This window comes from Melozone crissalis, unplaced genomic scaffold, assembly GCF_028551555.1.
Source record: "Melozone crissalis strain CALT ecotype California unplaced genomic scaffold, PUWL_Pcris_2 ptg000021l_1, whole genome shotgun sequence".
Lineage (NCBI taxonomy): Eukaryota > Metazoa > Chordata > Aves > Passeriformes > Passerellidae > Melozone > Melozone crissalis.
The window spans coordinates 3746711-3817901 of record NW_026535799.1 but is presented as its reverse complement, the minus strand read 5'-3'; the positions used below and the strand labels follow the sequence as shown (position 1 = coordinate 3817901).

The window sequence follows — 71191 nt, the reverse complement described above, 5'->3', positions numbered from 1 at the left end:
TAATGTATTTATAAAAACATTTTTATTATCCTTTACAGAAGTCACCATTCTAAGTTCAAACTGAGCTTTGGCCTCCCTAATTTTTTTTCTGCATGCTCTAGCAGCCTTCTTGAATACTTCCTTAGAGACCTGACCCTTCTTCCAACGCTGATACATCCTCTTTTTATTCTTAAGTTCCTCCAAAACCTCCTTGCCCAGCCAAGTTGGACGTTTACCCTGTTGACTGATCTTTTGGCACACAGGGATAGTCTGTTCCTGTGCCCTCAAGATCTCTATTTTGAGGTATGCCCACCCTTCCTGAACTCCTTTGTTTTTAAGGACTGCTTCCCAAGGGATGCTCTGAATAAGTCTCCTAAACAGGCCAAAGCCTGCCCTCCGGAAGTCCAATGCAAGAGTTTTACTGGTGCTCTTCCTGACTTCACCAAATATTGAGAACTCTATTATTTCGTGATCACTCTGCCCCAAGCGACCTCCAACCACCACATCTCCCACCAGCCCATCTCTATTTGCAAACAGCAGATCTAACATAGTCCCTCCCCTGGTGGGTTCACCCACCAGCTGCAACAAAAAGTTGTCCTCCATACATTCTAAGAATTTCCTGGACTGCCTCTTTATTGCTGTATTAAGTTCCCAGCTGATGTCTGGTAGGTTGAAGTCACCCACAAGAACAAGGGCTGATGATCTTGAAACATTACCTAGCTGCTTATAGAATAAGTCATCTACTTCTTCTTCCTGGTCAGGTGGACGGTAACAGACTCCCAGTATGGTGTCAGCCTTGTTGGCCTTCCCCTTAAATCTTACCCATAGACATTCAACTCCATCTTCCTTAGTTTCAATTTCGATGGCATCAAAAGTTTGCTTAATATAAAGGGCCACTCCTCCTCCTCTTCTTCCTTTTCTATCTCTTCTGAAGAGCTTGTATCCATCCAGCGTAGTACTCCAGTTATGTGAGTCGTCCCACCATGTTTCCATGATGGCAACTACATCATAGCTCTGCAGTTGCACCATGGCCTCCAGCTCTTCTTGTTTGTTGCACAAACTGCGTGCATTGGTATACATGCACCTCATCTGGGCTACTGACTTCATCCCTGTCTTAGCCTTGCAATTCTTGGGCCTGTTTCCAGATAGCTCAGCTGGTTCCCCTTCCCCCTTTAAACCTAGTTTAAAGCTCTCTCAATGAGGTCTACCAGTTTGTGAGCTAAAAACCTTTTGCCCTTAACAGAGAGGTGTACCCCATCTGGTTCCAGCAGAGAAGATGCTGTAAAAGTTTCCCCTTGATCAAAGAATCCAAAATTTTGCCGATGACACCAACCCTTAAGCCACTTGTTGATGATGCGGATTCTTCTGTTTCTTTCATCATTTTCCTCCGCCACCAAAGGGACTGAGCAGAACACTACCTGCGCTCCTGCCCTATCAACTACCTGACCCAGTACCCTGAAGCCCTTTCTAATTGCCTTGACACTCCTCTTCTCAATCTCATCACCGTCAGCCTGGAGTATCAGCAGTGGGTAATAATCAGAGGGCTGAATCAGCCCAGGAAGTCTCTCAGGTTTTTTTTGTACCCGGGCCCCAGGGAGGCAACAGACTTCCCTGTGGGATGGGTCTGGTCGACATATGGGGCCCTCAGTTCCCTTCAGGAGGGAATCACCTACTACAATTACCCTTCTTTTCTTCTTGATGCTACAGGTAGTGATCTGTCTTGCAGGTGAATCATAACTGGGGAGTTCACTGGGCAGACAATTTGCTCCTAAATCATCTAGTTGTATCTCTAGATCCAGGATCTCATACCTATTCTGAAGTGGTACCTGGCTGGATGATGGGGAGGGGGAGATCTTTTTATTATTACCTCCCCGAATGAAGACCCTTTTCCACTCTTCTTCATCCACTGGGTGCCCTTCTGTTGCCTGAGAGCGGGAGGCATATAAGTCTTCAGACTCTTGATCAGAAGCCTCCCTTAAAGATGGTAGGGCTGAACTCCACCAGTCTGTTTCCCTTTCACTTTCCCTAATGCTCCTTAACCTTTCAACTTCCTCCGTAAGCTCAGCCACCAGTGAAAGGAGGTCATTCACTTGTTCACAGCGCAGGCAGGTCTCCTCCACAACACTCCCTGATGCCACCGATAAGCTCAAACACTCTGGGCACGGATGGGTCTGTACACACACAACCTTTTTGGAGGGCCCAACTTGGTCACTTATACCAGCCACAGCTTTTGACCATGTAGGAACTATTATTGACAAACACCTCAGAAACAACCAGGCAGCAGAAAGACCTCAAACAACACAGAGCACTCCTTACTAGCAAGAAAGCTGGCAAACCTGGCTGCTCGGTCTGCCTGCGCGAACTGCCACGCAAACTGCCTTGCATACTCCCCGAGACTCACCACACCCCTGTTTGCCCGCTCCTGTTTGCCACGCTCCCCAGACACCTCTTATAATCAGCCACTCAGCAGCAACTGAGGAAGCTCCACCCTCTGCTCCTCTCTGTCCCACAATTCCATGCCAGGAACAGGAAAATCCCAAATTCGGGACAATCCCGGAGGATGAGGAAGGAAGGGAGGAAGGAAGGAAGGAATCCCGGCCTCAGCCACACCCAGTCCCCTCCCAGTGATGGAAAATCCACGGGAAAAGACAAAATACGGGAAAAGAAAAGCCAAAATTCGGAAAAGGGAGTAGCGGCAGCTCCGGAGCGGCCCCGGGGCCGGGAAGGGGCCAGGATGGGTTCGGAGTCCACTCGGGATCCCGGGACACTCCTAGGGAATGCGGGGATTCAGGAAATCTGGGAACTCAGGAAATATGGGGTTCAGAAATTCAGAAATCCGGGGGGTTTGGAAATCCGGTTGTTCAAAAATTCAGGAATCCAAGGATTCAGAAATCCGGGAGTTCAAGAATCCATTATTCAGATGTCTGGGGATTCAGAAATCCAGGGATTCAGGAATCCAGGAATTCAGAAAATCCGAGGGTTTGGAAATCCAGGGATTCGGAAATCCGGGGGTTCGGAAATCCAGGGGTTCAGGAATGTGGAGATTTGGAAATTCAGGGATTTGGAAATTCGAGGTTTCAGAAAACTAGGGATACTCCAGCAGCAGGTCCGGGTCGGCGCCACAGGGCTGCTGAGGAGGCGGCAGAGGCGCTGCGAGGGATGCAGGATCCGGGGAAGGCAGGAGCGAGGCACAGCTCAGCGGCACAGCTCCGTGGCACAGCTCCGCGGCACAGCTCCGAGGCACAGCTCTGAGGCACAGCCCCAACATTTCCCTCCCCGTGACATCATAGTTGTGGCAGCCCCAAGTCCCCCTCTCTGTGACACCACAGCAGTGGAAGGCCCAGAGACCCCTGTCTGTGGCACCGCAGCTTTGGCAGCCCCAACATTCTCCTCTCTATGACTCCACAGCAGAGGCAGCCCCAGCATTCTCATGTGTATGATACCACTGTGGTGGCAGCTACAACGTTCCCCTCTCTGTGACACCTCAGTGGTGGCAGCCCCAGTTGCACCTTCTATGACACTACAGCAGCAGCCACCCCAACATTCCCCTCTCCACAACACCAGAGCTGTGGCAGTCCCGTTGTCCCAGTCTCTGTGACACCACAGTGGTTGCTGCCCGAACGTTCCCCTCTCTGTGACACCACAGCTGTGGCAGAAGCACTAGAACAGAAGCAGCAGCCATGGAACAACAGGGGAGCAAGGGAAATCCAGAGAAGGAGCAGAGGAACAGTGGTAGATGAGCAGTGTTGGAGCAGCAGTGGAACAGTGGTGCAGGAGCTGAGGAACCATGCAGAAACAGCACAGCACAGCTTTTGAGCAGCAGTGGAGTGAGCATGGAAAAGGCAGAACAGTGGTGGCACAGGAGCTACAGCCATGGAACAGTGGTGGCACAGGAGCTACAGCCATAGAACAGTGGTGGCACAGGAACTACAGCCGTGGAACACCGTGGCACAGGAGCTACAGCCATGGAACAGTGGTGACACAGGAGCTACAGCCATGGAACAGTGGTGCCACAGCCCCACAGCTGTGGAGCGGTGCCTGAGATGCCGAAGCTGTGGGACACAGAGCAGCTCCCAGCGCCGTGTCCTGCAGGAGCCAGCCCTGCACACACCAGAGCGATGCCCCTCAGGCTGAGCCAGAGCTGGGGCAGAGGCAGGAATTGCTGCTGGGCTGTGGAAGGCGTGGATCGAGTGCATTTAATGGTGACCTGGGGATTTGATCCTGCTCATTGTGGCTGCTTTTGTGCTGTTGGGACCATTCCAGTTCATGTGAAGTCATGAACTCAGGAGAAACTTGGGACAAAAGGAATCAAAGTGCCTTCTGTCCTTCTGTCTTGGTTTGGAAAGACAGGTGCCTGCTAAGGAAGGCAGGAGCCTCCCATGAAATGGAGAATGTGAACCCTCCCCCTCTGAATTGCTATAAATTTTAAATTAAGAGGCTCTCAGGCAAACATATGGGAGCAGGAAATAACAGTTATTTCATAGGGAAGAAAATAAAACGATAAAATAAACAATGCAGTAAATTAAACCAACTATAGCAGGGTCACAACACAACCTGGCACCCTGTTGGTCAGGGTGCTGGTAGCAATTCAATTGGAAATGTGGCTACAGTCCTCCAGGAGTGGGAGGTGTGGCTCTGTTGGAGCAGGGCTTCTGTAGAAAAGGATGTAGTCTTTCTCTGAGAATCCAGTGGAAGAAGATGCAGCTGCTGTTCCTCTGGGAAATCCAGGGGAGAAGCTGTGCTGCTATTCCAGAATCTCCAGGTTCTATCTGGCTAGAATGCTTAGCTGTTCCCTCTGGGCGGAGCATCTCCCAATGGGATGCTGTGGTTCTTATCAGGCATGCAGTGACATTCAATAGCCTGTTATCAGCAGATGTCCCCCCAGGAGGGAGGAGTGGTTGTGGAAGAGATAAGGAAAACTGCCATACAGATGGCAAATAGAATCCATCTTGCCTTGCAATCTGGGACACCTGCAGAGAAAGACAACTTGGTAGAAGTTGAATGATTTCTGATTTGGGAAATCATTAAAAAAAAAAGTGGGTCAGTTATTGGCCGGTGGTTTGTTCTCATCCAGAAAGATGTTGCAAAGTACTGCAATTTGGCATTAAAAACCAGGAACTTGCCTCTTCACCTGGATATTGCACATAACCTACAGAGCTATTTGTGGTCATTATGATAGGAAAACAACTGGAGATCTTTTCCCAATTTAACTCTTTCTTCCTGTCTCTGGGATTAGGCCTCCAACACCCGATGTTGGAGTCTTAATTCCATAATCTGCTCCTTTGGAGTTGAGATGTGACAAATCAGTGGAAGGAGGGAGAGACCATTAAAACTGCAAACTCTGTTTTTATAGTCTCTGGATTTCCAGTGCTTAGAAACTGTCATGTTTTCAACTGTCTGAACAAATCCCACATTTGTCACTTTTTCCCTGGCAGAAAACCTTCCTTTGGCCCCATTTAGGAACTGACCCTGGGAAACACCTCATTCCTGATGCTTTTTTGCTAGGAGATGCCAAGAAAATCAGCACACGGGGCAGTGATGAGAGAAAAAGAAGAAACAATTCCTTTCTTTGCTCTTCCTTGTGGGAACTCTCCTCTAGAGATTGTGCTCCAGCCAGAGACTTCCCAAGCCAAGGGCTGAGGGAAGCAATTCAGCTGAGGCAGTTGAGGCATCTCCTCCCTGGTCTAGGGCTGAGAGGGGACACGGGTGCCCCCCTTGCACCGCCTGGAATGGGGGATTCCTCCTGCCTCTGCCAGATGCTCCTGATCCTGGCATTAGCCCTGGCCTGGCTGCTCCTGCTCTGAGCTCCCTGCCATGGGCATTGCTGGTGCCGGAGGGCAGGAGAGAGGGATTTAGTGCAAACCTGGGAGGTGCCAGTGGGCTCAGAGATGTGTGGACGTGACAGTGACAGAGTGACACAGGGAGGTGCAGATGGACACAGGGACAAGCCAATACCTCTAGGAAAAACGCTTGGAAATTTGGGGGACTTTGAGTGTAAAATGCACATGAACACAGACACACAGACACAGAATACTGCAAAGCATTTCCCAGCTGTCTTAGGTTGGACATGGGGCGTGTATTCTATTCCTATCTGATGTGGCAGTTATCTTCTGTTAATTGGGCAGTTTTCTTTATCTCTTCCACAACCCATTGTCCCTCCCAGGAGATATCTTCTGTTAATGGGCCATTGAGTGCCACTGCATGACTGACAAAATTCCATCATCCCAGTGTGAAAAGCTCCACCAGGAGGGAGGAGCCAAGCATTCCTACCTGGATATAATCAGAGGGCTGGAAGACCTGAGTCAGCCTTTTCCACTGGATTCCCGGAGGAAGACCAGGCCCAACACCACCACCACTGGATCTTCAGAGGAAAACTCCACCCTCCTACAGGATCCCTGCTTCAACAGAGCCACACCTGTCACTGCAGGCAGACTGTAGCCACCGTTTATTGGGACTGCCACCACGACTGTGATCTTCAGGGTGTCAGGTCATATTCTGAATCTGTCAGTGTTTTTTCTTTGTACTATTGCGTTTATATTTTAATTTGCCTGCTATATAACTGTTATTCCCATTCCCATATCGTTGCCTTACAGCCCCATAATTTCAAAATTATAAGAGTTCAGAAGGAGGGTGTTTACATTTTTCCATTTCAAGGGAGGCTCTTGCCTTCCTTAGCAGACACCTGTCTATTCAAACTGAGACAATGCCCCAGGACACCCAGGCAGGTGAAGAGGAAGTCAGTGCCCCTTTCCTCCTCTCTCCTGCTCCATCTCCCACCCCAGCATGGCCCCCAGCTGCAGGACAATCCCACTGCCAATGCCGTCCTGCTGGGGAAGCACTGGGGGAATCTCCTTCCCCTTCCGTGTGGCACAGAGGCAAATCTCATCCTCTCCTTGTCCTTCCTCCCACAGGCAAGAAGCTGAGGATGGAGACCAGGGAGGACAAATCCCCACAGCAGAACCTCATGGAAGAGGCCACTTTGAGCAGCTCTGCGCAGGAATCCAATGGAGAGGAGAAGTCCCAGAGGTCGCTCAGGAGAGGGGCACCAAACTCAGCCTGGGTTGCTCTGAGGAGGAAAGACCCACCCTGGGCCAGGAAGGTGGACAGAGCTTCAGCCAGGGCTTGGAGCGGTGGTGCATGAGCAGCTTCACAATGGGGAGAAGCCCTACAAGTGCTTGGACTCTGGGAAGGTCTTCAGGTACAGCTCTGAGCTTGTCACCCACCAACGCATCCACACCAGGGAACGGCCCTACGAGTGCCTTGAGTGTCCAAAAATGTTTCACACCACTTCTGTGGAAGGGGCTAGCAGCGGGCCTGTTAGCTAAAGGAGCGAGAAGTAAGAAGAAGAAGAAGCTGATAAGGAGCTTTCTCCAAGGCCGTAACCAAGGAGATCGAGAGAAGGAAGATAAGAGCATTCTGCAGCTGGATGAAGCATTTTTAGAAAGTTAGGTGGAGTCAGAGTAACTTTTCACCAATGGCATGGTATTGAATTATTGTGGCCAATAGCTAAGGTAGAGGAAGGGTAAACAACTGGAAAGTGTATAAAAGATCAGCCATTTTCATTAATAAACTGTTGCCAAGTGTTACCAACTGAGACTGCTTGTGGTCTCTGCTTTGTGTCGTGACCGCCTCGACTGCGACATTTTGGTGACCCCGACGTGATAAGAAAATAGTCGGTGGGGGCCCATACGGGGTCCTAGCAATTGGCAACCGTGACCCACTGGGATGTAGTGGGGGAGGCGGCGTTGGTGCAGCTGAGAGTGGCAGGTGGAAGCCACAAGGAGGTCCGGACCTGATTCCCTCCAATCAAGACACCTGGAAGTAGGTGAGCCACCAACTAGTAATAATGGGACAAAATTTATCTAAAGAGGAAGAAAGTGTCCTGTCCACATGGAAAGTTTTGTTAAGAAATAAGGGAATTTATACGTCAGATTATGAGCTTCGTAATATATTGCTGTGGGCTAAATCACAGAATTTTGGCACTGATCCCAACACAGCATTTAGTGTTAAGGAATGGAAGAAAGTCGGGGACAGACTTTGGCAAGTTATTCGAGCGGGAGATAAAACAGCTGTTGATTTAGCAGTAACCTGGAACTCGCTCTTTGATGCTTTAAAGGAATGGAGAATAGAGAGAGAAACGGAGCAAGATGCGGACGAAGAGTCGGGGCTGATACCTGACGGGGGGGCTGAGGCAGAGGGGGCCTCTGAGGTAGAAGGGGGCTCTGATGGGGAACTTGGTGAAGAAAGTTCGGATGCCATGGGAGTTACCTGGCACGCTGCCAGAGCTTCTGGGAAAGCTGCCAAAGCTTCCGGGAAGGCTGCCAGAGCTTCTGGGCTGGGTGCCAAGGCTTCTGGGAAAGCTGCCAAAGCTTCTGGGAAAGCTGCCAAGGCTTCTGGGAAAGCTGCCAAAACTTCTGGGCAACCTGCCCTAGCCTCTTCTTATCAGACTCCTAAGCCTCCTTATCTCACACCTGCGCAGCAGCTCGCGATGGTGCCTGTATATACTACATCGCTACGCCAGTTAGCTGAAATGTCTTTAGCAGAGAGAAAGGTCCAGCCATCTGCCCCCCCGCTTCCCTCCTCTCTGGTCCAGCCGTCTGCCCCCCCGCTCCCCTCTGAGTGGCTTGAATAACCTGCAAGGCCGTATCCTCCTTTACCTGACAGTGACAGCAACAGTGAGTCAAGTGATGAGTCGCCTGCAGTAACACCTGAGTTGGGGCAGGGAGCTCTGGTCTCTTCATCTCCTAAGAGCTCTAGTCTTACTGCCCCATGGACTTTGCCTCCGTGCCAAGTCACTGTGCTTCCTCGACGCCCTCAGGAGTTTTGGGAATTTGTTAGGAGGAAAGCAGTTGAAGAAAAGAACTGGGACATCATAGAAAGGTTAGGTGCTCCAAGAGTACCTCAGGAGAACAGTGCCATTGCAAATGTTGCTTGTGATAACCCTATGGCTTTTCCAGTTTTCAAAGCAGCTCCTGGAACAGGACAGAACGACAGTCATCATGTCTTCGCCTGGAGGGTTGTGCAAGACCTCCAATCGAAAGTAGCTCAATATGGTATTAATTCTTCAGAGGTAATGCAATTAATACGTGTGATTAATGCAGATTTGCTTGCACCTTATGACATCGCTCATCTTGCTACAATTCTATTTCAGCCAGTACAATATGGTGTATTTCAAGAAACTTGGAGGCGAGTGGCTGAGCGCACAGCTTTAACAAATATGCAGTTGCCTCAACACGACCCTCGTCATGCTGTGGGTGTTGATGCCCTAATGGGCTCTGGGCCTTTTGCTAATCCAGATTTACAGGCAAGGTGGGATCCTTTGATTTTGGCACAAGCTCAGCAAATTGGCATGAGTGCCTTAACTAAAACAATGGAAATGGCAGCTCCAAAACAGAAATATGTTACTATACAACATGGAATGAGAGAACCATTTTTGCAGTTTGCAGAAAAACTTGCTGCCGCTATTGAGAAACAAGTAGATGATGAAACTTTGCGAGACAAATTGTGTGTACAATTGGCTAAAGAAAATGCAAACCCAGATTGCAGAAAGATTATTGATACTTTGCCTGGGGAACCCACCTTGTCTGAAATGGTTACTGCTTGCTCAAAAGTTGGTTCAGTCGAGCATAAAATGGCAGCTCTTGCTGCAGTGTTAAGACCTTCAGCGAAGTGTTATATTGTGGACAACAAGGGCACGTAAAGTCACAATGTACTGTCCAGAAAACAACATTTAGGCCAAGTGCAAGCAGCGATGTTGTATGCAATCGTTGTGCTAAATCTGGGCACTATGCTAAGCAATGCAGAAGTAAATATCATGCAAATGGTCAGCTATTGCCGGGAAACCCAAAGAGGAGCGTGAAGGGGCGTGTGGGGAAACAAATACCCCAACAACCACAACAGCAAATGCGGGCCTTCCCAGCCCTGCAAAGCTACCCATTTGCGAACAATTCTCAGGGGCAACAAGCGGGTCCGCAGGAATTGATATACCCACCGCTGACACAGTAACTATTTTAACAGAAGAAATATGTAAAGTGCCTCTTGATGCCTATGGTCCGATAGGACGGGGATTGAGTGCGTTTTTGATAGGGAGATCAAGTACTACACTTAGAGGTATTCATGTGCATCTAGGGCTTACTGATGCTGATTATTTAGGGCAGATTCATGCTATGGTATCTATTGATGACCCTCCTGTCACTATTCAGAAAGGAACTTGCATTGCTCAACTTGTACCTTTTGTGAGTTCTGTTCCAAATGCAGTGGACCGAAGTCGCGGCACAGGAAGCTTTGGATCGACAGGAGCACCTCAAGTGTTTTGGACTGAGAAAGTAACAGAGAGCCGTTCAGAAAAGACATGCACTCTCACCGCCAGTGGATGTCATCCAGGAACTATATCAGTAACAGGTTTGATTGACACTGGAGCAGATGTCACAATACTCTCACGACTTTGCTGGCCTCAATCGTGGCCTCTCACTCATGCAAGTTTTGGACTCCTGGGGTTGGGTGGTGCTACAACAGGTGGCCTGTCAGCCATTGTAATTAATGTGAAACATCCTGATGGCCAACAAGCTAACATCAGACCCTATGTTGCCGATGCTCCTCAAAGTTTGTGGGGACGAGATTGTTTATCTCAATGGGGTGTCAAAATTACTACGGATTTTTAATGGGGGCCACTGTGTTGCAGGGCATTGAACGTCCAGTTGTACCCCTGACATGGTTGACAGATAAGCCTGTCTGGGTTTGCCAGTGGCCCCTGACTACTGAAAAGCTTACTGCCCTGCAAGAATTAGTTACAGAACAATTGCTAGCAGGACACATTGAGGAATCATTCAGTCCCTGGAACACCTCCGTTTTTGTAATAAAAAAGAAATCGGGAAAATGGAGACTTTTACATGATTTACGGCAGATAAATGCTGTAATGGCAACAATGGGAGCTTTGCAACCAGGCCTTCCTACACCCACGATGATTCCACAAGAATGGCAAATAGTTGTCATTGATCTAAAAGATTGTTTCTTCACTATTCCATTGGCTGAGCAGGACAAAGAAAAATTCGCTTTTACGGTGCCTTCTATAAATCATGCTGAACCTGATAAAAGATATCAATGGAAGGTGCTCCCACAAGGCATGAAAAATTCGCCAACTATTTGTCAATGGTTTGTGGCACAGGCCTTGTCAAAAGTGCGGGAGCAATTTAAAAACTGCTACTGCTATCATTACATGGATGATATCTTGTTGGCATCTGACAACAAACAACAGTTGTCAGCTCTTAAACAATGTGCTGTGACAAATTTGAAAGACTTTGGTTTGATCATTGCTCCAGAGAAAGTGCAGAAACACATGCCTTGGAAATACCTAGGTATGTTGGTGACCAACACTCAAGTTATGCCTCAACCTGTAAAGTTAGACATTGATGTTAAAACTGCTACTGATGTACAGAAATTGGTTGGTTTGATAGGTTGGATTCCATCATATTTAGGCATAACTAATCATCAGATGCAACCATTGTTTGATCTGCTTTCAGGCATCACTTCCTCCACTGATGAGAGGCAATTGACCTCAGCGGCAAAAAAGACCCTAGAAGAAGTTGAATTAGCCCTAGCACACAAATTTGTTAACAGGATAGATCCCTCTGTTGGTGTTCAATTGTTTATTTTGAAAGACCATGAAATACCATGTGGAATACTGTGCCAATGGAATGATAATTGGGAAGATAAATTGCATATTCTGGAATGGATATTTTTATCTTTCAGATCTCGGAAAACAGCTCCAGGACTTTATGAGCTCTTTGCAGATATTATCATCAAGGGTCGCAGGCATTGTCATGAGATTTTGGGACAGGACCCTGTGACCATTGTGATACCTGTGCAACAGTGGTATTTTGAATGGTGCTTTCAAAATAATCATGAATTGCAATCTGCCTTATCTTGTTTTACAGGCCAAATCTCGTATCACTTGCCTTCTCATCCTGTTCTAACACTGACTAAAGAGATTCCTTTTGAAGGCAAGCAAATTTGTTCTTCCGTTCCAGTGGAAGGTATAACGGTTTTTACAGATGGGTCCGGGAAAACCGGAAAAGCAGCTGTGGCTTGGAGAAAGGATGATCACTGGGAATATCAGACAGTGATTCAGCAGGGATCTCCTCAACTGGTTGAACTTTCTGCTGTTCTTTTGGCCTTTATTTTGTTTCCTGGTTCTGTAAACATAGTTACTGATTCAGTTTATGTTGCCAATTTGGTTAAGCATTTAGATCAAGCAGTAGTGTATAATATTCAAGAGAAACCATTGTTTACTATATTAGTGAAGTTGTGGACAGTTATTGGTGCTCGAAAACATTCTTACTTTATCATGCACATTCGCAGCCATACATCATTACCAGGATTTTTTGCTGAAGGCAATGCCTATGTAGACTCTTTAGTAGCTGCTGCTGCAATCAAAACTGTACCCAATGTGTTGCAGCAGGCAATTTTATCCCATCAATTTTTTCATCAGAATGCTCAAGCTTTACAGCAGCAATTCAAATTGTCTACTGCCGAAGCAAAATCTATTCTTTCCTCTTGTCCCGACTGTCATATGACTCATGTCACTCAGTATTATGGTACCAACCCTAGAGGTCTTTCTGTGTTAGAAGAATGGCAAACTGATGTTACAGAAATGCCAGAATTTGGTCGCTTTAAGTATGTTCATGTTACAGTTGATACTTTTTCTCACGCAATGGTTGCTTCAGCATTCACAGGAGAGAAAACTCGAGATGCTATTCGTCATTTTTATCATGCCTTTTCTATTCTAGGTGTTCCGTGTCATGTAAAAACAGATAACGGCCCAGCATATGCTTCGCAGAAAATGCAAGCATTCTTTCGTGCTTGGGGCATTGAGCATTCAACAGGTATTCCACATGTCCCCACGGGCCAAGCAATTATTGAAAGAGCTCACGGACTTCTTAAACGTCAGGTTCAAAAACAAAAAGGGGGAATGCAACAGGAGTCACCTCAAGTGAGATTAGATAAAGCTGTTTATGTGTTAAACTTCTTGCGTCCCCTACCTGACTCACAGTTATCTCCAATTTTTTGCCATTTTTCTTCTTTGAATTCTAAGCAACCAAATTTCCATAGAAATGTCAAGGTATGGGTCAAGGACTTGATTACTGGTATATGGTCTGGTCCAGTGGAACTGATAACCTGGGGAAGGGGTTATGCTTGTGTTTTGACAGATAATGGTCCTCGATGGGTTCCTGCTCGCTGTGTTAAACCTTACCTAGAACGTGCGGGAAAGGACAGGATCGATGGCTCCGCAGCTGAAGCAGAACGTGCGGATGACACTGGCTAAGACCGTATATCAGTACTTACAGATGGATGAAGGAAGAATGGGAATTTTGTTGATGGCTGTGATTGTGATTTTGTGTGTCCCCTCTCTGCTTGGGTTTTTGCAAAGGGCCCTGCAAAAATCCATAGCAGCTGTATTTACAGGTCAAAAACAAAAAAGGGGGAATTGTGGAAGGGGCTAGCAGCGGGCCTGTTAGCTAAAGGAGCGAGAAGTAAGAAGAAGAAGAAGCTGATAAGGAGCTTTCTCCAAGGCCGTAACCAAGGAGATCGAGAGACGGAAGATAAGAGCATTCTGCAGCTGGATGAAGCATTTTTAGAAAGTTAGGTGGAGTCAGAGTAACTTTTCACCAATGGCATGGTATTGAATTATTGTGGCCAATAGCTAAGGTAGAGGAAGGGTAAACAACTGGAAAGTGTATAAAAGATCAGCCATTTTCATTAATAAACTGTTGCCAAGTGTTACCAACTGAGACTGCTTGTGGTCTCTGCTTTGTGTCGTGACCGCCTCGACTGCAACACACTTCCACTGTCGTCAGGCACCAGCGGATTCACACGGAGGAGAGGCCCTTCCACTGCCCTGAGTGCGGGAAGGGCTTTAGAGAAAACATCAGCCTTGTTACCCACTGGCGCATCCACACCAGGGTGAGGCCCTACAAGTGTCCCAAGTGTGGGAAGAGCTTCACCCAGAGCTCTCATTTGACCAAACACCAACAGAGGCACCAGTAAGGGAAGCCCTGCAAATGCCCCCACTGCAGTAAAAGCTTCTTGCACTGCTCCAGCTTCATCCCCCATTGGAGGATCCCCTTTGGGAAGAGCCCTGGTGATCCATGTTCCCTGTCATTAACGCTTGGAAGACACCTGTCCCTCTTCCTGGCCCTGCCAATGACATGATGTGGGTCCAAGAACATGAGGGTCTGGCCATGGTTGTGTCATTATATTCACTCCCATATCAGGTTGTTGCTAGGGGAAGGAAAGGGACTCTCTCTCTCCCTCCCCTGAGGAGAAGGGTGTCCTTTCCAGGCAGGAGTGAACATGTGGCTGGAAAGAGACAGTCAGTGGTGTTGTAGTTTTCCCTCTAATTAATTTTTCTGATTCTTTCTGTTATCAGTGTTGTTGCTGTTCCTGTTTGTTCCTTATCTGGGTGCTGTTCCCAATAAATATTTCTCATCCCACGGTGGGATCTTTGCCTTTTGTGCTTTCCATGGGAGGCGGGAGGGCAGTGAATGGCAGTGCGGTTTTAGCAGGAGCAGAAAATTGGGGAATCCCATTTCTGAACCCCGGCCCCTGGAAACCGAGCATCCCAGCTGGTCCCAGCCCTGGTGGCCATGGCAAGAGCCTTGGGAGCGGGTCCCTGGCTGGGGCTGTGGGAGCCTCTTCCCTCTGGTGCCCAGGGGCAGGAGTGGAGGGAACGGCTGCAGCTGAGTTGGGGCAGGCTCAGGTTGGATGTCAGGAAAAGGTTTTTGCCCAGAGGCTGCTGGGGCCCTGCCCAGGCTCCCCAGGGAAGGGTCCCAGCTCCAGCAGCGTTTGGACAGTGCTGCCAGGCCCAGGCGGGCATTGTTGGGGTGTCCTGTGCAGGGCCAGCAGTTGGACTGGAGGATCCTGATGGGTCCCTCCCTGCTCAGCCAATTCTGTGGTTCTGGGATCCCATGAGCCTGGGGATGGGACTGCCAGTGGTTGCCATGGCAACGGGCTCTGGTTGTAGGCCTGAGCTGGTGTCCATGGCAACCACCCCTGGCATGGGGTCTCCATGGAGCTTCCAAGGGACTGAGCATAGCAACAGGGGCTGGTGATGGTTGCCCTGGAAACTGTCCAGAGCAACAGGGTCTTGGTGATGGTTGCCTGCTAAGGGTCAGATTTGTCACAGGCCCTCAGAGGGGTTCCATGGGAACTTTCCAAGAGTCTCCAGGCTGTTCCAGAGCTGGAATGTCACAGGCAGAGACAGGGTGTCCACAGAGACCTACCAGGACTTTCTGGGAATGATAAAGGGCCCTGTGGTCAGAGGCAGTCACAGCCATTCCATAGTGACATCCCAGGGCACCTTGGGCTGCAAAGGCACTGATCTGTCACAGGCACTCACGGGGGCTCCACGGTGACATCCCAGGAGTCCCCAGGCTGCCAAAGAGTCAGGATGTCCCAGACACTCACAGGGGTCCCTGTCATGGGCAGAGTAGGAGCTGCAGGCAAAAGCTTTGTTTCTTTTTTGAAGAAACTTCTGCTGAGTCATGGGATGGAGAAATGGCACACAGCAGCCACCATAGAACCCATAAAACACTCCAGGACCCCTAGACTTCTAAAATTTCTTCTCAGAGAGGAGACTGGGAGTGGCTGGATTCAATCCCAGCCCCAGACATTGAGAAAGGTGCAAAAGATTGGACAGGGGGAATTGAACTTGTCCCACAGGATTAATGATGGAATACCTGAGAGATTTCTAGAAATACAGCTCTGATTGATTCTGATCATGATTAGACAGAAAGATCTTGATCAGAGTTATTTCCTCCACAGCATAGGAGATCTAACAATTAGAATATTCTGCTCTAGGCAGCAAGTTTGAAGTCAACAGGGCCTTGCTGGAGTTGTTGGAGCACACTGCAGGCAGAGCCTCCTGCTCCAGCAGGAGCTGCCTTTCCTGTGCCATGAGCAGGGCAGGTCCCGCTGCAGGAAAAGCCCCAGGCCAGCCCCAGCACAGGGAAGGGCTCGGGCAAACATACACACACAAGGGCAGAGTGCCATGCTGGGAGCTGTGCCAGGGAGAGCCTGAGGCACCAAAGGCACCTTGGCAGCAGCAGCTGCTTGCAGGCCATGGCCAGAAGCCTCCCTTGGCAGCCTGGTCTGGTGGCCACCACTGCAGAGCTGCTGCCTCAGGGCTCATTCCTGGCTGGGCTCTGGAAAGCCACTTCTGCTCCAGGAGCCTGAATGGGAAGCCATTGGCCCCAGCACCTTGGGGACAAGATATTAATGACAAAACTCTTCATGCCAGCAGAGCCAAGGCAGGGGCAGAGGAAAGGGGAGAGCCAGGCCCAGGGCACAGGGCTGCCATGGTGATGGCTGTAAGGTCACTGCTCCTGCAGCAGCCTGGCTGCCCTCAGCAGACATTCTGGTCAGAAGCGTTGTGAGGGCACCCAGCACATCAGAGAACCCACACTACAGGAATTCTGTCCTTGGGAATGAGAGGGTTTCACTGGGTCAGGCTGCACAAAGCTCCCGCTCTTGGACAATTCCTGGGATAGGCCATCCAATTCTCTAGAAAAACAGCTGCAGTTTCATGCCACTTTCATAATTGTAGAATATTTCTTCCTTCTAACAAATGTAAATCCACCTTCATTCAGTTTAAACATATTGACCCTTTTTCTGTCATGGCAAGATTTGGGAGAAAATAACTTTGACCACAATTTTTCCATTTTCACAGACCTTATTTTTTTTCCAAAAATCTCCCAGGATGGGGTTTTGGAGGCCTCATCACAAAACCAGCAGGGGGAGTCTGCAGGCTCTGGGCTCAGTGGTATGGAGACTGAGGACAGAACAGGAGTAGCCTGGGAGGGATGGAAAGGTGGTTTCAGAGGGGCAGGAGCTTTTCTTCATAGTGGAAATGAGCCTGAAGAAGACATAACAGCACCAAGAGCAGCTGGGGAGGTGCAGAGTGGACACTAGCAGAAAGGAATTTCCCTGCCAGGGCAGGGCTGTGGTGCAACACATCCCCACCAGTAGCCTGGAGCAGCCCAAGGCTCTGTGTGGGCAGGCAGAGGCAAGCAGGAGGCAGAGCTGTCAGCAAAGGAAGGGCCCAGCCAGGTGGGGCAGCCGGGGGATGCTGACAGCCTGCAGGGACAGAGGCGCAGGGCAGGGACACCGTTGGACAGCCTGGGCTGCACAGGGCACAGGGATGGGCAGCAGCGGCAAGACAGCCCTGCCAGAGCCAACTTGGGCAGCACTTTGGCCATGGCTGCTGGCCCTGGGCCTGAGGCCATGTGAGAGTCTGTCCGAAATATCCTTCATTTTTGCCTCACGATTGGTATGAAGAGAGACCATCAAAAAACTAAAAACTGCTGAACCAGTAGTGGGGGGGAAATCATGTGCCTCTTAGCTCTGTTTCCAGAGGTGTTTTTTGCTATACGCAACACTGAACTCGAAGGAGCACTCTGCCCTTTTTCCTGAACAATGGTCCTGGAATTTCTCTCCGCCTCCTGACCTGGCTGGTTTGAGCTTTAGCGTGGTCCCTCCTCCAAGAGAAGACCCCTCTCGCCCGTCCTCAACCATCGTGATAGACAAGTAGAGATGTAGGCCTCTTCATCAAGGACCCAAGACATGAAACCCCTGTGTGAGAAGGCTCCCTCTCACCTTCTTTCAGAGACTGGGACTGAAACCCTCTCAACTTGGGGGAGCTGTGCAGAGGGCAGGGAGGAAAGCTGCCCAGAGCAAGCACAGGTGCAGGCAATGGGCCATGAAAACAATAGTTCTCACTTGCTGCCTGGCTCGACTTTGTGCACCCCTGAACAAATACTATTCTTTCCCCCGAAGACCTTTGTTTCGGTTGTGAAATTCATTCCCCCTTCCCCCAACGAAAAATAGTATAACTTGAGGTCCAGAAGAACTGTGCCTCCGAGATCTCCCCGGACGTGGCCTGGCAGACTCCATTGGCTGGATCCCGAAGGATAACGCAGCACCACGTTTCGTAGCTATAACCCACCCCTCCTCTTCCTCCCTCTTCTCCTTATTTTTTCCTTTGTTCCCCCGGTTCCCCTCACCAATGCATTTCTCTTGTGGTTATTTCAAGAAAATTGCACTTGTTGATTGTAACTGCAAATCCCCTGTGCCGTGTTGGGTTTTTTTGCACCCTGAGATCACCCCTACGAACCATCACATCATCCATTCACTAGGACGGATCATGACAAATGGTCTCCATGATTCCATGGGGCCTTGCAATGTCACAATGATCTCCATGGATCCATGGTGCCTCTCAGGATCACAACGGCCCTTTGGCTCCACGAGGCCCTGAAATGCGGCAATGGCCTCTTGGTTCCACAAAGCCCTGCTGCTTCACACTGGCCCCTTGGGACCATGCAGCCCAACAGAACCACAATGATGTCCTTGTTTCCACGAGGCCCCACAGTGTCACAATGGTCCCTTGGATCCATGGTACTCTGCAGTGTCACAATGGCCTCTGCATGTCACAAGGCTCAAAAACGTCACAATGGTCTCCATGGTTCCTCAAGACCCCACAGTGTCACAATGGCCCCATGGATCCATGGTACTCACAGTGTCACAATGATGTCCTTGGTTCCACAAGTTCCTACAGTGTAACAGGCTCCACAAGGGCCTACAGTGTCACCATGGCCCATTGGCTCCACAACGCCCCGCAGTGTCACAATGGTCTCCATAGGAAGGAAACAAGTGAGCCCCAATGGTGCAGGGGCACATGAGAGGCAGTCACTAGAGGCCAAGGCTAGCCAGACTTGACTGTATTAGCAGATTTTATCTGGGAGCAACCCTTGGATACAGGGAATTTTAGAGGTGGAATCCTAATTTCAGCCATGGGAGGCTAGACAAGAAAGACAGTTCTTTTCCATAGGAATAAAAGCACAGAGCTCCAGTGCCTCATGGTCAGATGGGAAGTGGCCCTTGGCATGGCTAACTCAGTGGGACCTGTCAGACAGCCTACAGGAGGCCAAACCAGGCAGACCTGTTCCATGTTCCCCTGATTTCATGGAGTCCCATACTGTCACAATGATCCCCTTGATTCCATGAGGTCTTGCAATGTCACAATGGTTTCTTGGTTTCACGAGGCCCACATGGCTCCATGCGGTCCTGCTGTGTCACAATGGCTCCTTGTTCCTATGGGCCCCACAGTTTGATCATTGACCCTTGCTTCTATAGGGCCTTTGAGTTGCACAATGGTCTCCTTGATTCCGTGAGGTTCCATAGTCTCACCGTGGTGATCTTGGACCCACATTGTCACAACTGACCCATGGTTTCATGAGGTTCCGTAGTGTCACCATGGTAGCTGTCAGAGGCTGGATGAGATCGACGTGCCGAGACACCTTGGGATGCTCGGAATGCCTGTGTGGGGCCAGGGCCAGGTCAGGCCTTGGTTTGTGGTGAGACAGAGCTCTGCCCCCAGCCCTGGCCTGGCAGAGCTGTCAATCACACAGCAGGGGGTGATGTTAACCCAGCTCTGATTAGCCCAGCTGTTAATCAATCACACACTAGCAGCTGGTGCTACTCTGGCTCTGATTGGACAAGCAACTGGCAGTCGCACGCCAGGGGTGGGCCCATGAGGGCCCAGGGCCTTAAAAGCCGGAGCACGAGGCCAGCCCAGGGGGTGGATCCTGGCTGTTTCTGGGGTTTCTGTGTTAGTGATGCTGGAACCTGAGCAGTTGGTACCTATGTGCATGTCCTTGTCCTTCTGTGGATCTTCTGTCTTTCTGTTGTTTGCTATTTCTTTTTCTAATCCTTCTTACCTGGAACCTTTTTGGGTAATTTAACATCTTAAGGGATAAAGGTTTTTAGATTCAATTTGCTAAGTTATTGAATTTAATGGTATGATAAGGGTTTCATATTGAAGTGGATGTTGTATTAAACCCTTTGCAGAAGTTCCTTGATTGTCTATATTTTGCCAGTAAAATTTTGGGTCCTTTTGACCTCTTAGCTCCATTGATCAGAGCATGGTGCTGGTGTCAGTGAGGCTGTAGGTTCAATCCTGTGTGGGCCATTCACTTATGAGCTGGACTTGAGGATCCTTCTGGGTCCCTTCCTATCAAGAATATTCTTTGCATCTGGCCATGTTGATAATATCTGGTTGGTGTTTCTCCTGTGCACCAAACTCGAGTCAAGGAACCTTTGGTTACCCCCAGCTTTTCAGTGTTCTGGGGTGTTGCAGCCCTGCAGGCTCACAATGGCCTCTTGTTTCCATGAGGCCCCACAGTGTGACACTGGCCCCTTGGTTCCATGGGCCCCAACAGTGCCTCCATGATCCTCTTGGTTCCACAACTTCCCACAGTGTCCCACTGGCTCCTTGGTTCCCTGAGAATCTGGAGTGTCACACAGGTTTATGCCATTTGTCCTTGCTGCCCTCACATCCCCCTGGCCCACAAAGAGCTCCGAGCCACCCGTGAGGGACAGGCTCTGCTGTCCCAGGCTGGGCTCAGGGCTTGGCCTTTCTGCTTCCTGCAGCCAAGCCAGGCCTTGCTCAGCACTGCAGTTCCCTGCTCAGAGCCTTGGGCTCCCTGCAATCCTGGCCTCGAGGATCTGCTCTCAGCAGTCCCTGGGCAGCCTTTGGCACTCCCTGCCCTCACTGGGGCCCAGCCATGCTCCAAGGCACTTGCAGTTTTGCTGCTGACTCCTTGAGCAGCTTCTTCATCCTTCTCTCCGTGCCTGAGGCTCCTGGATCCAGCTCCAAACCCACCATGGGGATCATGAAAATACAGAATGCCCTCAGGGTCTCTTTGTCTCCCTTCCATTGTCTTTGAGTCTCCAGGGCTTGCGCAGTGATTGGAGTCAGTTTGGAGTTCTGTTCAGGAGAAAGATTTCAAAGTGCACCTCATGATTTTTAGTTTTTTAATCATTAGTATTGTTTTTTATTTTTCAGTTCATTGAAGAGCTGATAGACGTATTCCCCAAGTGATCTTGATGCTGAATGTCTCCTTAAGAGGTCTGGGCACAGAGAAGAATGACACCCTTGCAAGCTGACTCTGTTTGGACAACCTGCTCCTCATCCCCAGCCTCACCATGCCTGACATCAACCACCTGCAACTAACATCCAAAAATATAAAAAAAAAATTAGTGCAATTTATTATTTATTTTTAATACTTTTTTCAATTAAATGTATTTATTGTATTTATTTCTTATTTGTAATAATAGTTGTTTCATTTTTATTACCTAATTTTATATTTATATCAAAAATCTATGCGTGTTTAGCAACCAATAAAATTAATGGTAACTGGTTCTAAGTATCACAATTCCCTTCATTCACTAATTCACGTCTATTAGTTATTAATTTTTACCCTCTTTCTGCTACTTTGCCCTATGTTTAGTCGTTTTGTAATCTTTTTAATCATGTTTTTCTCACACATGGTTCAAGGGGGCACTTGGGCTTACATGGAAATAATTTTGGGGCACATTTGGGGCAGTTTTGGGTCTGGGGAGGGAATTCAGAGAGAACTTCAGCGTCGGGAGGACACTTGGGGGAGCCGGGTGGGAAACGGGGTGGGGGGGAGGCACTCAGGGATTCTGAGGGACAATTTGGGGTCCAGGGGACCCCTTGGGGATGCAGGGGGGCTCTTGGAGATCAGGGAGGGGAATTTGGGGCCCTTTGGGGTCTGGGCGGGCCCTTGGGGGACTCTAACGGGGCTTTCTGGGCGCGGGGGTGAAGGCAGAGCGCTAATGGCGCCCTGCAGAGCGCGGGGGTGACGGGAAATGAAGTCCCGGCTGCATTCAAATGCCATGAGCGCAGCAGAGCATGATGGGAGCCGTAGTCCCGAAAGTAGCTCCACTGCAGCACTTGGGGGTCCGGGGAGCCAGTTGTGGGTGCAGGCGGCCACTTCGGGTCCTCAGAGGGCACCTGCGAGGAACCTATGGTTCCGGGAAGCCCTTGGGGGGCACCTACAGAGTCGTTATAGGTCCCTTTGGGGCACGGAGCATGACGGGACTTGTACGACCGGAACAGGTTATGTCGGGGCTCTGGGGTCGCGGGGCATATTGAAGATGGTGGTCCGGCTATAAAGACGCTCTACAGTGCGCAGAGCATCACGGGAGATGAAGTCTCAGCTGCAATGGCGCTCAGTGGATGCCGCGGTGCATGATGGGAGCTGGAGTCCCGAAAGGACCCATTGCTCGCTGTCGTCTTCACCAGCCCTTTCCATCATTCCAGAGGCTGGTCCATCACAGGGGATATCCTAAATCCACTCGGTGCCTGCTTCTTCCCCAGGTGTCTGTAAGGTTGCTTTGGCAATGAGTACCACACTCTGATTAAATTCTTTCATGAGGCACCTGTGCCAATAGCACCCATTTCCAAGCTCCAAGCTCAGGACAGTGTCCCAGGCAGTGACATGGGACACAAGGTCTGTCTGCAGTCATCCAGGGGTTGTTCTCGCCACCACAGGCGCACAGCACTTGCCGTCGTGGGTTTGGGGTATAGTCAGTCTGCCAGGACTCCCCACACTTATATTCCAGCCCTCAGGAGCAAAATCCTCCCCAAAAAGGTTTTTTATTTGGGAGGTCAAAAACTCTTTATTTGATATTTCTGAGCCCAAATCCTCCCTAAATGAGTGTTTCTTAGCTCCCTAAACTGGTATTTCAGACACCAAAATATCCTTAAATTGATGTTTCTCGGCCCAAAATCTCTCTAAATTGCTGCTTCTGAGCTAAAAATAGCCCTAAATTGCTTTCGTTGAGACTCGGAGCTCCCTAAATATTTTTTTTTCCCCGAGCCAAAAGCCTCCCCAAATCAGTGTTCTGAAGCCCCAAAGCCCCCAGAATTGCTCATTCTCGGCCCCAAAGCTCCTGAGCTCACCGTTCTGGCTCCGAAGCTGCTGACACAGGGGTTTCTAAGCCATGAAGTTCCCAGATCAGTGTTCCAGAGCCCTGATGCCCCTCACTCACGCCCTGTGCCCAGTGTGCCATCAGCCCGTGGGGTTCATCCCAGCCTGGGAGGCTCCGGGAGCGATGGGCGGGGAGCGCTGGCTGTGCCCATTTCCCACCCCCAGCCAAGGAACCGCTCCCTGACCAGAGCGGGGAAACATCATTTAGGGGAAATTGGTGTAAAACCAGGAAAGGAGCTGCAGGGAGAGAGGGAAGAGCCCGTGGGGGCGGGAAGGGGTCGGGCACAGTGAGCTAGTGAGCTGTATCTATCCCAGTTTTTAAGCAGTGCTTGCGCCCCAGTGTAGAGCGGCTTCTTCCCAGACCTGTCCCAGGTAAGCGCCTGCCCCTTGCTCCCAGGTTTCCTCAGGGCTTGCTCCTTCTGCTCTCGAAATTGATGTTTCTCAGCCCAAAAGTTCCCTACATCGCTGTTTTGGAGCTCCAAAGCTCCCTAAATAGGGACTACAGAGCCCAAAATCAGCTTAAATTGGTTTTTTGGAGCCCAAAAGCTCTCTAAATTGTTCTTTTTGCTCTGAAAATATCCCCAAATCACTCTCCCTGATTCCCAAAGCTCCCAACATGATTTTTTCTCAGCCTTGAACTCCCCAAATCAGGGTTTCATAGGCCTGTGTGTCCCTAAATTGGTGTTTAAGAGCCCCAGTGCTCCCTAAATCAGTATTTCTGAACCCAAATGCTGTTTCAGGTCCCAAAAATGTCCCCAGGTGGGTGAGCCCCAATGCTCCTGAGACTCCTGTATTCTCAGCTGTGAACATCCCCAAATACCAATTTTTGAGGCCAAAAGTGCCCTGAAATGGTATTACTGAGCCTCAAAGTATCCTCAATTGCTGCTTTTGAGCCCCAAGTGTCCAGAGACTGAATTTCTGAGCCCAGAAGTTCATTAAATTGGTGTTCCTGAGCCCTGAAGCTCCCCAAGTTGCTTTTCTGGACTCGCAGAGCTTCCTGAGTTCCCTTCACCTGAGCTCCAGGTGAAAACTGCGCAAGGGCGTACACGGCCCTAAGTCCGGCTAGCTGAAGGGGTGAAGCAGCCGACGCCCCTGCGCATCTGAGGCCAACCCCCCTTGGCGTCCTGGCCTCGGGCTGGGTTGGATCGCGGACTTGGATTTGCGTAGGACGAGACGAGAGAGGAGGCGACCACTTGCTGGGGGTAAAATGTCGGTTTATTGAAGAGCCCACATGCAGCAAAGGGGAAACCAACAGCTGAAAAAACCCACAGCAAATGGCCTCAAACACGGGGGGAGACAGAGTTTTACAGGGAAGGGGTGGAGAAGGGAGGGAAGCCCAGCTAACCAATGGGAGAACATATTGGGAGGTACATAACACAACTGACAGATGAACATATCCAATAAATACAAAGTAAAGGAGGGGCCCCAGGACACCAGCCAACCACAACCCCCAGAGAGAAGAAAGTTCTCAAAAGCAGGGAGGAGTGGGGGGTGATTGACTGGGCCCAGGGAGGAGGAAAACTTTACTTATATGGTGGGATAAGGGAGGAGCAGTTATGTAACTTAGGAGATTGACAACTAACAGGAGCAGGGGTAACCATGGTAACCTAACTGCCAAAGGCTCTGTGGCGGGAAAACTGGAGGGGGAAGAACCATCTTACAAAGAACAGGGGGGGAATAATACATAAAATGGGGGAGCAAAACCAAGAAACTTAAAAACACACTACAACAAAAAGGCAGCGCTTGGGAGGTGGAGCACACGGGCCAGCAGCCAAGCAAGGCAGCACCACCCGCGGCTGTGTGAGCAGGAGCCCCGCCGGGGAAGGGCTGATCCCTGCCCAGCACATTGACACCACACCTGCCCAGCCACAGGGGGCTGTGGCACTCAGGAACCACTACCCTGGAGGTCCCTGGGGTGGCAATCCTCCTCCAGCTGTTCTCCAGTCCTGGTGGAATTTCCTAAAGAATATCAGTGTCTGCAACAACAGAAGCGTGACCCTGCCCAAACAGAAATGTCTGCAGCAGAGCAATCTGCACAGTGTGCAGCTGCCCCTGTGGGCAAGGCCAGTGCAATCACTGTTGGCCATGCACAGCAGTGACACCCCCTCCTCACAAGGCCTCTCGAGCATTGACCGTCCCTGGGCTGGGCACTGCTGAGGGCCCTCAAGTGCTGAGATCAGTTCTGCCAGAGGGGATTGAGTGGGAAAAGCTCCCTGGACCATCCTGCGGCCTTCACTGGGTTTTGCTGAGGCCTGAGGGAGCCCTGCTGCCCTCCAGGGCCCCAGGGCTTTCAGTGTCTTTGTCTCATCAAGGCCTAGCAGTGCAGCAGAGGGTGGGGAACCAGTCAGGAAGGGTTGGAGGGAGACCACAAAGTAAATATTTCATAGAATTCCTATTCAAAGCCGATTGTCCCTTACCACCCAGAGTCTACAGACACTAATCCAGTTCCTAATTCGTTCCTACATAAAGAAAAAATCGTCAATTCAGGCCTTATTTATTTATTTAATGTTATTTTTGACCAATAGCAAAAATTGTTGCCATGACTCTTGCTACACATTAAATGGGAGAAAAGTAAAAAGTAAGTACCATGTTGATTAGGCCCAGCCTGGATGCCATGAATACATTATGGCCAAATGTTTGTTTCTTTGATCTTGGGGGATCAGGAAATATTTTTAGTCTGAATATATAATAAATAGTTATTTCATGGAGTGAGTAGAACTTAAAAATAGAAAATATAAATATTAAAACAATAGCTCACCTTAGCACCCCAGACAAAGCATAATGAGATTTCACCACCACTCATACAATGCTCCTGGATTTAACTCACGTGCTGGTATTAATGTTGTATTAGACTCAATGCATAACTCAAAATGTCTAATTTATTTGGCCTCTGTTGGCAGACCAGACTCTGTTGGTCTCTGGGCAAGAGACAGCACTGACAATGCAGAAGAGAGAGTTTTTTGTGAGTTTTTTTTTGTTTTCTTTTGGCTTGGTTTTTTTGTTGTTGTTGGTTTTGTTTGTTTACCTTTCTCCTCTCTCCCTGCAGCGCCTCATTTTCTTTTGCTTTATCCTCTCCTCTTCTGTCTTTCCTCCTTCATTTTCTTTTTCCACCTCAAAGCTTCCACTTTGGCTCAGGATTGCAGCTCTGGCCCTGCCAAAAATAATTCTCCTGTCTAAAGCAGTTGTCAGGGCTCCTTCCAAATATGAGAGACAGAGAGGACAATGTGTCTCTGACTGTGAGAAGTGGGGTGACCCATCCCTGGAAGCACAATCATCTTTCCATGAACGGTGATCTGAGCTAATGTCTGTGCTCATCAGTGATCAATGGCAGAAGCACATCCAGGACAGCTCCACATGTACATCATCTACTCATTGTTACTGTTTGAGAAGCCATCTCGCTATTGCTCTGCTTTAGGAGAAAACCCCTCAAACTCTGAGCATTTTTTCCCATTTATATGCTTTCCCTCCTTTCAGACCAGAGCAAAACAGCAAAATGTAGTGGGAGGAGATGGAGCAGGGTTCATTCCTAGGAAATCACCCCTGGCATTTCCTGTCTGATGCCTTCAGTTAGACCCCTGGGACAGCCATGGGCCCTAGGGCTGTGACTTCTCTTGGGTCCCTGCCGGCATTTCTCTATTTCTATTCCTCCCCTCTTTTCCTCACCTGGGTCTATCCTCTCCTTAGGCACCAGGAAAGCTTTCTTACATGCAGCAGATTTTGGCATGGGGTCCCTTAATTCAGTCCAGGTCCTCCTTCTCTGGAACATGGCCAAAGAAAACAGAAGGTCTCAAGGAGCAGAAAGCCTAAGGAAATGGAGTGCAAGAAAGAGGGAGAGCAGAGCACAGCAGTGAGCTGTGCCCTGAGCAGACCTTTCCTCACTCCTGAGCAGTCCCTGTTTCTGCCTTCACCTCGTCCCTGCTGCTCTGATGGATGTGCTCAGAAGGGACAGGTGGCTTTGTTGGAAGGGTCAGCAGGGCCCTGCTTTCTGCAGCCAGCTGTGCAGAAGAGGATATGTGGGAAACTTCCCAGTCTGACCCTTCCCAAGGCTCTCTGGCCATCACACTCCAGCCACCAGAGGTGTTCAGTGTTGGGAGGAGCCACTCCACAGCAGTGGCTGCAGTGCCCCAATGGGCCCTGCTGGACTCCCCACACCCAGCTCCTGTGTCCTCCCTGGTTCCAGCCCAGGTTTCCCAGAGCAGTCTCAGCTGTGTGATTCCATAAAGCCATTTATTCCCAGTGCAGTGACACAGAAACAGCCTGAGCTGTTCCCCCAGCAAGGGAGCCCCTCAGTTTTATCCCCTCAGTCTGCATGCCCAAGGCTCAAGTCTGGCTCTTCCTCCCAGGCCCTCAGCTCCTGCTGGGTCTCTCGGTGTCCCTTCCCCAGCGGTGCCACCACTCTTGGTGCCCTTTGTTGGGCTCTGTTGGCAGTTCATGAGCTCTTGTCTCAGGCTCCCACCTGGAGCTCAGCTTGCATCAGGCACTGCAGCTGCCCCAGCTACCTGCACCAGGTGTGTTCACAGCCAGGAGAGGGGAGAGTGGGAGTGAGGTGATTTCAGTTTTGTCTTTGTTACCCAGCTTGCTGCTCTATTGGGAATTGCTGAAAAAGCAAAGCAATCATCTGTCCCCAAGTCGAGTCTGGTTTGCTCATGGTGGCAGCTGGAGAGGGATGTCCCAGGCTTTATGTGAGCTCTTCAGTTGTATTTTTTCCTCCTATCCAGTTGAGGAGGGGGAGTGAGAGAAGTTTGATGGACATTTGGCAGCAAGCCTGTAAATATTCTCAGTTCAGTCAAAGAATGAACAGAGACAATTTCTCACAAACTGAACCTAACAATCCTAGGGAAAAAAAAATCAATTAATATCTCTCTTTCTATAACTATTGTTTATAAAAATGGTTTGTTAGAGTGTACTATTCATAGTGCATCAATAGTGTGAGAGGTTTTCACCTTAAGACCAATCAGGTCTTACGTCCACTACTGTTCCTATATGAACTGTATATTTCTTAACACTGTACACGAATAATAAAGCGTCTTTCATGCCTTCTGCATCATGGAATGAGTGGTAATTATTCTCTGGTCGGGACACCTCCTGCGTCGACTCCAGCCAAGGTCACTTGTCCTTTCACCATAGATTTCTTCATAGCTGGTCAAAATAACCTCCAGGATTTGAGTCTGAAGGAATGGAAAATGGTCCCTTGCCTCTGAGGAAAATATGACTGGGGTTGAACACCAGGTTCTGCACTCTGCAAAAGCAGAAGGTCTCAATTTTTACCAAGGAAGATGAAGTGTGTGTCTGTGAGAATTCTCAGAGCTCCAGGGCAGACAAGATGGGTTAGGGACCAGCTGGGAGTGCAACAGAACATCTTATCAACTGCCTTATCTTCTCTAGTGCTGAGATGTTGCTCACCACAGAGATTTTGCCCCTCTTTTCCCTTGCATTGCAGAGTGAACCTAGAGAAAATGATACGGGAGACCAGAAGCAAGGACTGAATATCTTGGAAAGAGCTGTGTTCTCTTTAGACAGTGATGCAAGGCAAAATCAGTAAATTAAAAAACCCTGAGTAGATCAGCGGTTTGAGTAGTATGAGGGATCTATGCGTCACAAAAAAGCTCTTAAATGCATTTTTAAAACCTAAGGGGAAATATCATAGTGAAGCTTCCTCTTGTTCATTTTTCTTTTTCTTTTCAGGTGAACCTAATGACCCCAAAAGAGGGAGTTCATGGCAGCATGACCAAGAAGGTCAATTTGAGTTCATAAGTAAGTGTGGACTCATGGCTCCCATTGCTCTTGCCTGTGCCCATCCTTGGGAACCTTGGATGGGATGTGTTATCCCTGAGAGAAGTGAGGCCAGTGGAGATCTCTCGCCTGAGCACGTTGCCTGCAGAACCCCTTCCAGAGCACAGCAGAAGGCCTGGCCTTTGGGCTGGGATCAGTTTGGTCAGAGGGGTGACCTCCTTTGACCAGGGACACATCCTACTTTAGCGGGGGATGTTGCTGAGCAGGGCTTTGAGGGTCAGGCTGAAATGAATGTGCCAAGGGACAGTGAAGGGGCCTGGGAGGTTCCTCTCCGCTCCTGGTGTGTGGCAGAAGAGTCTCACCCTCTCGTGGGTGGCTGTGCTCTGGTGGGACTGAGACACCTGTGTGGTGCCTGAGTGCTGTGGCAGCTGAGGCAGCTCCCTGGCCCAGGAGAGCCTCAGTGGGCCCGAGGGTCAGGGACCCCCTAGCACTGCATGGGGCTCCTGGGCCAGCTGTGGGATGTGTTCTGCCCCAGAACCTGCTCAGTGCAGCCCTGGAGTTCCTTGGGGAAAGGTCCTTGTTAAATACCCTGTCTTTGATTTTATTTTTATGTGCACCTGATGTCCAGTGTCTGTGGCTGCTGTCTGCCTGGCTCAGAAAGGTGTAGAAGCGCTATTCAAAGAGCTAAGTAAGTGTGCTGGATCCCATTGCTTGTGTCTGTGGCCATCCTGGGAACCCTTGGGATGGGATGGGATGGGATGTGTTATCCCTGGGAGAAGTGAGGCCAGTGCAGATGTCTCTCCTGAGCACATTGCCTGCAGAACCCCTTCCAGAGCCCAGCAGAAGGTCTGGCTTTTGGGCTGGGATCAGTTTGGTCAGAGGGGTGACCTCCTTTGACCAGGGACATGTTCTACTCTAGCAGGGGTGTTCCTCACAGTTGGTAATGGTTTCAAAGACACAGCACATCCCTTCTGGGATTTCCTTTCCTTTCTTTGAGCACTAAAAGAGGAATCTCACCCTGGGCTTAGCTACAGGGACAAAAGGCAGAAGCCTTTCTGTGCAGGTGAGTGCCAGTCCTTGCCCACACTACCTGGAAACTGAACCCTACCAAGCAGGAAGGAGATCCAGAGCTCTGTCCTGTATGAGGGCTCAGTGCAGTCAGATTGAGCAGTCCCACCTGTCCATAAATTCCCATTTCCAAAGGCCTGCAGCCAGTCCTTTGTTACATTGCCCATCCCCATGCAGATGCCCAGGATGCCAGGGTGCAGAGATGTCCCAGCAGGGGGTTTTTGACAGCACAAGCAGAAGGAAACAAAAAACCAACCTGTAGAAGACCTAAGAAGAGACCTGTGGGAACCCAGAACATCCCTCTGGCAGTCCAGGATGGCCAGGACCCCTGCCAGGGGGCTCAGAAGCCCTGGCACGGAGCCCAAAACACCAGTGGATTTCATTATGACCCGTGGAGGAAATTACAGACCTTATATGAAGATCAGCAGGCCACAACAGTTTAGGTAGAATATTAGTGAAGTTATCACAGGATGGAAAAGTAGATTTTTGGGGTTTTTGGTATGGGGGTTCTGGAGGCAAGATGGAGGGAACTGGGTGTGTCCAGCCTTTCTCCTTCTTCTTCTTGGCCTCCATCTTCTGCTGTGATGTTGGCACTTACTGATTGGTTTAGAGTAGAAGCTCACTGTCTAACATAGGTGATAGGTATTGGAAAGTAATCGTAAACATTGTACACGCAGTTTTTAGTATAAAGACATAACACCGCCCCGGGGGCAGACAGAGTGCCTGAGACTGTCCTGCTGAGCTGACCTCAGCAGGGCAGGAGAAAATTTTTTATAGATAAGATAAAATAAACAACCTTGAGACTGAGAAATGAAGAGCCCTGACTCCTTCTTCAAGCGTCAGGCTGGGAAAAGAGACTTTGAACTTTTCTTGGGGTCACTCTGAGCAGCAAGAGACTTTGAGACATTGGCATCCCTGGTGGGCTCCAAGAGGGCACCCAGGTGGGCTCTTGGCAAGCAGCCACGCCACAGCCATCAGCCGCTGAAACCCAGCCCAAGAAGGAAAGGAAACAGGCACTCTCAAGGGAAAAATCCAGAAAGAGCATCTCGACCTCTGCTGAGAAGATTCGTTTCAAGCTCGACCCGGAAAGAGGAGGACCAGAAGCACGCCTGGAAACCCTCACCTGCGAGCTGCTGGACGGTGACCAGGGCAAACTCCGGACTGACCTTGCAGATCATTCAGCTTTTGGTAAGAAAAGTCAAAATTGAGAACATGGAGGGGACATGCTCCCAGGAACAACCCAGCATCTTGTTAGCCCTACAGGGCGTGGCAGCCACATACCCTGTGAAAATCTCTGAAAAAAGATAAAACGGCCTTGAAGCTTTTATCCCCAGCAAGGGTAATGTTAGAGGCAATTTCGTAGAATTCCGCGGGGGCTGTCAGCTATCAGCAGGCAGCAGTATTCTCTCGAGGATGGGGGAAGTCATTCTGCCATCAGCAGGCGGCAGTTGCCCTTACCGACCAGGGAAGGGCAAAGGTAATCCCTAGCAAACAGGTGTGGGAGGAATTGGCATCATCTCCAGAGCCCAGGGTCCCATGGGTCCCCAGAACGCCCAGAAACCCCAGAACTCTCAGGTGGAGGAGGGCGGAGGGGGTCGGGGAACCCGGGGCAGAGCCACTTCTCGGCGACTGGCGAACCCGTGCCACGGCGGCGCCGGCCGGGAGCAGCCTGGGGGGGCCGCAGAGGCGGCCGTGGGGGCCGCGGAGGCCGGCGGGGGCCCACGGGGGCAGCGGGGCAGTCGCAGGCACAGCAGCGGCGGAGGCGATAGCGCGCACGGCGGTGCCCGCGATCGCAGCAGCGGGCGGTCGGCAGCGTGCAGGGCACGGCCGGCGGCTGCGGGGACAGCGCCGAGCGGGGCCGGGCCGGGCGGAGCGCGGGAGCGGGAGGCGCGGGGCTGGCGGCAGCGGCGGGCGCATGCGCGATGGCGGCGGCGGCGGTTTCACGCAGGGGGTGCCAAAGCCGCGCGCGAAGGGCAGAACCCGCGCGACTGCGATGGCGGCGGGCGGCGGTACCCAGGGAATGCGCACGGGCCGCGGCAGCCGCGCCGGGCGGGACTGAGGCGGACGGGACGGGACGGCTGCAGCGTCCCTGCGACCGCCACGGAGCGCGGCAGGCGCCCGGTGATGACGCACAAACCCGGCAGCCGGAGCGGGGCGGGTTTTTCCCCAGTGCGCAGACGCGGCACGGACACGGCCGAGCGGGGACCGGAGCCAGAACGGGACCGGGGCAGCGCCGGTGTCGGTCACGGGCACAGGGGGCGTTCCCCAGACCGCGCCTGCGCCGAGAGAAGCGCCGGGGAGGCGCGGTCGGGGTGGGGGCATCCGCACTCCCGTGAGGGCAGCGGCAGAGACCGCGCGCGGTCTGGGTGCCGCGGTCGCGCAGCCAGCCCCGGCAGCCAGCACACAGTTTCAGCCTCCATCAGAATCTCAAGCGGGAGATTTTTCGCGGCTGCAGCGCGTGTTGTGTGAGGCGCACCGAACTCCTCAACAGCCCGGTCCCACAGGAGCGACGGAAACAGCATTTACCAGATGATCAGGCTTCAGATGCAAAAGATGGACATGTAAAAAAGCTGTCCAAAATCAGTGTAAGGTGAGAAAGCACACAGGGTTTTTCCCAAGATACAGAAAAAAGGGGAAACCAGTGCAAATCAGTGGTATTCCAAATATGAGGTAGATGGAAATCTTCTATTGTGAAAAATGCCTCTCAGGGAGGGAAACCGCCATAGAAAGATAGAAGTATTAGTAATGATTCAATTACCTGAAATGTCTCTGAAGACAGAGTATTTGAGAAATATCAATCAGATCCTATGTGTGGGGTCACCAGCTGATTCTCCAATGATTCAGAATTTTGTTGGTATTGAGTTTGTAACCTTTGTTATTTTTGGATTTTATAGGTGATACTGATAAATAAGGTTTGTTATTAATGCTATATGAATACTTTAGAAAAGTTGTCATAACCCCTTCAAACACTTCTTGTTGATAAGTTGATTATATAATGAGAATTCTCAGAATTTATGATAAGAATTATGATCAAGGTATTGTTGTAATATTTACAGCCAGCTTTCATGTGTTTCACTGTCTCTTTGAGTGATCATCTGCAAGACACGTATCTCTTCAGAATCTTGTCTTTTTGTTTTTTAACTACTCATGTTTTTTAGGTTTCTTTTAAATCCAGATTGCCAGTTTTGTGGTTTTCTTCAGTTATTATTTCTTCAGTTATTATACAGTACCTCAGCCAAGAATTCAAGAGGTTTGCTGTGTTTGAAGAATTTCTGTCCTGACGGAAGTTTTGGAGGGATTCAATTCTTTAATGGTTTGATTGATCTTTAATCCTAAGGTTTCCTATTCATAATTGCTGTTTTTAAGGGTCTTGTTTCAAAATATATTAAGTGATGTCCATCAATTAGAGTTTGAACTCTGGCCAAAGTCTAGCTCTACTTGAATGGAATGTTTGACAATCAAGCCAGATGTTTTCTGCATCAAAAAGTATTCAAGTCCTTTTGCCTTGGCTATTTGACCATGTATGATAGCTGAGCCTAATTTCAAAGGGAGTTTGAGAAACATGAATCCAGACATGAGTTCTCCAGTTCTCTGTTGTTTTAAGGTTCATCAGGTATCGCAGACTCTGGGATGACAGTTCAGTGTTGCAGTGATTGATAACTGTATGACTGCAGATGTGTTATTGGTTATGTGTATTATCTGATTGATTTCTAATTGCTGTTATCTTACATTTCCCTATGCAGTATTGCATAGAGACTGAAACAGAACAGACCAATGTTTTATTTTCATATATGCAAAAAGCCAATCATATAATGCACATTTTTCACAGTGGTGGTAGCACGTAGCTGCGACCCAGCTTTGTCTCCCCTTCCCAGGGAAGTCCTGCTCCATGACCTTTATCTGCCTCCCCAGCAGCTCAGTGGTAGGAAAAGCCACTTGAAGTGGCTGGTGGATTCTCCCTCAGTTTTTTGGCAGAGGCTTTGAGCCAGGAGGTTCTCTGGAGGGACGCTGGCTTTGGAAACCTCTCTTGAGCTTGCAGGTGTGGAGTAAAACTCCCTGCTGGGCCAGTGAACAACAAGTTATCCTCTGATCCATCTGGGACCCCCATGGCTTGAGGTCAGCCCTTGCTGGGGAGCTGCTGCTTGGGAGAAATAGCCACTCCCTTTTCATAAGTTTAGAAAGGTTTATTAAACCTTATCAAAGATGCAACAGAAGACTGAATAGAGAAAATGTTATGGCGCCAGGAGCAAAGGATTTTCCGCACCATGTGCTCTCCCACAAAATGGAGGTTTTGCCTTTTAACCCTTTAGCCCCTCCCAAAATTCTGTCCATTGACCCCTTCTTCACTGTCCAGTGGTGGAGTTTACTTCCTCAAATCTTGATTGGAGGTCAGATGTCACTGTAGTGACAAGCTGACCCTCCCAAATATCCCAACCCTGGCTGTCCCTTGATACCAACTGCGGGGGTAAAAAAAATTTTTCTTAACCTCTGTACATGGTATTTGTCTGTTAATTGTGAGAGTCAATCATTGTGGCATTCACATTCTCTGAACAGAAACACATAATTCTCTCTCTCAAGGTTTTTTTTTCCTGGAGAAGCACAGAGAAAAGAAAGAAAACAATTCTTATCTCTATCATGTGGAATATGTTAGGAAGATTCTTTACCTGAAATGATTTGTCAGTTGGATTCTGCTGAGGATTGTTTTGTTTCCTTGGCCAATTGGAAAAAGCTTTGTCTTGGCTGTCTGGAGACAGTCACAAGTTTTCTTTAGTATTCTTTAGTATTCTTTGTAGTATAGTATGCATCTTTAATATAGTGTAGTACAATGTAATATAATATAGTTTAATAAAGCAACTGTTCAGCCTTGTGAATCAACGGAGTCCGCTGCCAATCGTTCTCTGTGTTGGGGCATCCTGCTTTTTGATAAATCATTGCATTACTCATCTCTCACACTGCTGCTCCTCCCCAAGTGCTTTGCTCTCCTGCACTCACACTTCTCTCTGCCAATCTGTGGCTTATTAAACAGTCTGCTGGCTTTGTCTCTCCTGTGGCTGCAGGCAGCATCAATTCCTGTGGAGACGGAGAGAGCTGTGGCTGGAAAAATTAATGGAGGGGAAAGAAACAGGGAAGGAGAAGGGTTCTTGTGAAGATCACACTGCCCTCCTGAGGCTCCTGGGGGAGAAGGCAAAGTTGCACCAAGACCCCATGCTGTTCTCTGATGACATTTTTTTCATTGAGCCAATGGTAAGTGATAGCTGAGACCTCATTTTCCTCCTCTTCTTCCTCCTCATCCTCCTCCCCCTCTTCCTCCTCCCATCCACTCTACCCCCAGCTGTGGTCACTGGGCAGATCCTCAGCTGGCTCGATGTGCTGGGAGGGAAGACATTGAGTTTCTGGTGCACCTGCAGAGCTCGCCTAAAAATGCCAAATGCTAAAAGCATTTCTGCCCTGGAGGCTCAAGGCAGGGCTGGGAGCCTGACAAGGCCAAGCTGTGCTGCCAGGGCCTGAGCTCAAGGGCACTCTGTGCGTGTCCTTGCAGTGTCCACAGGGAGCAGTTCTTGTAGGTAGGGGCTCCCCCCACACGTGAGGTTCAGCAGAGGCTGTTGGAGCACTGCCAGCTCACACACTGACCTGAAGCTTGCAATGTTTTGCTGGGAAAGTGAGGCCAAATTCAGCCTAAGGCTAATCATAGAAATGCCAATCCCCTCCTGTAACCACGCCTTGCACTATTTCTGAGTGTCCCTTCCAGTGTCCTCTGTGAGCCTGGACACAAGGGTGGAAGGTTGAAATGGGCCTTTGGAGTTGTCTTGCACACAGGGACAGAAAACCTTTTCCTTTTCTGTTTCTGCAAGCAAACCACCACGTCCTCATATCAACCAGAGCCCTGATTCTGAGTACTGGCATTGTGAGAGGCAATGAAGGCCTGGTGTCTGCACAGTGCAACATCCCTTCTCATCTTGGAGTAAACCCTAGAATAATGCCAGCCTCTGCCTTCTTTTAAAACAGGTTAAACTAATATTTTTATTTCCAAGGTTCTGGTTCTGGGCAAATTTGGGAGAGAACCCCCAAAGGGGCTCCTGTAGGAAAGCAGATTCAATTGGCCCCTCCCCCAGCTGGTCCTGGAGAAAAGACCTCCTTGAAGGGGAAAAAACCTGTTTATTAAACAATAAACCCTAAACAGTATTAATCAATAAAACCCCTTGCTGCTCCAAAAGAGATGACAAACTCAGAAAGTCCCTCCCTGGGTTGCAGCTCAGCTCACTCAGTCTCTGATCAGTCCCTCTGGTCCTGGAAATGTCGCAGGCCAGGCCCGGCCCGGTGGCCACAGCTGGAGCTGCCAATGCCCTTCTGGTGTTCAGTCCAGAGCAGTTTTGAACAGGTCCAAAGAAAAGGGAAAAAAACTCCACAGTCCAGGGAACTTCTTTGCCTCAGCAAGCTAAATTAACTAAAAGCAAAGGAGAGCTCTGTCCCGCTGTCTGTCCATCCGCAGACAATGCAGTCCAGGAGCAGGAGTGTGGAGGAGTGAGTGCAGTGTCTGAAAACAAACTGCTGCTTCTTCTCTCCCCCCTTCACTCTCTGCAACAAGTCTTAAAGGTGCAACACTTATTATTCAGCATAAACAGAATAAGACGATTTGGGATAAAAGCAGCATATAGTCAACCCAGGACAGGGGTCATGTTCTCTTCTTGTGAAGAGCCACCAGTGCACAGTGGCAGTTGCATCCCACTGTAGCTGACAGCAGCATGATGTGACCAAGAGCCTTTGTCAGAGCAGCAGGAGTATTGTGGAGAGTGGGAGCTGAACAGCTGAGCATTGAGAGCTTCTAGCGCTGTGTTGAGCTGGGTTTTGAGTGTTTCCTTGGGCTTCTTGTGTTTTTCACTCATTACTAATGCTCTAAACAGAGGCTTACAGGTGTGGTTGAAAACAAGAAATGTGAAGTTTGAAGAGAAGTGTTTTGCTGTCTCTTTCTGCTGTAGGAGGGAGAAATCGGGCTGAATTGTTTGGCCAAAATCAAGATGACCTTCAAACCCCTGGAAGCACTGGAGAATGGAAGTGTGGCTTACTGCAGCATCTCAGGTACAGCTCCTTTGCCCTGCTTCTCTCCCCCTCAGCCATGGTGCAAGCCTGAGCCCACTGGGCTCCCATGGAAGTGCTGGGAAGAGTCCCTGGTCAGCAGGGCAGTGCTGGCACTTCCCCCCTGGCCCTGCAGGTCCCAGGGAGTCTCCTGTGCCAGGCCAGGGCTCAGAATGCTGTGTGTGCCTGACTGATCCCAGAACAGCCCAGGCAGTGCAGGGAGAGGTTTTCATGCCATGGCTTTGCCAGCATTCCCTCAAAGGCCAGAGAGCTGCAGAGCAGAACAGCTTTAGTGAACGAGCACTCAGCCCCTGCAGGCCCCTGGCCTCCAGGATGATGGGTCCATTTGACATGGATCCATCATCAGGCAGCAGGCGCTGAGTTAGAAATGTGTTCCCTGAGCCTGGATCACCTCCCAGTGCCCAGACAGCAGCAGAGCAGAGGTGACTGAGCCCCCCTGAGCCCAGGGTGTTGGTAGAAGGAGCAGCCTTGGCCAGCACCTGCCTCTCTCTCTTTGTGGGAATTGAGCCCTTGCAGCTCTGTCTGTGGAAATAGAACACAGTACTGAGTGTCAGGAGTTGGGGACTTTGGCAACAAAGTCCTGTGCTCCTGGGCCAGGTAGTTTGGGAATTGCCAAACTCAGAAGGAGCTTTGTGCCTTCACTGAATGATTTCAAAGCTCCTCTAAGTGCATGGGAAGGACAGCATAGAACCAGAGTATGTTAAGGATGGAATGGACCTTAAAGGCCTCTGGGCAGGAACACCTCCCCCTAGAGCAGGTAGCTCCAAGCCCCATCCAGCCTGGCTTGGAACACTTTCAGGGCTGGAACCTCCACAACAGCCCTGGGGAACCTGCTCCAGTGTCTCACCACCCTCAGAGTAAAAAATTTCCTAATATCTAAGCTAAATTTCCTTTCTTTCAATTTATACCTGTAACTCCTTGGCCTGTCACTACAAGGCAGCAGAGATGTTTTAAACTCAGCAGACTGGTGGCTGAAATTGGAAAGCAGCCCAAGGAATGGGTTAGAAATTAGAAGTCAACCCCAAGGCTGAGGGAAGAGGAGGGTCCATATCCTCTCCTGCAGCATCAGGAGCTGGTTGCATCCAGCTCAGAGTCAGGGTCTAGCGCTGAGGCAGCCTGGAAAATGCAGTGGCACAGGGGGAATGATTGTACTGCAATGGACATCTCTCCCCAGGCTGTGAGAGCAGGCTACCCCTGCAGCTCAGAGGGGAAGGCCAAGGACCCTTGGAAGAATTAAGCTCTCCTGCTCTGAACCTTGGGAACATTTCTATCAACACCCCCACATCTATGAGGTGAGCAGCAGGGCTTGGGGTGGATCCTGATGGCTCCTGAGGGAGGAGCAAGCCTGGTGGAAGTGTGGAATTGCTGCCAACCTGGGCATTTGTGAGCAGGGAATATTTGATCTACTGGTGAAATCTGGGAGGGTCTGAAAGGTGTGTCTGTTGTTCATGAAGCCCCAGTTCCTTCCTTGGGAATCAGCTGGGAGGCTTGCTGCAAAACAACCCCTTGACACATGAAACGAAGCCTGGGTCAAAAAGGGATGTTCAGAGGCTTTTGTGGCAGTGCCAGACACAAGGCACCTTTGGACTGGGCTGTTCAGAAGCAGCTGGAAGAAACTGGCTGCCTTTGAGCTTCAGTCCACTGCAGACAGCTTCCAGTCAAGTGTCTCCTGCTTATTGCTGCAAGTCACAGGAAAGCCATCCAGCCTCCTGGCTCAGTGCTGGCCCTTGCACAGGGCTTGGGAGTTCTTTCCCTTGCTGACCAGTCCCTCACCACACTTCAGCCTTGGTGCATCTCTGGCTCTAGAAAGAGAAAAGTGTTCCTGAGAATAAAGCAAAGCATTTTTCTACCTATTTGCCTCCTCCCCAATAGTGTCAAATTTGCAAAAAAACCCAAAGAGAGAGCAGCTGAAAGAGGTAGAAAATGAGGCACTGCATCATGCCAGACACTTCCAAAAGCTTGGCTGTTGGAGGCAAAGACATGCTGAGTTTTCTTACCAAAAGATGATGCTGTCTATACATTTTGAAGCTGATGCCTCATAATCAATGTATTGTTTTCATGACATGGGAAAAGGTGAATGAGTAGATGGTGGTGTTGGAGCTGTGCTCAGTGGGGCAGCAGCAGCTCTGGGGTGATTCCCTACGCAGCTGCAATCAGCCCACGTTGCTCTCAGGGCCAGGTCTGAACGAACTTGGTGGTGCTGAGCAGAGGTGACTGCTCTGTGTCCATGGGATAACCCCAGGGTTGTGGACTCCAGTTCTGTGGAGCTGCCACTGCTTTGCATGAAAACCCAAGGGCAGAACTTGTCCTGTTGTATTTTTTTGCCATTCATAGCATCGTCTGCTATTTCTGGGCATTAATTGTGTCATTAGACAATAACTCACAAGAAGGGAAGATTCCACATATATTTCCATTTTGCTTTCTTGCTGCTGCAGGTGGAACTGATAAACCTAGGAGCTATTGATGCTCCCTTCACCTATAGCCCTTCAACTGCAAACGTGGGCTTCTGCTTCAAGTTTGTGCCTGAGGAGGGCATCATTGCACCAGGTGGGACCCAGACTGCTCAGATCTCCTTCAGTGCCACCATAGTGGGGAGGTTTGAGGAAGAATTCCAGTTCAGTGTGGCTGGATCTCCTATGTCTGCACTCCTGACTATCAAGTAAGGACGGTCAAAGCCAGGCACGCGGCCGCACGTCCTCAGCACAAGAGAAAGGGGCGCCCCATGTGAGCGGTCCCAGCCCCTCCACGGGTGTGGGATTGGTGCCGAAAGCCAGACAACTCTTAGTGGTGGATCACTCGGCTCGTGCATTAATGAAGAATGCAGCTAGCCGCAAGAATTAATGTGAATTGCAGGACACATTGGTCATCCACACTTTGAACACACTTGCGGCCCCATGTTCCTCCCAGGGCTACGCCCGTCTGAGTGTTGCTTGACGATCAGTCGCCGTCCAGCGACCACCACGGTGGTTCAGCTGGGGTTGCCTCACAGGCCAGTTGACTGTGGTCAGCAGCGGTGGTGATGGTGGCTCACCGGTGCCCGGAGGGAAAGGCGGTCAGGGGTTTGGCAAGGGATGCGTTTCCCTCGGCGGCCTCAATTTTTTCCCTGTGACCCAGCAGGCATCATCATCGTCATGGCCGTCATCGTCATTGTTGCCGTGCAGGGCTTTCATCCCCCTATATGCAGGCTCAGGGACTGCTCCGTAGTTCCCCACTCCGGGAGTGAGCCACTGGGGCAGAGTTTGTCCTTGCAGGGCCCGTACCGCAGTACGGTGGTGGTGGCAGCTGAGGAGAGTAAGAGACAGCATTGAAAGCACCGCCGTGGGCCGAGAGAAGGGAGAGGGCAAGAGGGAGATGAGGCGCAAGCCTCGCCCCCAGCCTCCCCCCCACGTGGGCGGCTGTCTGCAGGTGGATACTGTGGGGGTACTGTGCCACTGCACGTGCGCGTGAGGCGAGAGCGCTGGGGACAGATGTTCCGACCCCCTCCTCCTTTCGTCTGCCCTCCTCCTCTTCTGTCGTGGTCTCGGGGCGCAAATAGCACCATGGCTTTTCTGTCTCTCTCCACCAAGGCCATCACGTGCCTCCTGGTCCCCCATCAGGGCTGTCTCTGCCACACTCCCTTTTCGGTTCTCATCTCCGGGATGGGGCACTCTGTCTCCGCTTCTCTCCCTCTGGCTTTGTTTTCCCCTGGCGCGCGGGTGCCAGTGGGGAGGAAGGTGAGGGTAGTAGGTGGGAGAAGCTGGCTGGCTGTTGGCCTGTTGGCATGCCGCTTCTTTGGGAGCTGCATGGGCCAGGAGGTGCGGCCAATCTTTGGCCTTGCGACCTCAGATCAGACGTGGCAACTCGCTGAATTTAGGCATATTAGTCAGCCAAGGAAAAGAAACTAACGAGGATTCCCTCAGTAATGGCGAGCGAAGCGGGAAAAGCCCAGCGCCAAATCCCTGCCCCGCAGTGGGGTGCGGGACATGTGACATACGGAAGTCCCAATCCCTGGCGGCGCTCTCGGGGGACCCAAGTCCTTGTGATCGAGGCCGCAGTCCGTGGACGGTGTGAGGCCGGTAGCGGCCCCTGGCACGCTGGGCCCGGGGCTTCTCGGAGTCGGGTTGCTTTGGAGTGCAGCCCAAAGCGGGTGGTAAACTCCATCTAAGGCTAATTACTGGCATGAGACCAATAGCCAACAAATACCGTAAGGGAAAGTTGAAAAGAACTTTGAAGAGAGAGTTCAAGAGGACGTGAAACCATTAAGAGGTAAACGGGTGGGGCCCATGCAGTCCGCCCAGAGGATTCAACCTGGTGAGTTGTGGTCGGCACAGGTTCAGCAGAACCTCGCCTCTGCCTCCCTTCCGTCCCCTGGGCGAACCCCATCCACGGAGGCAGGCTGGGGGGTGCAGGCCAGTGCAGGGACTGCCGCCCAGCCGGCAGCTGGCCCTGTCCGGGCACATTTCCTCTGTGATGGTGCGCCGCGACTGGCTCCAGGTCGACTGGGAAGGCCTCCGACGGGCAGGTGGTCCGACGGGCAGGTGCTCCAGTGCAGCGCGAGCAGCGGTGGGTGTTACAGCCCTCGGGCAGCAGGTCTCGCCGAATCCCAGGGCCGAGGGAAAGGACTGCCGCTGCGCCCTCCTCCCCCCACATCAGCGGCGCCATGGTGGGGGGCATCGTTTCCCCGCCTCTCACGGGGGGGGGGGGGGGGGTGGCATCCTCGCAGCACGGCGTTTCGCGCAGGGGTGTGGGGGCTGGGCCTGCCAGTCTCTGGCGCTGCTGTCAACTGGGCTGGACTGTCCTCAGTGCGCTTTGACCGCACGGCACCGCCAGGCCAGGCTCACGGGCCGCGCTGGGGTGCCCGGGATCCACAGCGATGTTGGCTACCCACTCGACCCATCTTGAAACATGGACCAAGGAGTCTAGCACGTGCACGAGTCAGGGACCGTTGTCAAAAGACCGCAGCGCAATGAAGGTGAGGGCCGGCGCGCGCCGGCTGAGGTGGGATCCCGGGGCACGTGTCGCCCCTGGCAGCCCCGGGCGCACCACCGGACCGTCTCGCCTGCCGCCTCCTCGCGGGGCCGGGGAGGTGGAGCGTGAGCGTCCATGCTAGGATCCGAAAGATGGTGAACTATGCCTGGGCAGGGCAAAGCCAGAGGAAACTCTGGTTGAGGTCCGTAGCAGTCCTGACATGCAAATCGGTCGTCCGACCCGCGTCTAGGGGCAAAAGACCAATCAAGCCATCTAGTAGCTGGTTCCCTCCGAAGTTTCCCTCAGGATAGCTGGCACTCGGCAATGGGCAGTTTTACCCAGTAAAGCGAATGATTAGAGGTCTTGGGGCCAAAACGATCTCAACCTATTCTCAAACCTTCAATGGGTAAGGGGGCTGGCTCACTGGCGTGGAGCCGCGCCATGGAATGTGAGTGCTCAGTGGGCCCCTTCTGGTAAGCAGAACTGGTGCTGCGGGATGAACCAAACGCTGGGTTAAGGCGCCCAATGCCGACGCTCATCAGAGCCCAGAAAAGGTGTTGGTTGATCTAGACAGCAGGACGGTGGCCATGGAAGTCGGAATCCGCTAAGGAGTGTGTAACAACTCACTGCTGAATCAACTAGCCCTGAAAATGGATGGCGCTGGAGCGTTGGGCCCATACTCAGCCGTCGCTGGCAATGCGAGGCCTGCGGGGGCTAGGCCGTGACGAGTAGGAGGGCCACTGCGGTGCACCTCGAAGCCAGGGGCGTGGGCCCAGGTGGAGCTGCTGCAGGTGCAGATCTTAGTGGTAGTAGCAAATATTCAAATGAGAGCTTTGAAGGCCGAAGTGGAGCAGGCTTCCATGTGAACAGCAGTTGAACATGGGTCAGTCGGTCCTAAGCGATAGGTGAGCGCCATTCCGAAAGGGCGGGCGATGGCCTTTGTTGCCCTCAGCCAATCGAAAGGGAGTCGGGTTCAGATCCCCGAATCCAGAGTGGCGGAGACGGGCGCCGCAAGGCACCCAGTGCGGTGATGCAACCAATCCCAGAGAAGCTGGTGGGAGCCTCGAGGAGAGTTCTCTTTTCTTTGTGAAGGGCCGGGCGCCTTGGAATGGATTCGTCCCGAGAGAGGGGCCCTCACCTTGGAAAGCGTCACGGTTCCAGCGGCGTCCGGTGAGCTCTCGCTGGCCCATGAAAATCCGGGGGAGAGGGTGTAAGTCTCACGCCAGGCCGTACCCATATCCGCAGCAGGTCTCCAAGGTGAACAGCCTCTGGCATGTTGGAACAATGTAGGTAAGGGAAGTCGGCAAGCCGGATCCGTAACTTTGGGATAAGGATTGGCTCTAAGGGCTGGGTTGGTTGGGCTGGGGCGCGAAGCGGGGCTGGGCGCGTGCCACAGCTGGACGAGGTGCCGCACATGGGTGAGCGCGCTCCACGTGGCCCGCCCGGGCGCTGGGGCATGCACGTGCACGGTGGCGACTCTGGACACACGCCGGGCCCTTCCTGTGGATTGCCCTGGCTGTGGCAGGCGCTGCCTTCCCCCCGCTCCGCCCGCCCTCCGCCTTGCCGCGGCCGGCGCCCCAGCGGCGGCCGTCATCATTGCTCACTGCCGCCCCAGTGGTTCCCGCCGTTGGGGTTCCCGCGGTGTGTGGCCAGCATGCGTGCAGCCGCAGCCGGCGTCGGCTGAGCAGTTTGTGTGGGGGAGGGTCCCCGGGGGAGGGTCCCCGGGCCAGCGCCCCGCCTCAGTCGGTGCCTAGCAGCCGGCTTTGAACTGGTGCGGACCAGGGGAATCCGACTGCTTAATTAAAACAAAGCATTGTGAAGGCCTGAGGCGGGTGTTGACGCGATGTGATTTCTGCCCAGTGCTCTGAATGTCAAAGTGAAGAAATTCAATGAAGCGCGGGTAAACGGCGGGAGTAACTATATTTACTAACTGGGCATAGCCGCGGAAGTCGCACCTCCTCGTGGTCCTGCCGGATACCCTCATGGTAACTGAGTCAACTTCTGCCCCAGTGTGGGAGAGGGCGCATATCAGCCCTCCCTATCGTTGGACTCACCACCCAACAATAGTTTCACGAATCACCGAAACAAAAAGGTTGGCACAGTTAGTTCGCTGTTGCAAAGAGCCTTGTCCACGGGCTGTTGTTGACACAGTTGGTAGTTTGAGAGAGGGTCGGCTACTATATGCTTCTACCCTCACTTGGACTTGTCACTTTGTTGCTTACTAGACTGACAAAATGGCTTTGCGTTATATCTCGACTACCACTCAGACTGACCTATTACATCTAAGGGTCATTGATGCCAAATTACCATCTATGCCCTCTGTGCCCAGGGAAGAGGGATTCGATCTTGCAAGTTTGGTGTTTTTTAACTCCAAAACTGTTAAAGAAGATGGTGTACGTCATGTGGATGTTTGGTAGGGTTTGGGGCAACTCCCTGAGCCCTATAAGATCTCCCCTATGGGGATAGCCCAGGATGAGGCTGAGAGTGCGGTGGGAGGTACCGAAGAGCCCAAAACACCCGAGGCTCCTCACGGGTTTGAAGGTGATGGTACAACGCCAAGAACACCTGTCGTGTCCATGCCTGACAAACAACCATCTTGTCCTCGTTGTGGGACCCAGTTTACTAGGATGTTGGGGCTGATTGACCATCTCAAAAGGACACACAGGCAGAGAAAGATCATTTTCAGGTGTTCAAAATGTGGTAAACAAAATCTAAAATACCACAGTATCTCCTGTCACATCCCGCGCTGCAAGGGGGTGGTGTGTGTGGCTCCCACTGGGGAATGGGTCTGTGAGGTGTGCCAACATGGGTTCGCTACTAAGATTGGCCTGGGTCAGCACAAGAGGATAAGACATCCTCTTGTGCGAAATGTGGAGCGGATTGTGGCTTCTCATCCCAAAGAGTCATCGGCCTGAGGGGCCCACAAACAGGTATGGACTGAGGAGGAAGAGGCTCTTCCGGTACAATTGGTGGACGAGTTTGCCAGTAAGAGAAATATCAACCAACTTATAGCGGAGCATATTCCAACTAAAATGGCAAAGCAGATTAGTGATAAAAGGCGTCCCTCCGTGAAAGGTCATGAAGGACTAGTAGGTGCCACTGGAATTGAACATCCTGCCGGGTCTGCTAAGTTGCCCAAGGAGGGACAGTTAAAGCTCCAATTCCAGAAAGTCATCAAAGCGGGATTATCGTTTGGCAAATTGACCATGTATCGGGAAGCCTTCAAGAAAGTTCTTGATGGGCAAGATCCAGGTCGGGTGGTGAAGGATGTTTATAAGGAGTTTCTTGGTATTCTGGGTGTGCCTAGCCAAACTAAATCTATCAAGGGTCAAAAGACGCAGGCCTCCCGTGGCCAAAAAGCATCCAAAACTCCATCAAATTGGATACGCAAAAGAGCTATTAAGAGGGGATAATTCTTGAGGTTCCAACTGCTGTACGAGTTACATAGAAGGCGCCTCATGCGTCATCCTGGACAGCACGGAAGCCTCTCAGTGCCAATTACCATCAACTGTTCTCCACGATCAATTTAAAAGAAGGTGGGATACATCTGGTATATTTGGTGGCCTACTGAATTTCCCTCCATATAAGGAGGCGGCTAACACCACATTCGAGGCCCTAATTACTGGAAAAGAGATTGATAAGAACATGAGAGAGATGTGTAAAACCTCTGCTCCCGGGCCAGATGGGATCACTTTGGTCAGATTTTTGCAAAAGGCCCAAAGTTTTCCCGGTTGACTGAGATCTTCAACCTCTGGCTTATCACCGGTACTGTTCCAGATGCGCTGCGGGACTGCGGGACTGCAGGACAGTCTTGATACCCGAGTCTTCGGATGCAGAGAAGCTTGGTGATATCAATAATTGGAGGCCTATTACTATTGGTTCAATGGTGATTAGGCTATTTTCCAGGATCGCTACTGCGAGGCTGTCCAAAGCATGTCTCATCAACCCCCGGCAACAGGGTTTCATTTGCGCATCAGGTTGTGCCGAAAACCTCAAGTTGTTACAGCTTGTGGTGGAACAGCTAAGTGAGAGCATAAACATCTGGGGGTTCTCTTCGTGGACATTGGTAAGGCATTTGACACCGTCTGTCATCAACATGTATTTGAGGGTCTGGTCCAGAGAGGGGTGGATCCACACATGATAGAGTTGGTGAGGGAAATGTATCGGGATGTTAAGACGTGCATTTCCATGGGAAGAGAAAGGACAGACCCCATATACATTCGTTCAGGTGTCAAGCAAGGCGACCCCATGTCACCTTTGCTGCTCAATTTTAGCGATGCACCACCTTCTATATAAACTCGAGAATGAAGGTGAGGTTTTCCATCACGAGGGCTGGAAATTTACGGCCATGGCATTTGCCGATGACTTGGTGCTGCTGAGTGAGTCTTGGGAAGGCATGTGTCATAACATCAAAATTTTGGAGGCCTTTTGCAATCTTACTGGCCTCAGTACGCAGGGGGGAAAATGTCATGGCTTTTACATCAAGCCTACAAGGGACTCGTATACTATCAATGATTGTCCCACGTGAGTGATTAACGGATCCCCCCTTAACATGATCGACCCAGGGAGCTCAGAAAGGTACGTCAGCACATGGGTTGACCCCTGGACTGGCTTTGCAGATCCTAGACTATCAGAGAAGCTCATGGATGGGCTTCATTGGATTGGTTGTTCGCCCTTAAAACCTCTTCAGAAAGTCGATATACTCAGGACCTATACCATCCCGAGACTGATATATCTGACTGACCATACTGAAGTCAAGGTGGGCCTACTTGAATCCCTTGACCAATTAATTCGTAACACGGTTAAGGAATGGCTTCATCTTCCCCCAAGTACATGTGATGCGATCTTGTATTCGAGTTTTAAAGATGGCGGTTTAGACCTCATCAAGTTGGCGTTGCTCATTCCAAGTATTCAGGTGCGAAGACTCCATAGATTAGCCCAATCTTCGGATGAGACTCTTGTGAAGTATCTAAAGGAAGTATATCTGTAACGGTTATTTGAAAAATTGTGGTTGAAAGCAGGGGGGACACAAGAGTCCATCCCATCAATTTGGGAGCCTTTACCATTGGTAGAGTTGGGGGGCGACGATGGAGCCTGGCTGGAATGGGAAGCACCCATCCCTAAGATTCGTTACCCAAGACCTTGTAACTGGAGGAAACGAGAATTTCATAAATGGACCCATCTGGTTGCCCAGGGCCATGGGATTGAGCATTTTGAGAATGATGAGATCAGTAATGCCTGGATAAGGCAGTTTAAGGGCATACCTCACTGTAAACTAATTACGGCCCTACAACTCAGAGCGCATGTCTACCCAACAAGAGAATTCCTGGCTAGGGGTAAGCAAGAGAATGTTGTTCAATCATGTAGATATTGTGGAGCTAGATTTGAGACCGCAGCCCACATTGTCAGAAACTGTGCCATCACTCAAGATGCCAGGATTAAGAGACACAACGCCATCTGTGAGACCCTTAGCGAGGAGGCTAAGAGGGAGTGTTGGACAGTTTTTGAGGAGCCACACCTGAGGGATTATGTAAATGAACTATTTAAACTGGTTTTAATCTTTGTCAAAGGTTCTAAGGCGGTTGTGGTCAATGTGACTGTGAGGTATGAGTACTCTGGTGTCTCATTGAGTGAGGCCGCCTTGGAGAAGGCCAAAAATATCAGCGCCTTCATACACAAATTCAATAACTGACCAATGCTGATGACATTGAATATGTTGGCTTCCCCATGGGAGCCCGTACCAAATGGTTTGGCAATAATACTGAGTTGCTGACCGCCCTTGGTCTCTCTAAAACGAGGCTAGAGAGAACCATGTGGGCCCTAGCATCCAAAGTACTCTTCACCTCCGTTGACATTGTATATATATTTGTTAGCAAAGCTAGATCAATTGTATCTGTGTAAATACTTGGTAAATAAACTAGGCCTCTCCTCTCGACAGGTTCGCTGGACAGTGCAATCGGTTTTTGGGTGGGAGGGGTTCATCCGTCGTAACCGCGTCTAGCCCATTTTGGGCTATAAATTCCAATTTGGTCATTCAGGTGGACGGGCCACCTTACTTAACCCGGAAAAGGAACATATACAATTTGTATGTGTTTATTAAATAGCCAAATGCCTCGTCATGTAATTAGTGACGTGCATGAATGGATGAACAAGATTCCCACTGTCCCTGCCTACTATCCAGTGAAACCACAGCCAAGGGAACGGGCTCGGCGGAATCAGCGGGAAAAGAAGACCCTGTTGATCTTGACTCTAGTCTGGCGCTGTGAAGAGACATGAGAGGTGTAGAATAAGTGGGAAGCCAGGCGCGCGCTCGGCGGTGCGGGGCGACCCGCCCGCCGGCGTCCCGGCCGTCAGTGAAATAACACTACTCTGATCGTTTTCACCGTGTGGCGGCCGCGACCCGCTCAAGGGACAGCGGCAGGTGGGGAGTTTTACTGGGTTGGTACACCTGTCAAAGCGTAACGCAGGTGTCCTAAGGCAAGCTCAGGGAGGACGGAAACCTCCGGTGGAGCAGAAGGGCAAAAGCTCACTTGATCTTGATTTTCAGTATGAATACAGACCGTGAAAGCGGGGCCTCACGATCCTTCTGGCTTTTTGGGTTTTTAGCAGGAGGTGTCAGAAAAGTTACCACAGGGATAACTGGCTTGTGGCGGCCAAGCGTTCATAGCGACATCGCTTTTTGATCCTTCGATGTCGGCTCTTCCTATCATTGTGAAGCAGAATTCACCAAGCGTTGGATTGTTCACCCACTAATAGGGAATCTGAGCTTGGTTTAGACCGTCATGAGACAGGTTAGTTTTACCCTTCTGACGAAGTGTTGTTGCAGTAGTAATCCTGGGAACCCTTGGGATGGGATGGGATGTGTTATCCCTTAGAGAAGTGAGGCCAATGGAGATCTCTCGCCTGAGCACGTTGCCTGCAGAACCCCTTCCAGAGCACAGCAGAAGGCCTGGCCTTTGGGCTGGGATCAGTTTGGTCAGAGGGGTGACCTCCTTTGACCAGGGACACATCCTACTCTAGTGGGGGATGTTGCTGAGCAGGGCTTTGAGGGTCAGGCTGAAATGAATGTGCCAAGGGACAGTGAAGGGGCCTGGGAGGTTCCTCTCCGCTCCTGGTGTGTGGCAGAAGAGTCTCACCCTCTCGTGGGTGGCTGTGCTCTGGTGGGACTGAGGCACCTGTGTGGTGCCTGAGTGCTGTGGCAGCTGAGGCAGCTCCCTGGCCCAGGAGAGCCTCAGTGGGCCTGAGGGTCAGGGACCCCCCAGCACTGCTGTGGGGCTCCTGGGCCAGCTGTGGGATGTGTTCTGCCCCAGAACCTGCTCAGTGCAGTCCTGGAGTTCCTTGGGGAAAGGTCCTTGTTAAATATCCTGGTTTTATTTTTTATTTTATTTTCAAATGTACTTCAAATTCAGGATATGTGGTTCATGACTGTCTGGTTGGGAAAGTCCTAAACCTGATATTCGACGCAGTCGTTAAGTGTGCTGGATCCCATTCCTCTTGTCTGTGGCCCTCCTTGGGAACCCTTGGGATGGGATGGGATGGGATGGGATGTGTTGTCCCTGAGAGAAGTGAGGCCAGTGGAGGTCTCTCCCCTGAGCACATTGCCTGCAGAACCCCTTCCAGAGCACAGCAGAAGGCCTGGCTTTTGGGCTGGGATCAGTTTGGTCAGAAGGGTGACCTTCTTTGATCAGGGACACATCCTACTTTAGCAGGGATGTTCCTCACAATTGGTAATGGTTTCAAAGACAGAGCACATCCCTTCTGGGATTTCTTTTCTTTTCTTTGAGCACTAAAGGAGGACTCTCACCCTGGGTTTAGCTACAGGGACAAAAGGCAGAAGCCTTTCTTTGCAGGTGAGTGCCACTCCTTGCCCATACTACCTGGAAACTGAACCCTGCCAAGCAGGAAGGAGATCCAGAGGTAAGGGCGTGGTGCAGTCAGATTGAGCAGTCCCACCTGTCCATAAATTCCCATTTCCAAAGGCCTCCAGACAGTTCTTTGTTATGTTGCCAATCCCCATGCAGATGCCCGGGACCCTGGGATCGGAGGGTGCACAGATGTCCCTGCACTGGGCTTTTCCCAGCACAGGCCAGGACAGCCTGGAGGAGAGGAAACAAAAAACCAACCACTAGAAGACCCAAGAAGAGACCCTCAAAAAGAGGCTTTAAAACAGAGGAGTTCATCATCCTCAGGCAGGATGGGTGGGCTCCCCTTCAAACAAGCAATGTCAGTTTCCCACTGACACCAATCCTTTTCTACAGGATGGACAAATAAGGAGTAAATAAAAACCCACGGAACGTGACAGATGAAGACTTCCAGGAGCCCAGTTGTGGGGTGTGGAGGTTCAGGGACATCACACCATGACCAGTATGATCCAGTGAAGCCAAATTTATTATCCCTAAAAAGACTAGATTTATAATAATTTTCTACTGCCCACACATCTCTAGCTAATACATGATTGGTTAATCCTAGCTGTTTACACATCTGAATTAAAATGCTGATTAGATCATCTAATTTTTTGTGCATCTTGCTGTGGTTGTCTGGCCCACCCATTGCTTTCTATGTTTTCTCACTTTCCTAAGCTTGCTGACAAATTTGCTGATTCCTGATGACTCTTCTTCTTGTATCTTTCTCAAGGATATACTGACCCCATTTCTTAATATGTCCATTATCCATTATTTGTGAATGTGTTCATTGTCCACTAGTACAAGCAGGCTGGATTGTGCATCGGCTGAATATGGCTATTGTCTAGCAAGAGCTCCTCAACCTGCAAAAAATCCTCAACACCCCAGAGTCTGACCATGCCCCACAGCCCACCTCAGAAATGAACCATCCAGATTGGGTGGGGGGTCTGGTGAAGGAGATGTGTGAGATGGGCCAGATGCTGAAGGATTACACTTCCCCAGCTGGTGAGAAAACCTCCTCCTGCCTCAAAGAGGGAGAGTCTGATGGTGCAGCAGCGGAACCCACAGATGTTACAACTGTCCTGGTTCCAGCTGAACTGCAAAGGCAGTCACAGCCAGAAGCAGTTGCCCCTGTGGAAACGAGGAGGTCTAAGATGAAATCAGAGCACCCAGACAAGGATAAGAATGGAGGGCCCTCACAACTCACAGGGGAGCCAATGGTTGAGATCATCACTGAGTCCCTGATGTACAAAAGTCTCTGTAATCTGCACACAGACATTGTACGACAGGGACATGAGGCTTATACAACCTGGTTACTCTGGGTCTGGGATCTTATGGGTACAGGTGTCCAGTTGGATGGTGATGAGGCAAGGAATTTGGGACGCTTGACCCAGCACTCAGGTATCAATCAGATTTTTGTAAGGGAGCCAGGGTCCTTTTCCCTCTGGGAGCGGCTTTTAATAAGTGTCAGAGAGAGGTTTGTTCACAGGGAGAGAATGCAGGATCAGCACCATAGAATGCACTGGAAGACTCTTGAGGATGGGATCCAACAGCTGAGAGAAGTGACAGTATTGGAGGTACTCTTTGGGAGGGATGGACAGCATGATAATGACCCCAACAAGGTCAGGTGCACAGGGCAAATGCTGTGGAGCCTGGCAAATCTGGGGCCATCCCAATACACCACCTTTATTGCAACAATTAATGCCGATACCGGCTGAGAGACAGTGGGTCATGGGGAGCTGTTCAGAGGGGAGACAGTGACAAGACAGGGCAGACTTTGCTGAGCTCTGTCCAAGCCCTTTCTCCCAGCCCTGCCCCTGTTGCCCTGTGCCCCCCAGTTTTCCTTTTCTCAGAGCTCTTCCTTCAGCCCCGTGCCTGGAGTTTTGCTGGGATCTGGCCCCATTGCTGTGATGAGCAGGGGCTCTGCCCATGGACACCAAGGGGTCAGCTCTGCTCTGCAGCAGTGGGGTCATGGAATGGGGACGGGGAAGTCCTGGGGTAGGATTCCATCAGCTCAAGCAGCTTCTGAGGCTGAGGAGCTCAGCAGCATCTCCTGTCCCAGGACTAAGGGAGGGTGATGGCCAAAGGCATTTTGAGAGGGTTTCCTGCTGTGCCCAGGGAGAGCAGAGACAGCTGTGCAAGGCAAGAGCAGTGGGTGGAACTCAGTGAAGGGCTAGGGGAGCTGCTCTGTCACTCCATCTGTCCCCAGCTGCCCTTTTCTGTGATCCAGGGCAGTCCCTGTGTTCCCCTGGAAATCAGCCTGACACAACTGAGAGCAGAAGGACCCACAGCAGAGCAAACTGGTTTAGCCTTTCTCAGAGTCCCAGCCCCACTCTGGCCAAGGACACTCCTGTCCCCCAGTGTCCCCTGGAGGCAGCTGACAGCTTGGATGGCATCCTGAGGACACACCAAGGGTCCTGTCCATGGCACTGCTTGAGGAGAGTGGGCTCATTGCCAGGGCCCCAGGCTGCCCTGCCCAGAGCTCCCCGGGCACAGGGAGCTGGGACACCCCATTGCTGTGCTCAGCCTGCACAGGAGGAGCCCAAGGGCTGGGCCTGGCCCTGCAGCTGGAGCTACCACTGCAGAGAGCCTCTCAGCAATGCCAGCAGCACCTGGGCAAGGCAAGGAGAGAGAGAGAGCCGGGCCTGAGGAAAAGCCTTTCGCTGGCCAGCCCTGCCCAGCCCCTGCCAGGCAGCAGCAGGGCAGGACAGTGGCCCTCAGGCCCTGGTCAGCAGGGAATGGGCACATGGCCACAGAGATGCCCTTCATCTCTGGGGCTCCTCTGCCAGCCCAGGAGGGACTGAGGGCCCTGAGCCCCCGGGCTGAGGGCTGTGCTGGCTGCGAGGGGACACAAGAGCTGTGCTGCTCAGGGCAGTGTCTGCCCTCCAGGGCAGGCGCAGCAGGTGCCACATCTGCCCTGCAGCAGGGCTGCCCTCGGCACTGCCTCCCTCCTTCCCTGCCCACGGCTCTGCTGCTGGAGCTGTCCCAGCCCGAGCTGCTCCTGTGGGCCGGGGCTCCTTCCCTGCCAGAGCTGCCAGAGCCCAGCCCAGCCCCTGGGCCAGCGCTGCCCTGCAGCTGCTCGGCCTTGCAGGGATTAAAGAACAGCTACCCCAGCCTGGGCACCAGGGAAAGGTGATGCTGCATGGATCTGGAGGCTGGGCAGGTGTGGGCTCTTGCTGAGGTTCCCAGGAAAACTCAGTGTGATGGCTGAAGAGCCTCAGCCCCTGCTCTGCCCTGCACAGCTGAGTTTCCATTGCCACCAAGCTGAGCCAGGGAAAAGTGGGAGCACAGATTCAGGAAAGCAGAGACCCCAGCAGGAAACCCCTGCCCTGAATGACCCAATGAAAAGTCCCCTCAGGAATGAGCTGGGCATGAGCTGGAGCTCTGAGCAGCCCTGGCCCGCACAGCACCCTCTCCACAGCAGCAGGACCTGCCCTGTCAGTAGTCACTCCGTGCACCCACAGCTCACCTGCAGCGTCCATGGGGAGCTGCCAGGCAGGCTGAGAGCTGCCCGTGGCAGGTGGCACATGCCCTGGGCTGGCCAAGAGCCCTGAGGGCTGCAGGAGCTGCTCTGCAGGACAGCCCTGGGCAGCCCTGGCTGCAGCCCCAGCTTCACCCCCTGCAGCCGTCCCTGGCAGCAGGAGCCATCCTGCCCTGTCCCTCTGACGGTACCCAGGGCAACCCTGCTCTGCAGCACATCCTCCCCTAAAGCAGAAAGGGCAGCAGAGCCATCCTTACAGTCACATCAATCCTGCCATCTCCAGCTTTAGGAGATCCCTGCAGCCAGAAACTGACTGTGTCAAAAACTGGGAAGATTTCTCCATGAATGAGCTCAAAATTGTCCTTCCAGTTCCTTTAAGTCTCTCTCTGCTTCACTGCTCTCAGGTACCTGCAAGCAGTGCCCTCAGCCCTGCTGGACTGAGAGAAAAGCTGCTCATCAGGAGAAATGACTTTTTGTGTTCTTCTTGGTTTCCAAGAGCTCCTGTGGCAGAAGCCCAGCCCAGCTCAGCAGCACAGACACAGCACAAGGACTTTAATGACCCTCTCAGGGCTATGCTGCTGTTTACATAGGACTCAGTCCCAGAGAGTGTTCAAAGAACTTCTCAGGAACTAAAAATTAAATTTAAACTCCAAAGTTTCTACAAGTTTTAATGCGTCCCACTGAGGGACACAACTGAGAAAGTTCTCCAGGCAGAGCAGAACATTGGAGGCAGTGATATCTGGTGGGGACAAGCAAGGGAAAGGTGTCTCTGGTGCTGAGCAAACCTGGATGTGTTTGAGGAATGCAAAGGGCCAAGGCCTGAGCCCCAGCCCCTGGCTAGGCAGATCCTGTCCCTCCCTCCTTGCTCAGGGCTCTTCCCAGGATGGGCACTGGCATGTGGGGATGTTCAATGCCAGGGGCAGGAGCATGGGGCGGCCCCTGCCAGGCTGCTGAGCAGGGACAAGGAGGCAATGAGGCCCCAGGCCTGCAAGGGTCACTTGTCCCCTCCTGGCCCCAGGACCAGCAGCCATGGCCAAAGTGCTGCCCAAGTTGGCTCTGGCAGGGCTGTCTTGCCGCTGCTGCCCATCCCTGTGCCCTGTGCAGTCCAGGCTGTCCCATGGAGTCCCTGCCCTGTGCCTCTGTCCCTGCAGGCTGTCGGCATCTCCTAGCTGCCCCACCTCGCTGGGCCCTTCCTTTGCTGACAGCCTTGCCTCCTGCCTCCCTCTGCCTGCCCACACAAAGCCTTTGGCTCATTATCAAAAGGGTTAATTAATTTTTACTGTGCCTGTGAGCTTTTAGCACAGGAACAAGGCATGCAGGGGCTGCCTTCCCAGCAGGAATGGTTGGAAGACAAGAAGACGTCTGGCTCAAGAATGCAGTGATAGAAAAAAGGACTAAATCTGGGAACTTGGAGTGGGTTTTACGATAATGGATAAATTGTAATACACATTTGGTGACATTGGTAGAATTACATGTTCACATAATGTTAGGAGTTATCCCTTGCTAGACCTCAGGCCTGAATAAATGATGCCCTCTTAAACTGCAAATGTGGGAGATTAGGGACCGATCGGAAGATCTCGCAATGTTATGGGTAGACAGAACCCCTCCCCTTTACTGTTAAAGTTACTTAGCCCCCCATTTTGTTGGCCGTTAACCCCCATTATTTATAACCCCGTGTAACCGTTAATAAATGCCATTTGCCATCCACCACATTGGTGTCTGCGAGTACGTGGCCCGAGCGGCAGGGGGATTGTTGCTGTGCCATTCCTGAATCAGGTCGTCACACCTCAAGCGGAGGCAACAAAGTGGTGCCAAAACCTGGGACTTTGCCCGGGGGATGGGGATCGACTGGTCGGGTGAACAACGGCCGCAGCAGCTGGCCCAGCTCAGTGGGGAGGATACTCCCGGACCAGCGAGAGGAATGGAGACCCTTGCAAAGGTCATTTTTCAGGTTCACAGGCAGTGGGATATTGACTGCAAGCCAGGGGATTTTGCCCTCGTAGTATCGAGGCTACTGCGGATTGGGGTTATTGGGCAGCCGGTGGATATTCTCCACACAGAAATATGGTATAGGTGTAGCAAGGCCCTAGCCGAGGAGGCCATATCCTCAGGCTCAGGGCGGAATCTCAAATTATGGGGGAGAGTCGTGTGGGCTCTACGGAAAACACGGCAGGAGCAAGAAACATGGAAAGCCGCGCAGGACTGTTTGCTGGTGGTGCCCTGGCTGGGTGCTGGGGCGGCTACGCAGACTGTGGGTGACTGCGATTTTGCTGAGTGCAGGGATTCGCAACCGCGGGGATGCTCTTCGCGGCTCCCAAGCCCAGGCGCGCCGGCTGACGGAAAAGAGCAGGCGCAGTCATTTTGGGACGGGCTGTTAGAGGAAGTGCAAGGCACCACTGTTAACTCGGAGGCGCGAGGCACCGTCATTAACTCAGAGTCTGAGAGCCTGGGCGGAGCCTCCGCCTTCTGCGCCGCAGGGTGGCGAACCCCGGGGTGGAGGGACGCGGACGTGGTCGGCAGGAACAGAGAAGGTTTGCAGGACACCGCACATGCTGGCAGGAAAGAGGGGAGGGTTTTTCCCCAGTTCTCAGACGCGGCACGGACACCGCCAAGCAGGAACGGAGCCAGATCGGGATTGGGACAGCGCAGGTGTGGGTCACAGGCAGAGAGGACGTTCCCAAGACCGCGCCTGCGCCGAGACGAGCACAGGGGAGTCGTGGTCAGGGCGAAAGCACCTGCACTCCCATGACAGCACAGGCAGAGGCGGGGCATGGTCGAGGTGCAGAGGGTGCCCGAGGTACCGGCCCTGCTCCGGTCCCGCGGCAGCGGGCACGTAGCCAACCCCAACAGCCAGCTTTCATGTGTTTCACTATCTCTTTGTGTGATCATCTACAAGACATGTGTCTCCTCAGAATCTTGTCTTTTTGTTTCTAACTACTCATATTTTTTAGGTTTCTTTTAAATCCAGATTGCCAGTTTTGTGGTTTTCTTCAGTTATTATTTCTTCCGTTATTATACAGTACCTCAGCCGAGAATTCAAGAGGTTTGCTGTGTTTGAAGAATTTCTGTCCTGACAGAAGTTTCGGAGGGATTCAATTATTTAATGGTTTGATTGATCTTTAATCGTAAGGTTTCCAATTCATAACTGCTGTTTTTAAGAGTCTTGTTTTAAAATATATTAAGTAATGTCCATCAATTAGAGTTTGAACTCTGGCCAAGTTCTAGCTCTACTTGTAATGGAATGATTGAGAATCAGCCCAGATGTTTTCTGCAACAAAAAGTATTCAAGTCCTTTTGGCTTGGCAATTTGACCATATATGATAGCTGAGCCTGATTTCAAAGGGAGTTTGGAGAAACATGAATCCGGACATGAGTTCTCCAGTTCTCTGTTGTTTCAAGGTTCATCAGATGTTGCAGACTCTGGGATGACAGTTCAGTGTTGTAGTGACTGATAATTGTATGATTTCAGATGTGTTATTAGTTATGTGTATTATCTGATTGATTTCTAATTGCTGTTATCTTACATTTCCCTATGCAATATTGCATAGAGACTGAAACAGAACAGATCAATGTTTTATTTTCACATCAGGACCCATTCATCACCTCCAAGATTTTCAGATAATCCTCCAGTCCTTGCGGGGACATGGATTTTTTTGTGTTTTAGCAGGTGCAAAAGTCCAGGTAGAGCTCAGTAAATAATGTGAAACTTGATCAAGTGCATGAGAATGCTCACAGGAAGCATGGGCAAGAAAATGCTGACCATTCCACAAGCAAAAAAAAAAAAAAAAAAAAAAAAGAAGAAGCACAGATGTTGACTGCATGACTGCACAGAGATTCCAGTTCTTGTGCTTCACCCACAGAAGATTGGAGACTTTACATTGCTTCATAGATGACAGCCACGCAGTGATACCTACTAGTGTCACTAGAACTTTGCCCAAAAGACAAGACTTTTTAATAATTAGTAAAGACAGAAGCAGCATCCTTAGACTTGTCATTTATCCTTCGATTGTTTCAGCAAATCAGAATGAAGAGCTGACAGACTTAGCCAAAGCTCTTCAACCACTACTGACTGTTCCAGAGAACATCCCAGTAGCCAAAGCTATCGCTTTGCCACCACATGCAGCAGAACAAGTCATGCTAGTGTTTGATCAGCAAGACTTTCCCTCTAGAGACCACGTCCATAGAATTCTCCAGTGTTCGTCATTCAGGAGAAAACTTCAGGCTCATAGAGACTGCTGCACAACCTCAAGAAGATCAATGAAGTCATTGAGGACATAGAACTGCTTCAGCAAAGACTTCCTTCACTCTCAATGATTAGCCACTTGTGATCATTGATCTCAAAAACTGTTTCTTCAGCTTCCTCCTCCATCCAGATGATGCTCCTCCTGTTGCATTCTACGTCCCAAACATCAACAAAGAAAAGCCTCTACAAAAGTACCAACACAACAAGAGCTGCAAAAAGCTTGTGACCATCCTGCAGAAGAGACAAGAATTGAACCTCCTGTTCATGCAACAGAGAAGCCTGTGTGCTGCCTTGAAAGAACAATGTTGTTTTTACACAGACCATACCGAAGTCGTAAGAGACTCCATAGGCAAACTGAAAGAAAGGCTAGCACAGAGAAAGACTGAGAGAAAAGCCCAGCAAAGACAGTTTGAGTCATAGTTTGACTAGTCCTCATAGCTGACCACCGTTGTTTCCTCCTTATTAGGCCCAGCTGCTATGATACTCCTCACATTGATTTTTAGACCTTGCATTTAAAACAAGTTAGTATTGTTTGTTAAAAACCAGTTAGAAAAAGTTAACATTTTATTTGTTGACCACCAACAGTTGCTTTGAAGCGTGTTAGTTGCAGACATGTTGTATTGTTTTTTACCAGTTGTCAGTTTTGCCATGTATCAGGTTGATAGCCTTTGTATTTTTATAACCTTTACACTTTCTGTGGTTTTAATTAATCATAAAGGGGGGGAGGCAAATCTGGGAGATTAGGGACCGATGGGAAGATCTCGCGAAGTTATGGGTAGACAGAACCCCTCCCCTTTACTGTTAAAGTTACTTAGCTCCCCATTTTGTTGACCGTTAACCACCGTTATATAACCCGGTGTAACCATTAATAAACGCCATTTGCCATCTATCACATTGGTGTCTGTGTGGCCCGAGCAGCAGGGGGATTGTCACCGTGCCATTCCTGAATCAGGTCATCACGCCTCAAGCGGAGGCAACATGCAAATTAGTGTTAATGAGTCTTATTCTGATAGTTTTTGAGATTTGGTGTTGGCGAGGCCTCACAGAACCAAGGACTCAGCTGTGACACGGTGCAAACTCATGGAACAAAGGGTCCATGCTGACACAGCAGAACTCCATGGAACCAAAATCCATTCTGGCACATTAGAGCCACATTGAACCAATGTGATACTGCGGCTCCAAGGAGACCATTGTGACTCTGAGAAACCTCTTGGAAAAAAGGGGCCCATTCTGACACAGCAAGGCCTGGTGGAACCATGTGTCCATTGTGACACTGCAGAACCTCACGGAACCAAGGTGACCGTATTCTACTATGGAACCTCCTGGAACAAAGGGGCCATGGTTACACTGCAGAACCAAGGAGAGTGCTGCTGGCAGTGTGAGAGCTCATGGAACCAGAAGTCCATTGTGACACAGCAAGGCCTCGTGAAACTAAGGATCTGTTGTCAAACTGCGTGGCCTCATGGAACCATGAGCCATTGTGACACAGCGTGGCCACACGGAGCCAAGGGGCCACTGTGACACTGCGGATCCAAGGAGACCATTATGACTCAGGAGCTTCATGGAACCAAGAGTCCATTGCTCCACTGTGGGGCCCTGTGGAATCAAGGGGATGATAGTGACATTATGGGGCCTCATGGAACAATGGAGACTGTTCTGACACTTTGGGACCCACTGGAACCAAGGGGCCATTATAGCATGGCAGGGCCTCATGGAATCAAGGGGACTCCAGTGAACACCATGGGTCTCCATGGGATGAAGAGTCCAACAGAACCAAGGAGGTCGTTGTGACACACCGGGGCATCATGGAACCAAAGGTCCATTGTGACACAGCAAGGCCTCATGAAATCATGGAGGCCATTTTTACACTTTGAGGCCTTGTGAAACCAAAGGGCCATTGTGACACTCTGTGGGATCTCAGCCTCTCAGGGCTGAGATACAGGGTTTAAGATTTCTGTACAGGGGGATCTAAAGAAGTAAGATGGAGGAATTGGGGCGTGCCCTTCTCCTTCTAGTTCTTCTACTTGGCCTCCATCTTCTGTGGTGATGTTGGCACTTTGGGATTGGTCCTTACCAAAAGTGCACTGGTTAATAAGGGTAGAGGGTATTGGAAAAAAATGATAAATATTGTATACGTAACTCCGAGTATAAAGATAAGTGGCGGCCCCGGGGACTCTCAGTGAGTGTGTGCCCATGGCTGACTGCTGAGCAGAACTCTGTCAGGCCAAGAGAAAATCTTTTAGATAAGCATTTAATAAACACCGAGACTGAGAAAAGATCTGAAGTCCCTTCTCGTCCTTTGGAGCGCGGGCTGCCCAAGGCCACCTCGGGCCTTTCCAGACCATCTAAACAGCCGAAAATCCGGCAAGTGGCGTCCGCTGTGTGGGCTACCTCCCATCAAACCTTTCGGGGGGGGAAAAAGCCCTGAAGAGCTGAAGAGCTGAAGAGCCAAGAGGACAGCACTGATAACTCCTGAGGAGAGAAGCCTGAAGAAAGAAAGAAGAAAAAAAACACGGCCAGGAGAATCTGCAAAAATCAGCAGTCACTGAGAATTCCATCTCTCAGCTTCTGCCGAAGACAGTTTGTAGCAGAGCGGCCTGGACTGGGACCAGAAAGGCGCCTCTGGATCCATCTCTCGTGACCTGCTGGATGGAGATCGGGAGCCTTCAGACCACTCTGACGACAGATTCGGTAAGAAGGCCAAAAATAAGAATATGGGGGCCACACTCTCCCAGGAACAACGGGAAATCTTGTCCGCCTTACAAGGCGTGGCTGAATTATATACAGAAGGGATCCCAAAGAAAGAATTAAAACAGTTATTGTTGTGGGCAAGGCTCAACTACCCACTTGCAGAAACATGCCTGCTATTCGAAGTGAGGTTTTGGCAAGAAATTAATAGGCATTTATATTTCTTAGCAACGAAAAAAGATGAGACAGCGTTAAAGCTGCTCTCGCCGGCAAGAATTATGCTATAAGGTATTTCAGTGCAGTCAAAAAGACTGGAAAAGCAGCGAAAAACTGCGGCACCCTCAGAGGAGGGGGTGGAGCAAAGCCCCGGGAAAAAATTAGCTCTGGCTTCAAAAAGCCAGGGGGAAAGGGCTCTTGAAAAAAGAGAGCAGGAAATAATATTAAACCCCCCGGTCAAAGAACACAAGAAACCCCAAAAGCGTCCTGAAACCCCAGAGAGTATAGAGGAGTCAGGAACGGAAGGGGGGGAGCAGGAGGAAGACAAGGGATCGGGGGGAGCGCTTTCTCGCGAAGAGCAAGGCGGCAACATGGGAGCGGCGGTGCAAACGGGCAGCGCAGATGAAAATGAGGAGATGCGCGCGGTGGGCAAAACTCGCAAGAACCCGAAGGGGGGAGTCACATACCAGCGCGGGGGCGGTAAACACGGGCGGCGAATTGGGGGAAGCCGCACAGCCCCAGCGGGCCACCGTAGCGCGACACAGGAGGCGTGCCGTTGTGACGTCAGACCCGGTGCGGAGGTCGGCCAGAATCGCGGGGCGGGCCGGAATGCCGGCGGGAGGCGGGCTGGACACACTGGAGGGAGGAGTCAACACAGCGTCAGAGGAGGAGGAGACAGAGTCAGGGACAGACGGAGGGGAGGAGGCCTTGGGGGTGGAATGAGGAGGAGAGGGTGACGTCAGCTCGGGAGAGACAGGGAGCGGCTCGGAGAGCACGCATGCGCAGAGAGTGGAGCGCGGGCGGCGGCGGGCCCGATCCCCTGTGACGTCTCGGGCGAGGAGGGGCCGTGTTAGGGGCCCCACACCATCTCCAGACTCGGTGCCTCTGCTTGAAACCCTCGGAGTCCCAGTCTCTTCCCTTCAGGGGAAACGCTTTGGTGTTCAAGCCCCATTTTTAGCTGAATTAAAAGCCAAGCAAACACGGTCTCAAATGAGATCGCCGACACAGCAGTCGACCGGAAGAGGAAATGGGACAGTCGAGCTCACTCCGTCATCTGAGCCAGGGAGGTCGGTGACAGCGCCACCTAGTGGCAGGAGGGCAGAAGTGCACGACATGCCGGATCGGTTTGGCGGAGCCACAGCGCCATCTCGTGGCGAGACTGCAACAATGCAGCAATTTTTTCCAACATTATACAAAAAGAAAAGCATTTTAAAGAAGACAATGTTAACACAACAAAGGGATTATCCGTCGACTTCGGGATTTCATGAAGATGATGAAAGCTCAGATGAAGAACAGCTACAAGGAGAAGATGTCATAAGGATCACAGCATCGGAAGGGGTCCCAACATGGATGCTGTCAGCAGCAGAAGCAGCAAAAAGCTTCTTGCATTCATTTGATACAGCAAAAAAGAAATATCAACAGGATCCTCGAGTTTCCTTTTCGGATTTAGGAGCAAGGGCAAAAACCTCAAGACGAAAAATGAGACACGATGAATCACCGATGACGTCCACAACACCATTATTCATGCAAATCCCAATGGAGTCTCAAGAAGAGGAATTTCAAGAGCCGGTGAAGACGATGGATTGGAAGCGAACCAGAAAAGTGTTGGCAAAGGAAAAACATTTATTCCCGGGATCAGGAGATTTGACAATGCCAGTGACATATGATGCCCAGGGACAGAATCCAAGGTGGGAAAGGATGGGTCATGAGACACTCAAAGACTTAGGGAAGGCGGCTCAAACTTTTGGGCTGAACTCACAATACTTCAAACAGCTACTAAGAGGGACATTCTCTATGTATGATCTCACACCATATGATATTCGAAGTATTGTGGCAATGATCCTCACTGACACACAGAATCTTATCTGGGAAAAAAGGTGGAGAAAATATCTTGCTGAGTTGCGGAGCAGATATCAAGGTGGGCCAAATGCGAACCTCACAGAAGGGCAATTAGCAGGGGATCCTCCAGATGACAATCCAGGGGAACAAGCAGCGCGGCTTCCACGAAGAGTGTTAAACGACATCAAAGAAGCAGCGCGATTGGCAATCATACAAATTACACCAACAGGAGCTCCGGATGTTCCGTTCTCTTGCATCAGGCAAGGTCCCACAGAGCCATTCATGTCGTTCATCGACCGACTCACGCAAGCCGTGGATCGACAGGTGACAACAGAAGAAGTGAAGAGGCCTCTCTTGGAGAGCTTAGCTTTCGGCAATGCCAACCCGGATTGTCAACGGGTGATTAGCACCATGCCAGGACGGCCATCCTTGGCAGAGATGGTGGAGGCATGCAGCAAGGTGGGGACACCTCAGCACGTCGCAGCGATTGTGAAGAATGAATTAAAAGAGGAATGGGAAGAACAGCTAAAGGAATGCTCAGAAGGGCAATCAGAGGACAAGACATTGGAGAAGATGTTCGAGAAATTACTCCATCAACAGGACGAAAACGTCAATAAGGTTCTTGCGACAATGCAGAAAAAGAACAAACCCCAAGGAGGACAGTGCTACAGATGCGGGGAGTCTGGGCACATGAAAAGGGATTGCCCACGGACACATATACCAACGCCAGCCCAGAAAGCAGAAAGGCCAATTTGTGCACGGTGCGGAAGAGGAAGACACTCTGTGAAAGAATGTTATTCCCGGACAGATGTGGAAGGAAATCCGTTACCGCATCCAGGAAACAGGAAATGCAGCGCGGGAAATCGCCAGCGCGCTCAGACACAAGTACTGGCGGTGTCACAAGAACAGACAGGGCAGTCATCAGTGAGCGACAAGCAGATACCCTCAGCAAAACCCTCAGTCGATTCCACAGTGACCCAGACCTCCTCCCACCAGGGGCACAGTGTGCATTGGCAGCTTCAAAACTAGTATGCTTTCTAGATGAAAGTCATGCAGAGATACCAAAAGGAATCCGTGGGGATTCATACAAGAAACAAGATTTCTTGATAATTGGACAAGACAAGTGCAGTATTCTTGGACTCATTGTTTATCCAACAGTTGTCTCAGCGGACCAAAATACAGAGTTAACAATTTTGGCAAGAGCGCTTCGTCCACCATTGACTGTGCCGGAAAATACTGTGGTTGCGAGAGCCTTCGCATTGCCGCCACACGCAGTTGGAGAGGTCATGTCAATCTTCGACGAAGAAGATCTCCCTATGAAAGAGCATGTTGAAGTACATACAACATGGGTGAAGCACATAGGTCGAGACCGACCCACGCTCACGTGCCAATTGACATGTGGGGACAGGACAATATCGATCAGAGGTATGCTCGACACAGGGGCGGATGTAATGGTAATATCGTACATCTTTTGGCCACGCAACTGGAGCTTGGTCGCGCCATTGGGCTCTCTCTCAGGCATCGGGGGAGCATCTCTGTGTCTGCAAAGTGAGAATTCCATTGTTGTCACGGGACCAGGAGATAAGACGGCGATCATTCATCCTTTTGTCGTCCAAAAGCCGATCACAGTCTGGGGTCGGGACCTTTTGGCACAATGGGGCGCGAAGATCGAACTGGATTTTTAATAGGGGTCACTGCAGCACTCGCCACACTGAAGCTGACATGGAAAACAGATGATCCAGTTTGGGTGGATCAGTGGCCCCTTGAGCGGAAAAAATTGAGTGCTTTGAAAGACCTGGTCCAAGAACAATTGCAGAAGGGACACATCAAGCCAACAGACAGCCCTTGGAATTCTCCGGTGTTTGTCATCAAGAAAAAGCTATCGGGCAAATGGAGGTTGTTACACGATCTCAGGAAGATCAACAAAGTCATAGAAGACATGGGGCCACTTCAGTTGGGACTTCCATCTGTCTCGAAGATTCCCAGAGATTGGCAGCTTGTGGTCATTGACCTCAAGGATTGTTTTTTCAGTATCCCACTCCATCCAGATGATGCTCCGAGATTTGCCTTTTCAGTTCCGAGTATCAACAGGGAAACGCCTCTGCAGCGGTACCATTGGGTCGTTCTTCCACAAGGCCTAAAAAATTCACCGACGATCTGTCAATGGTACGTGGCACGAGCTTTGGCACCAGCACGGAAGAAATTTCCGAAGGTGAAGATCATTCATTACATGGATGATTTGCTCATTGCAGCATCAACACGACAGGAGCTGCAAGAAGCTCGCGACTGTGTGATCGCAGAACACTCCAGAGCCTTGTGGAGCCAAGGGGACCACAGTGACACTGTGGGGCTCAGTGAAACCAATGGCCTGTGGTGACACTGCAGTGTCTTAGGGAATCATGGAGACCATTGTGACACCGAAGGCATCATTGAACCAAGGGGCCATTGTGACACTACAAGACCTCATGGAAGCAAGGAACCATTGTGACACTATGGAGTGCTGGCAGGCCAAGGGGAAGTTGTCACACTGTGTGGCACTATGGAACCAAGGAGTCCATTGTGACACTACAGGGCCCCATGGAACTAAGGATTCATGGAACAGTGTGGGACCCCATGGGACCAAAGGTCCATTGTGACATTGTGGGGCCTCATGGAATCCTGGAGGCCATGATGACACTTGGAGGCCTCACTGAATCAAGGGGCTTTGCAGGGCCTCATGGAACCAAGGACACCCTTCTGACACTGTGAGTCCCCATGGAACCAAGGGTCCATTGTGACACCATGGAACCAAGGAGACCCCAGTGACACTGCAAGGCCTCATGGAAGCAAGGGACCATTGTGACACTGCAGGGCCCCATGGATCCAAGGGAACGGGTAACAGCTCTGGTTGGCTTGGCCTGACTGGTCGAACTGCCCTTGGTATGTTGAGGCTCTCTTCTCCTGTACCCCTGAGACACTGGGGCTCTGGACTTTCCTTCAGATAGAAAAGAACTATCCTTCTCATTCAACATCCATGGCCAAAATGGGATTTCCCCTTCAAAATTCTCAATATCCAGAGATTGCTCCCAGATAAAGCTGCCATTACCAAAAAGTCTGTCTGACCTTTACTTCCTGAGAGCTGTCTTTCACTTGCCTTCTAACAGTGTAAGGCTCAGTGCTTTCCTTCCTATGGAAAAGAGCCCTCCCTCCTGCACAGGCACCCCTGGCCAAAATGAGTACTTTTCCTCCAAAATTCCCTATATGCAAGGGTTTCACTCAGACAAAAGCTGCCAGGACAGACTGCTCTAGCTGGCCTTGGCCTCTGGTGGTCACCTCTGTTCTGCCCTGAAACACTGTGGCCCTTTCCTTTCCATGGAAAAGAACCATCCTTCTTCTCCAGGTGCCCATGGCCAAAATTGGGATTCCACCTCCAAAAGTCCTATATCCAAAGATTGCTCCTACACAAAAGGTGCCATTACAGACCGGTCTGTCTGGCCTTGGCCTCCTTAGGGCCAGCTCTAATCTGCCTTCCAAACACAGGGGCTCCATGCTTTCCTTCCTATGGAAAAGAACTGGCCTTCTCCTCCAGGCAAAAAGGGCTGAAATTGGGATTCAACATTCAAAGCTTCAAATATCCAAGGATTGCTCCAGGAAAAACTTGCCAGGACAAAAAGACAGGCCTGGCCGTGGCCTCTGGTGACTGCAGTTCATCAGCCCCTCAAACACAGGGGCTCTGTGCTTTCCTTTCTGTGGAGATATTGGTGACACCGTGGGGCCTCATGGAACCAACAACATCTTTGTGGCTCTGTTGGGCCGTATGGTCCCACAGGGCCAGTGTGAAGCAGCAGGGCTTTGTGGAACCAAGAGGCCATTGCTGCATTTCAGGGCCTCGTGGAACCAAAGGGCCGCTGTGATCCTGAGAGGCACCGTGGATCCATGGAGATCATTGTGGCATTGCAAGGCCCCATGGAATCATGGAGACCATTGTTACACTGCGGGGCCCCATGGAAGCACGGGGCCATTGTGACACTTGAGAAGCAAGGAGAACATTGGGACACTGCAGATCACTGTGAAACCAAGAGAACATGGAACAGATCTTGCTGGCTTGGCCAGCCAGGTGACAGGTCCAGCTGATCTTGGAATGTTGAGGGTTGCCTCTTATCAGCCCCTGGAGAACTGGGGCTCCATGCTTTCCTTCCTATGAAAAAGAACCGTTCGTCATTCCAGGTGCCCACAGCTAACATTGACACTCCCTCTGAAAAATTCCCTATATGCAAGGGTTGTCCCAGACAAAACCTGCCAGGACAGAGAGCTCTGGCTGGCCTTGGCCTCTGGTGGTCACCTCTCATCTCATGGAAGCCCTGAGGAAAGTAGTTGAACAGGTTTGAATGTTGGAACATCAGTGAGTCTCTGTTCCTCTGAAAAACTCAGATGCTCTTCTAATCATATGTGGGGTTTTTTTCTCATTGTGTATTATACATGAAATATTATTTTCAGCTAAAAAAATATTACTCTTACCACTCTATCAGTGTTATCTGGCACAAAATTCCTCCTCTGTTAATGGATCCAGGTCACCTGTATAAGCAAACACAATAAAAAATCCAGCAGGAATTATTTGTGTCTGCTCCCATCTGTCCCATCTCCTCTCAAGCTGGAGGTGCAGCCTCAGCACTTGGGAAGGCTCAAGGGCTCAGAAGCTCAGCTCCCACACAGAGAATGTGCACACCCTGGCTGCTCTTCTTGGCCCCTGCACGCTCAGCCAGGCTGAGATGGATACTGATGGTTTCTGGGCCAGGTTCTCGGAGCACAGCCCAGCTCCCTGCAAGTTCTGCCAGCTGCCCTGAGCTCTGGGCAGCACCAAGGGCCTCTCCCCAGCCCAGCCCGGCCGGATCTGGCCCCACAGCTCTGCTCAGGCCAGGCTGCTCTGGGCATTGCCCCACCCAGCGCCTAGCAAGGCTGCAGCAGCAGCTGCAGCTGCCACAGGACGCAGCCCCACCATGGGGGAAGGCGCTTGGCCAAGGCCAAAGGAGGCTCCCTGGCTGCCCTGCTCCCCTCGGGCTGAGGTGCTGAGAGCTCTGCAGCCCCTGCTGCCATCCCATCTGCCCAGGGCAGCACAAGAGCCCTGGCCTTGTGGCCCTCAAGAGCTGCTCCTGCTCCAGGCCCAGGGCCCATGCCAAAGCTGGGGCAGCCACAAAGCTGTGCCCATTTCTGTTCATTGCTGCTGTCATGGGGATGGATCGTCAGCCTCTTGGATGTTGCTGATGAATTTTATTACTCCAGAGGCCTCTTCTTTCTTGAGCTCTACAGTTCAGGAATTCACTAAAAAAGGCTCATAAGCATTTGTTCAAAAGGCCCTGGGAATATCTTAAATTTTCAATTCTTCTGTGGTTAATTAGGAATATTTCAGAAATTTATTCAAATTTTGGGAACAATGTAGACATTCCACTATCATATTTTCTGAAAAATCCCTTTGTCAGGATTTCTTCCCCTGGGAAGCTGAGAAGCATCAGAAAAGAATGAAAACAAATAATTATCTGATTGCTTCTCCTGTGTTTGCTGCTTTGGAATGTGGTCTGGAGATTGTTTAACAACAGGTGCATATTTGATTGGTTTCCGGTGAATTGTTTTTACTTAATGACCAATCATCATCAGCTCTGTCGGACTCTGAGGAGTCAGTCATGAGTTTTCATTATCATTCTTGTTAAGCCTTCTGTCTGTATCCTTTCTTATTCTTTAGTATACTTTCAGTATATGTAATGTAACATAATATAATATAATATAATATAATATAATATAATATAATATAATATAATATAATATAATGTATCAGCCTTCTGAGAACATGGAGTCAGATTCTCATCTCTCACCTCATCCTGGGAACCCTCAAAAACTCAAAAAAGACAGAATTGTTTTGCCTGCTTTCATTTCCTGTTTATAGATTGAATCAGCCATGTCTAATTGATACTGACCACCAGCACGTTCAAATCCAGTCTGAACAGATATGAAAATCAAGGCTGACAAACAATATCCCTTTGTCCCCATCCCCAGCATTTCCCTCATCCAACCCTTGGCACCCCTATGGATCAGGAATGGTGTGGCCAGCAGGAGTAGGGCAGGCATTCTTCCCCTGTGCTTGGCACTGCTTGGGCAGCACCTCGAGTGCTGTTTCCAGTTCTGGGTCCCCCAATTTAGGAAGGACATGGAAGGGCTGGAGCATGTCCAGAGAAGGGCAACAAGGCTGGGGAGGGGTCTGGAACACAAGTCCTGTGAAGAGTGGCTGAGAGAGCTGGGGTTTATCCTGGAGATGAGGAGGCTTAGGGGAGACAAGGCAGTGTCAGGGCACAGGTTGGACTTGATGATCTCCAAGGTCTTTTCCAACCTTGCTGATTCTGTGATTCTCTGAAAGCACCCTTGGAGCAGTTGCAGGATGAGCCCTGGGACTCCTCTTCAGAAGCTCCAGCAGCCCAGGTCCCTCAGCTTCTCCTGCCAGCCCCAAAGCCCATCCTGTCAGTCCTGCAGAGCCTCTGCAGCTCCTCCTCACTGCCCAGAACAGGGAGCCCCAAAGCCAGACACAGCAGCCCAGATGTGCCCCCCTGGCCTGGGGTGCCTCTGGCAAGGGAGCAGCACCAGGCACTACAGGAGCCTGCAGACAATTCCTGCAGCACTTGTAGGATGATCCTGCTGCCCAAGGGACGTTCCCATGGGGCCAAGTCAGGAACTGCAATGGGGAGTGTGGCCAGAGAGGAAAGGGCAAACAGGGATGGGCTGTTTGCAGGGGAAGGAACAGGGGTGGGCAATAGGAAGAAATTTGTACCAGGGAAGAGTAAAGAAAGCAAAGGTGAAACAAAGGAAATGCTATAGGCAGTTTGGGGCTGGCTGCCAGGCAGTCCTGGCTCTGAGTAACAGCGTCTGCAGTGGGACAGGAAAGTCCCAGCTGATGGGAACAAACTTTCTGGCTGACTGCAGAGGCCAGGACAAAGCTGAGTGGTTTCCCTGGTGTCCCCCAGCCCTTGCTGGCCCCAGGGGCTGATGGCATTTGTGCTCCCTCAGGTTCATGTCCCCACACCAACAGCATGGGGGTGCTCCCCCTGCTCTGTGCAATGCAAATAGGGGCTCCTGAGCCACTGCTGCTGTGTCTGTGCCTGCAAGGATGGGGCACCTGTGTGAGTTGGGGGAGAGGCCAGGGATGCAGAGGGGGGATGTTGTTGGCAGCTCCATCAGGATGCTCTGGGTCGCTGCCCTGGACTGTCCAGCGCACTGGGGATGGATCAGCCCCTGCTCTGCTGCTCCTTCCCATCTGCCCCAGGGCCCTTGAAGAGCCCCAGCCATGCTGTTTGCCCCCAGCCTGCCCAGAGCCAGCCTGGGGCTGCTCACGGGGTTTTTCTGTGCTGAGCATTGGCCTGGGCGTGTTTTGAGAGAGCCTGGGCAAGGAGCCTGGAGCCCCCAGGGCCTGGCCAGAGGCATCAGCGCTGCCCCAGCAGTGCCCATGGCCTGTCCCTGCTGCAGCCCCGGCACTGCCACCCCAGGGCTGCGCCCGGCCCCGAGAGCACTCAGGCCCTGCAGCAACACCAGGGCCACCAGGGCAGCAGGGCAGGGCCACAGCAGCAGCACTGGCAACACCAAGTGCTGCTGCTGCTGCTGGGCACAGCTGCTGGGCCAGCACTGATCTGCCCCCAGCTCTGCACACGGACATTGCTGCTGCAGCTCCAGAGAAGGCAACAAAAGGGGGATCTTCAGTGAAAACTTTGCTGGGAGATCATTTAGTTCCTTTCATGCCACCAAGAGCGCAGCCTCTGATTGACACAGTCGGTGGCCACAGGGAAGGTGGAGAGAAACAAAATGAGAAATGGCACAAGGAGTGGCTTTTCTTTGTGGACAATATGAAAAAACTAAAACAAAGAAAAAGAACCTCCAAAATGAAACTATCAAAAAGTATCAAAAGTTATTACAAGTGATTTGCAGAAACTGGCTAGCAGTTTAATGTTCCAGAAACCATCCAGTCATCAGTGTCCACACTGCAGCCTTGAGCTCCTGATTCCTCAGGCTGTAGATGAGGGGGTTTAGGGCTGGAGGCCCCACTGAGTACAAAACTGACAGGGTCAGATCCAGGGATGGGGAGGAGATCAAGGGAGCCTTCAGGTGAGCAAACATGACAGTGCTGAGGAACAGGGAGAGCACAGCCAGGGGAGGGAGGCAGGTGGAAAAGGCTTTGTGCTGTCCCTGCTCAGAGGGGATCCTCAGCACGGCCCTAAAGATCTGCACACAGGAGAAAACAATGAACACAAACCAGCCAAGTCCTAAACAGGCACAAACTTCAATGAGCCCAAGTTCCCTGTGGTTTTAGTGTGAGCAGTAGACCTTGAGGATTTGAGGGATTTCACAGAAGAACTGGCCCAGGGCATTGGCATGCCCCAGGGGCAGGGAAAATGTTTTGGCTGTGTGCATGAGAGCATGGAGAAAGGCATTGGCCCAGGCAGCTGCTGCCATGTGGGCACAAGTTCTGCTGCCCAGGAGGGTCCCGTAGTGCAGGGGTTTGCAGATGGACACGTAGTGGTCACAGCACATGATGGTCAGGAGGGAAAACTCTGCTGAAATGAAAAAGATAAAACAAATTAGTTGGACTGCACATCCTTTGTAGGAGATGGTGCTGGTGTCCCAGAGGGAATTTCGCATGGCTTTGGGGACAGTGGTGCAGATGAAGCCCAGGTCAGTGAGGGCCAGGTTGATGCCGAATTTTGCCCCAAAAGGCGAGAATAACTGCCTAAGAGACTCAATTTAAGTCAGCATAGACAGGAGGTATTTTATTGCGACGTGTCGGAGAAATCACAAAAGGGATTTCTGAGTATCTCGTAACCAAAGCAAGCCTTTTATACAGTTTTGATTATGAAGTTACATCATATCACATGCATAATCATGTTTTTGCATACATATTCATAAGAGGCGTGGTGTGGGCGGAGCGTGGGCGGAGACATCTCTTTTGAGGATCATTTTGGTGGTCGTTCCGGTTGCCTTCATCGTGGGCAGGGGTCACCTGATGAGTCTTCCTCCTTAAACTTTTGAACTCCTACCCTAATATGGCTAATTCCCGGTGTACTTGGCTTGGTCCCATGGCTTGGCAAGGCTCTTAGGGTTAGTTTGACTTTGTTGGCTCTGAACATGCTTAGCCCATCAATTC

At 51.0% G+C, this 71191-nt stretch overlaps 1 non-coding gene and 1 pseudogene across 1 annotated transcript; both read left to right on the top strand.

Annotated features, from left to right (window-relative positions):
* The first annotated feature begins 39498 nt into the window (after positions 1 to 39498).
* Positions 39499 to 39651, top strand: LOC128937710 (5.8S ribosomal RNA). Its single transcript, XR_008483069.1, has one exon. It is a non-coding gene; the product is annotated as a 5.8S ribosomal RNA (ribosomal RNA).
* An 887-nt stretch (positions 39652 to 40538) lies between these two features.
* Positions 40539 to 48487, top strand: LOC128937696 (28S ribosomal RNA; annotated as a pseudogene).
* Positions 48488 to 71191: the final 22704 nt, after the last annotated feature.